Genomic DNA, 69,700 nt, shown 5'->3' with positions numbered 1-69,700 from the left:
CTGGTTCCCAAGGTGGTAAAGGTAGTCCTGCTGGCCTGTTTTTTTCTCAGGGGCAGTAGATTTGATTCCCATAATGGTAGACCTGTCTTCTTTCCCTTCCCTTTTCTTAACCAGCCAAGTCCCCCTTTGGTGCCCCCATGGCTTGCTGAGGATGTCAGTTTGCATGTCAGGCCTCGGCCTTAAAGGGTTGGTCTCCTAAGAATTCGTTAACCTCTAATGTGTATTTTCTTTTTAATTAAAACAATTTGTATGCAACCCTGGTGGCCTAGTGGCTAAGTGCTACGGCTGCTAACCAAAGGGTCGGCAGTTCACATCCGCCAGGTGCTCCTTGGAAACTCTATGGGGCAGTTCTACTCTGTCCTATAGGGTTTCTCTGAGTCGGAATCGACTTGACAGCCCTGGGTTTTTGGGTTTTGTATACATGGCAAAAATGTCAGATCTTACAGAAAGGTAGAAAATGGAAAAAGTCTGTTTCTTTCCCACAAACTCGATTCTCTCTGCAACCCCTGCGATATAAGACAAGTGTCAGGATTGTCTGTCCTGCAGTCCCCAGTTCCCATGCCCCCTGTCGCCCCCACCCTCCCTGACAGAACAGAATTTGGTGTAAAGTGATTGGTAAGTCAGGAAAAGGCTGGTGCAAGGCATCTTGTGAGTCTAGAATTTTTTTTAATTCATTTCCAGTACTGCCTTAGCTAAGCAGATGCGTAATTATCTGTTGAATAATTTAATTCTTAAAAGTCCTATAGCCAATCAGAAATGAACTTATAAAAGTATAGTATAATCCTACAAACCTGTGATTTTATGTATAAACTAGTCTCTCATTGAAACATGCAGCAAACAAATGTGTCCTCAAAGCCAACCCCAGTGGAGTGGAGTAGTGGATCAGCGAGTATTGGTGTTCGACCCACCAGTTTCGTAGGCTTTGGTGCTGCAGAAACCACACGGTGCGCTCAGAGGTCAGGAGCTGTGGAAGTGAACCTTGGTGATAAGGCCTTCCTGCCATCGGCTTAGCTCAGTGAACGTAGCCACGGAGACTGCCTTAAAATGTGAACTTCAGTGTTTTGGTGACTTCTAAAACCAAAAGTGTTCTGTTCTAGGTAGAGTAATGCCTAGTTTGATGTCTTATACATTATTTGTGAAAATGGATCTTTTTATTTTTTAGAAGAGTGATACTAATATTTAAAATGATACATGCTTGTTAAGAAAAAAAATTCAAGCAGTGCAGGAAAGTATGAAGGAGAATGCAGATTTAATAATCTCACCACCATTGTGTTAACTAAACTTTGTAGCAAAAACTGAAAAGATTCTCAAACGGTGGGCTTCTTAGAAGCCATCAAAAGACTTGATATAAGATACTTACGGATGTCAGAGCTTGCTTTTCCCGCCTAGTCTCCCCAGAGATAATATCGTAAGGTGTTTGGAAATGACGCTGTCACTTGAGATTAATGTTCGCTGATTTTTTTCCCAGTGTGGGACCGAGCTTGCTTTATGCCAAACTTCAGTAGTAAAAGCTTATTTGATCTCATATTAAAACGGAGTAACTGTACTTCCATACTCAAGTGGAAAGGTACCGTTCACAGTTTAAAATAGTTTGAGGGAAATGTTGGGTTAAATGTTTGAATCTTCATTTTGTTTAATGAACTGTAGAAGGTCTAGTTATTAACAGACTTCCTGAACAATCTCATACTTGACTGTAGGCATCCAAACATGTTTTCATCCAAAGCAGTGCTCCTGTTGGTCCACATCTTTTTAGAATTCTTTTCATTACTTGTTTTGTTAAAATTGATACTGGTTCAGCGCAGTCTCTGAATTGGGTTCCTCATCACTTGATCTGTTTCCACACACCTTGCCACCCCCGTGTTGGAGAAACAGGGAAGGGTAGACAGGCTCTGAGGGGCTTCTCAAAGATGAGTTCCTAAAAACTTTTCTATATTGGCACCATCTTTGCAGTAAGTAAAAGTAGTCGTCTTTGAGAACTAATTTTAAAGGAGGGAACGCGTTTGTTAAGTTACTGTCTTTATTTCTTTAAGTTGGTTTACTGAAAGCTCACTGTAATAGGCTGTGCTGTTAGAAGTTAATCAGCTTGACATCCTTCCTCTCCCATGGAAGATTCTCACTTAAATACAAAACTAAAGCCTAAACTCCTGAAAATCCGTGAGGAAGTATTCTTCCTTCACCCCCTGATGAGAAGTGCAACTTACTCTCAACATTTCTAAATGAAACGCAGTTTACTTCTTTCACAGTTTGAGCAGATGTGTGAGTGAGCGCAGAGAGGAGGCGCAGAGGGGTCTGAGGCACTCCTGCCCTCCATAGGCCCCCTCTGAAGCGGGTGCGCTTACGTGGATAACTGCTTCGTTTCCCGCACAGGTGCTTTGATTTTAGAATGGTCCACGCCTGAAAAGCAGCAGAAACAGGAAAATGGGAAGTGTCACCTAGAGGTGACTTCATATTTTTATTTCGTCTTCATAGCTAACTTTTCGTGTGATTTTGTGTTGTAAATTGTAAATGCTTCTAAATTTCAGGTTTCTCTTTTTCAATAACTGTAGATTTATGTTAGAAAACAGCATAGAGCCTGCTTGGAGGGTTTGTTTGTTCTCTTTGACGCTGTGTTAGAACGTACTCTCCTGTCGTAGTTGTCCACTCTTGGCTGCGAGCTAAGAATTTCAACAGCAGTTCATTGTATTTTTCTCTCCTAAGATTCTGATTGTTTTTTTACTTAAAGAGCCTGTTAGTGTTGTAATTGCCCAGCAGGTTCACATTTGGACCCATTTTCAGTGCGTTTTCTTTATGTTGGAAAAACTTCAGATTTTGGACAAGCTAACGAATTTAAAAGAAATTAAACTCAAACAGTTCTCAGAATACTGTGTAAGCATCTTTGAGACAGTAGTTTAAAAATCATTCGGTGTCGTCTTCCTTCTTCAGGCTTCAGGGATGACTTCTTAGGAGGCAGGGGAGGGAGTCGCCCCGGTGACCGGCGGACAGGCCCTCCGATGGGGAGTCGTTTTCGAGACGGCCCTCCCCTTCGTGGATCCAATATGGATTTCAGAGAACCCACAGAAGGTATGGCAATAGCTTGGAAGTTGATAACGTTGACTTCACCCCACAGAACTCAGTCGCCTTCATGTACATCCAGCGTTTACAGTAGACGGCCCTCTTGGTCCTAAGTGGAACGTCGGCTGCTTTTCGTCCATTGCCAGCTGTTGGGACAGTCGTTCCTCGAGGCTGTTAATGTTAGAACTTGGGCTGGGTTGTTGAGATCAGCATCGTGTTGCTCATTCTGCCTGAGTGGGGCTTGGGATCCATTTTTTACAAACCTTGTTTTTTCTCCCCCAGAGGAAAGAGCACAGAGACCACGACTTCAGCTTAAACCTCGAACAGTCGCAACACCCCTCAATCAAGTAGCCAACCCCAACTCTGCTATCTTCGGGGGAGCCAGGCCCAGAGAGGAAGTCGTTCACAAAGAGCAAGAATGAGCCTGCGGTTGGGAGGGAATGGGGTGTGGGGGAGAGTCAGACAGGACCGCGGCCTGGCCAGCCCTCTGAACTGGCCACCCTGCAGTTACCGTTCCTGCGCCTGACATTTGTCCTCCTTTCTTACAGCGGAAACTCAGAGCTTGTGAATGCATGTCAGCTGTTAACAAGTGGTTTTTAGTACATCCTTGGCTTTGCTCTGTCTATCTAGTGCCTGCTTTGTGCTTTTTTTTTTTCCCCCTACCACCTCTTGCCCATTTTTCCTTCTGTCCCTTTTTCTTCTGACTTCCTCACAGCACATGGTTTTCTGTAGAGGAGTGAAGGCAGCCAGCATTTGGGAGGAGCTCTTTGGGTTGAGGTGCTGCTTCATCTTTCTCCTTGGTTTCTCTTTTTTACTTTAGATGCACTGGCCAGATTCCAGTCATCCCCTTTGGTTTTCCTCAGTGCTTCTCTTCTGACCTGCATGTCGAGTTCTGTATTGCTGTGACTTCCAAGGAAAAAATCAGAAAAGAAGTCACTGAAAAAGTGAATAGCATCTTGGTTTTATTCAGATCAGCATAGAGAATCTGAGGCACCTTGTTTTAAAAACAAGAAAAAATAATTTGTCGATGCCTCACCGATTCCTGCCTGTCCCCACTTCTCTGTGGTCTTGTCTCCACGGCCCCTGCCCACGTGGATTATTCAAGCAAAATAGGCTCAGATTTCAAAAGGTGAAGCCTGAAAAAGAGTGTTGTGAGATGTTGGTGGGCATTCACATGGAGGATGGGTTGAATGTGCTCATGGGCTCACAGTTTCTTTATGGTAGCCCTTCAGACTGCGGTCCAGGCTAGTGATTTCTTTCACCGGGCGGATGTGTTTGAGGGCTCCTCCCTCTGGCCACATGTAAACAGACTGCCTTCTTGTCCCATTTCCTCTGGGTTGAGGCACTGTGGGGGTCAGGTGTTGGTGGTAGAGCTGTGCTGGGCTGACCATAAAGTCCTTACATTGCTTTTCCCAAATCCATGTAGTCTGTGTGTTGGCGTCTGTCTCTTGTGTTTATCTTTTACCCCGTGTAACATAACGAGAAGTGTACGTCCCACCACCCCTTAAATTTGTAGTAAAAATGGAATAGAATCTGGCACTTTATTTCACTTGATGAATTGAAAATTTCACTATGCAGAGTTATCGAGAACCTTAAAATAGCTTCCAGGTGGCTGCAAATGACAGCCTTGCTCCTCGTCTTCGGGGCCGAATTTATTATCCTCATGTATGGTGTTTTCAGCACTTGTCTGTGGATTGGGGGTTAGGCAGTTGTTTTTGAGCTTGAATACCTCTGTGAACTACATAAACATTCTTTAACCCCCAAATCCCAGCCTGTCCCATTGGGAGCAGTTCAGGGTCCGCCAGCAGCTAGAGTCCTAGGGAAAGAGACCCTGGCCAGCATGGGAGGGGCGGGGGAGTGCCAAGGGGTAGCCTGGCCTGTGCAGTGCAGTGTGCTTAGGGAGTAGTCCACGCCAACCCTCCAGCCCGGGCTTCTACTGTGTCTTTGTTCCAAGGTCTCAGCAGTTTACAGAACTCGCCTTCCTTGCCTCTACCTGTCCTGTCTGCTTCCGAGATAAGAACCATTTGTAACACCAACACTTAATGTAGAAAGACATGCATTATGTGGTTGTAATCAAACCCGATGCTTTCAGACGACCTCCTTACATCTTCAATGTGGAAAAGATTAAGAACAAAACAAATCATCTAAACTGCTGGGCGACCCAGCTGACTTTTAAATGTAAGAACAGGATTCCAAACACTTAACACATTCAGCTATATGACAGAAAGTAAATCTATGGATATGGTATTTTGTGAATGATCTTTTAAATAAAAGAAAACCTTACGTAATAGTTAATGCCTGTCTTTGATTTTTTAGTTCTTTTTTAGCTGCTCATGAAATTAAAGTCAATTTCAAATTTGGATAGCAGCATACAAATTGAGAAGTGTGTGCTGTAGTTTAAATGAAAAAAGCATCTTGCTTTTGAAAGTTACAAATTTAGTGAGAGATTATTTTAGGCGCTAGTGATTAGAAATATGGTGCTAAACGCCCCCCCCACCCCCCACCCCCCACCGCCCCCCATTTCCTAAAAATGTGATTTTCCTATCCAGAACAGTCTGGAGCCGTTTTGGGTTAGGTAAATGGATGTAATTTTTTACATAATGTGTACCTACTTTTAGCAACTGCTTGTTTTGAAGGGATTTTAGGTGGTCTCCATGCCAGGGAGCTGGGCTGCTTCACCACAGGCCCGTTGTTTGCTTCTGTGAAGCGCCGCTGCTGGGTGCTTGCAGTCTGGCTTGTTTCTCTAACCACTTTTGTAGGCAAAGAAAGACCAAACAGATGGGAAAGATGCAGAGTCTGAGGTGTGTTTGGGAGAGAGCTGGCTGTCGGGGAGGGCTGTGAGCTCACTGGCCCTGTGCAGAACCTGCTTCCCTGAGGTAGGGGTGCCGTTGAGCGGGGAGGGGTGCTGCTGAGGTCAGGACGTGGAGTAGCAGTTTACTTCGACTGCTCCCTGGCTGAATGTTGTGGAAAGGACTTTTGAAGCTTCTGGTGTTCCTTTTGGGAGGAGAAATTCCTAAGACTAAAAAGCTCTTCTACTCTAAGTTGAGCTGAGACTTTGTCTTCTGTAGAAGTGTCCTGGGGATGGCTAGCCAGAGGCGTGAAGTCTAGCTCAGTGAGACTTTTTTCCAAGGGTCTGTTGGATTCCATCTTGGGAGGGCCTGTGAAATGGTCGAATGTTTAAAAGGGTCCACTAGGTCTACCAGTAATCAGAGGTTTCCGTAGGACTGAAATGAAGCTCTCGTGTGTGGCTCTCCCCGTCGCCCCCTAGTGTTGCAATTTTAGAATGGCTGCTTCTCATAAGCACCTGTTCCTTGGTGTGGACCATGGTTTACGCAAACAGTACTCAACCTCTGCGTTTGCTGGTAACCACTCCTTTCCCCCATGAGCTATTTTTGTAAGTGCCTCTATGCCTTTTTTTTTTTTAATTCTCTTTCTTTAAAAGATTGGCATAGTGGTACTTATTCCATGAGGGAAGGAGCAATTGGCAAACAAACATAGAAGGTGCACATTTTCTGTGTAAAAATACGGTAGATATTTACAGAACACTGTTTTAGTACCTACCTCCCATCTAAGTAACTGAGTAAAGGGGCGTACGTCTTTCCCCAAATAAGCACCGGAATGAATAGGGTCGTTTTCATTACAGTTTGTGCCAACTGTGTCATTGTTCCAGAGGTGGGTCGCAGCAGATGGTCAATACCAGGGTTCTCTCTGGCATTCTTCAGCTTAACATCAGAGAAACCAAACCAGTGTAGCGAAGGTCCCTTTGTTGTTGTTGAGAACATACACAGCAAAGCATACACCAGTCTGGCAGTTTCTGCGTGTACAGTTCAGTGACACTGATGACATTCTTCTAGTTGTGCAACCATTCTCATCCTCTTCCGGATCGTCCCCCCGCATTAACATAAACTCACTGCCCCTTAAGGTTCCCGTCTGATCTTCTGAGTTGCTGTTGTCAGCTTGATCCCATATAGTTCGGTCTTAAAAGTGCATGATGTTCAAAAGAGGCGTTATGAGTTAAGCCTAACTGCTGTTTGGCTTTAAGACTTCCAGGATATCTTTGGTTTAAGGTTTAAAGATCATCTTAGGGCAGTAGTTTTGGAAATTCATCCAGCCTCCATGGCTCCAGAAGGTCTAGTCTCTGAAAACTTGAAATTCTGTTCTGCACTTTTCCCCTTTTGATCAGGATCCTTCCAAGTGAGGTCTTTTTAATAAGGGCTCAAGTGTCTAAAGAACGTGCTCACCCCTGGGGCCCGCTTTGTCCTGGACCAGGTTGTTTCTCCAGGATCAGCCTGGCACTGGGTTACTCACTGTTGACAGCACAGTCCTGTGGTAAAGGCATAGTGGGGCTCCAGGTCTGAGGAGGGAAAAGTGTCCACAGCTGATTTCAGGAAGCCTGGGTCTCCACAGGACTCAAAATATCTTCTTTCTTAACGTAAGTCTTGGTGAGCAGAAGACAAAAAGAGGGAAGGGGTCAAGGCGTGTACACATGGGTGAAGGAGAAGGCTGTTGGAATTGTTACCTAGTGGCCCTGTTCTGCTTCGTGTTTCCTAGGGAATAGCCTGGTGTCTCGGTGAGGGGGATTAATTCTAGAGCAACAACTGAAGCCACTGTGGCTTGAAGAGACCCACTAGAAACAGCATTTTTTTTTTTTTTTTTTGCCTTGTGATGAGACGGTGCCCTGCAGCCTCTAGAGATTCTTAGACCTGTTTATTCTTTTAACTCTTTTTTACCAAGTAGCTTTTTAATCTGTTCTTTCCACAAGTTGTGCTTTGAGTAGCCCCCCCGACCCCGCCGCCGCAGGGCTTTGCACAGACGACTCTGCGCTTGGCCTAGGCTCTTCCTGCTTTCCTGAAGTAGTAGCGGGTGGCCCTGGTCCCACCACATCTGTCTCTGTTTGGTGAGGCGCTTTGCTCTTCCATTTGTGTTTTGGCCAGTCTTGAATGTTGAAGTTCTTCCTTACATGTGAGGTTGAAAGGCTGATAAACACCTCAGCATCTTAGAGTCGTCCCTTGGCAGTTCTATGTCATGAAAATGAATTAAAACCATGAAGAGTTAACTATACTTAACTATAACCACTGGTAATCTCTTCCCCCATCTGTAACCACACCGTAACTCTAAGAAAATGTGCAAGTAAAAGCATCGCCTCACAGCAGCCACTTTCTGGTGTTCACACTGGCCTTAGAGAATTCATTTCCTGTACTTGTTCTTGTGTTCACTGTGGGGGATAAAGTGGATGTTAAAGAGGTCGTTACTGGACTAGGAGCTCCTACTTCTAACAGGATTGGGAGGGAAGGAGATGGAGAACCTTTCCAGGTGTCCTGAAGGTTCTGTAGCCAGCACCAAGATTCCGTGGATCTGGTAGCAGTCCTGCATTGTGTTCTGTTAAAGGTAAGACTGTGCTCACTAGCCAGCGTCTTTATCACGACGTAGAAACAGTGAAAGACAAGTTACAGGCTGAAGAGATTTCAAAAATATGAAAAAATCTTACAAATTGGTAAGAGGAAACACAATAGGAAAATAAGCAAAATATTAAGTTATTTCACAGAAGAGGAAATACGGCCCCAAAATGATGTTTAACCTCTTCAGTGATCAGGGAATTATAAATCAAAGCTTCAAGGAAATGAAAGACTTTTACACCCATTCAAGCGGCAAGAAGCTGGGAAAACCAGAGAGTTTGTGGGTCTCTTACACATCTGTGCACCCACTTAGGAAGGTAACTTGCAAGTTGAACCTTCCAGCGCTCCACAACCCAGTGGTCCCTTGGAACCAGCGTGATGTGTGCCATCAGCTACAGAGAAGTCTGTCGTCAGATCGTGGACTGTAGTACAGTGGTGTACAGGAGTGAACTACAGCCACAGCAGTGTCAGTGAGTCGTGGCGGTGTGTGGAAAAGAAGTCCAACTGCTTCACACAGCGTGATATTAGTAAACACTTAGGAATACACGTAGACGACAACAGCAGTTACTTAATGTGGGAGGGGCCGGAAGGGTAGGGGAATATTCCAGGTTAGCTTGGGTAATGGGTTCACCCCAACAGTCAGTGTCACAAATGGCAGAGGGGAGGTTCCTTTACACCTTAGGAGATTGGGGGGTCGGGGGTGTCCTACTGCATATGTGGGCTCCAGGGTATGTGTAATACACACTTCATCAATTCAAAAGGAATTTATGGCCCCAGAAGATTCTCTGCCCTGGGGATTATTTATAGGTCTTTGAGCTGTTACTATTTAGGTACTTGAAAAGCACACATGACAGCTAGCTGTGAACTGAAAAAACCAGAATACCTGATGATGCTAGAATATGTACTGAGGGACACGAGCTGTCTCTTGGGAGTCTAGCTTCTTAAAGCTTGTTTCCTGATTCTCAACTGAATGGTGGGTGAGGTGTATAAATAAAAGTGAACTTGGAGGAATTGGGGAATTACCTAGAAAGGTAACAGATTCTCATTCCACTCAGGTCCAGGAAGAATCTTTCGGTTGATAACCCCTTGTTTTGTAGATGGCAAACAGGTTCAGAGAGGGTTCCAGGTGATTTCTAGGTCCCACCCTGGGTGGGCCTCCCACAGAGAGACCTCCAGACTTTGCTAGAGGCAGGAGATGGCTTCTGCCCAGCACCTGCCACCTCCAAGGCCCCCCCGCCCGGGGAGCACAGAGTAGGGAGCTGGGCACCGACGCAGGCTGTTCCCAGCTGTGTGACGAGAGCTACTGAGAGGTGCTGCCCACTGATCTTGGGTTCTTGGGGTGGTGGAAGGACTGCAGGCTCTAGAATCCGGATTCAGAGTCCCTTAACTGCTTGAGTCTAAAAAACTAGCATTTAGCTGCAAGAGTTATGTGGGAACTGAATGTAGTGAGGAACCCAGTGCACCTCGCATTGCCTGGACGAGGGGGCTCTGTGGGCAGTTACACAGAGCGGTCAGCTGTCCAGGCGTAGGTTTAAAGCCAGGACCTGGCTCTTTAGTCCCAGCCCACCACATTTGGGGATTGGACGCGCCCTACAGCGCTGAAGGCCCATGGGCTCTCCCAGCACCAGCTCCGGATCTTTTTCCCCCACAAGGTGGCAGCAGTGGGCAGGCCCAGCTCCCTGGTTTCCATTTCGATTATGGCTTGGTCTCCTGTCTGCTTACAACCTAGCCTAGCCCTCCCTCCCTGGGGTTGCAGGAAGTCTCAGCATCCTGGGGAAGGACTGAAAGAGACACCTAAAGCAAAGCCAGGAGCAGCTCCCAGGGCCGGGGTACCAGTTTCTGGAAAGGCTGTACTTATTGGGGAGGCCCTGGTGGTCTTCCCTGGTGTTCCTAGCTGAGGGAGGCCATGGTAGTTCACTGGCCTTGGGCAGGTTACTTAATGACCAGGAACATAAAGGCCTCAATAGCTGTTCTCTGGGTGGACGTTTATAGAGCTCTCCCAGTGTGCAAGGGACTGTTCCAAGCACTTCAGGTGATGGTCCCCTTCAGTGCTACTCAGCTTGGACCCTGAGAGGCAGGTAAGAGCCACGTTGTACAACCCAGGGAAGGGGAGGGTGTAAGAGCAGCCCACAGCCAGAAGGTGGGCAGTTGTCAAGCTACCTGTGCTCTGAGTCCGCTCCTCCACATGCTACTTGACCGTCTGTCTCATAGGATTTTATCTTAAATAAATGCTCAGGCTCGTCATGCATAAACCTGTGTACTGCAAGAGAGTCATGGCAGGACATGCAGGTAAGACCTCAAGGCTTGAAAATCTACCCATAGACTTGATTGACTCGGTTCACCTAGGGGATTGATCAGCTTTGCCATCCTGCTAGGCTTATATGAGGGCCAATCTCACAGGGGCTGAGGGGGGACCTCACTACCATCAAGAAGAATCTGGAGCAGGGTGTGTCCTTTGGACCCAGAGTCCCTGTGCTGAGAACCTTCTAGACCCAGAAGAGAGAGCTCTAACACTGATGACAGTTTGAGATGGCAAGAAATAGCAGTGGCAAGCATAGCATAGCCCAGTGGCAGGAAAACAGCAGCAGCAGAACCAGCAGCAAGAACCAGGAGACGGGTGTAAGACAGCATGGTGAGCCTTCCAGCCTACGGAGAGAGAGAGGGCAGCTGCGGCGAGCTTTCCAGCCTACAGAGAGAGAGGGCAGCTGTGGTGAGCCTTCCAGCCTACGGAGAGAGAGAGAGGGCAGCTGTGGTGAGTTTTCCAGCCTACGGAGAGAGAGAGGGCAGCTGTGGTGAGTTTTCCAGCCTACAGGGAGAGAGGGCAGCTGTGGTGGGCTTTCCAGCCTACAGAGAGAGAGGGCAGCTGTGGTGAGCCTCCCAGCCTACGGAGAGAGAGAGGGCAGCTGTGGTGAGTTTTCCAGCCTACAGGGAGAGAGGGCAGCTGTGGTGGGCTTTCCAGCCTACAGAGAGAGGGCAGCTGTGGTGAGCCTTCCAGCCTACGGAGAGAGAGAGGGCAGCTGTGGTGAGTTTTCCAGCCTACAGGGAGAGAGGGCAGCTGTGGTGGGCTTTCCAGCCTACAGAGAGAGGGCAGCTGTGGTGAGCCTTCCAGCCTACGGAGAGAGAGAGGGCAGCTGTGGTGAGTTTTCCAGCCTACAGGGAGAGAGGGCAGCTGCGGTGAGCTTTCCAGCCTACAGAGAGAGAGGGCAGCTGTGGTGAGCCTTCCAGCCTACGGAGAGAGAGAGGGCAGCTGTGGTGAGTTTTCCAGCCTACAGGGAGAGAGGGCAGCTGTGGTGGGCTTTCCAGCCTACAGGGAGAGAGAGGGCAGCTGTGGTGGGCTTGCCAGCCTACAGAGAGAGAGGGCAGCTGTGGTGAGCTTTCCAGCCTACAGAGAGAGGGCAGCTGTGGTGAGCCTTCCAGCCTACGGAGAGAGAGAGGGCAGCTGTGGTGAGTTTTCCAGCCTACAGGGAGAGAGGGCAGCTGTGGTGGGCTTTCCAGCCTACAGAGAGGGCAGCTGTGGTGAGCCTTCCAGCCTACGGAGAGAGAGAGGGCAGCTGTGGTGAGTTTTCCAGCCTACAGGGAGAGAGGGCAGCTGTGGTGGGCTTTCCAGCCTACAGAGAGAGGGCAGCTGTGGTGAGCCTTCCAGCCTACGGAGAGAGAGAGGGCAGCTGTGGTGAGTTTTCCAGCCTACAGGGAGAGAGGGCAGCTGTGGTGGGCTTTCCAGCCTACAGGGAGAGAGAGGGCAGCTGTGGTGGGCTTGCCAGCCTACAGAGAGAGAGGGCAGCTGTGGTGAGCCTTCCAGCCTACAGAGAGAGAGAGGGCAGCTGTGGTGAGCTTTCCAGCCTACAGAGAGAGAGGGGGCAGCTTTGGTGGGCTTGCCAGCCTACAGAGAGAGGGCAGCTTTGGTGGGCTTGCCAGCCTATAGAGAGAGAGGGCACTGTGGTGAGCCTTCCAGCCTACAGAGAGAGAGGGCAGCTGTGGGGGGCTTGCCAGACCATGGAGAGAGAGAGGGTAGCTGTGGTGGGCTTCCCAGCCCATGGAGAGAGAGGCCAGCTGTGGTGGGCTTGCCAGCGTACAGAAAGAGAGGGCAGCTGTGGTGAGCTTTCCAGCCTACAGGGAGAGAGGGCAGCTGTGGTGGGCTTGCCAGCCTACAGAGAGAGGGCAGCTGTGGTGGGCTTGCCAGCCTACAGAGAGAGGGCAGCTGTGGTGGGCTTGTCAGCCCATGGGGAGAGAGGGATGAGCACGTTCAGGCAGGAGGCTTGCTGGCAGAGATAAAAACCTGCAATGCTTGCCTGAGCAGGACAGAGGCCAAGAGGCATGTCCGGCCTGTGGGCACGGCCAAGAGAAGGGCCAGGGGCTAGCGCAGGTGAGAAGGAGCAGAGATCTGTGCTGGTTGGAAGCTGTCCTGATTGACAAAGTTTATCCTGTCTCCTGAGCTGCATCCTGTTATTTCCAAGTTGATCCTGATCCCGAGTTGTAGCCTGTTCCTTCCTTATTAAACCACACAGCTGTGAGTGTGGTCTGTGAGCTCTGTGTGGCTATGACAACGAATTATCAAAGCCCGTGGAGAAGTAGAGAGTGCTGTGGGGGGACAGCTGGTGTCAGCAACGGTGAAACTGCTGGAGAGTCTGACTTCCACCTCATAGGAACTAGCTCTGTGCTGACCTTGATGCTTGTCCTTCATGCACCTAGGTAAGTTCAGATCCTGTTACACTACGGGAGGTTTCTGTCATATCACGTATGCCACAAGCCAATAGTGGTTAAGTGCTATGGCTGCTAACCAAAGGGTCGGCAGTTCGAATCCGCCAGGCGCTCCTTGGAAACTCTATGGGGTAGTTTTACTCTGTCCTATAGGGTCGCTATGAGTCGGAATCGACTCGACGGCATTGGGTGGGTTAGCTATATGTTATATCATTGCTACATCACAGTTTTCTAATTCTAATGTAGAAACCCCCTGTCTGGTTAGGAGTTACAATTTCTTTATCATACCAGGTGAGAACAATGCCAACATACAGAGGTTCTTTACCACGTTCTTCTATTGATTTCTAAAGTTAGAAATTTTCTAAGTAACTTTCCGATGACTTACAGTTTGTAACATCTTGTAAATTGTTAATGACTTATAAGTTTTCTGGTTAGAGTCCATCACAGAAGTATATATGTTTCTAGTTTTAGCTCCATGTCATGAGGGAGTTGTACATAGGCATTCTGAGAGCACAGCAGCACTGAAAGCCTGTGTGATTTGGAAATACCATACAGACAGACATAATTCAGCCCTTGATCTCAAATCCCTTTTCAGATTTCAAATTTTAGCACACAGTCTCTTCAAAGCAAATTTTAACACAAATATTCCCCATACAATTAGTATGATAAAAACAAAAACTTCCATCTATATCACTTAAAATCTATTCCTCAAAATTCCAAAGGCTCAACTTATTTAACTGTCCAAACAAACTTCCTTGACAAATCCTTGTTCAGAGAAACACCATTTTTCTCACGCTTACGGGGTTACAGATATTGGTAGCATGTTGTAACGCATGCACAGGTGCCGTAAAAGCTTTACTTACGGGGTCATACTCGTGTCGGGTTGATTTTACATTAATCAGAGAAATATCTGGTTTAGTTAAGTGATAAACTTCACTAGTAATTCTTACTATTCCTTTGTCCTGTGTGGACTAAGAGTAGTGTTTTGCCTCCAGTATAGTATTCAACCCCACATGTCTGTCACTTTGTCGTCCTGTGGGGGCTTCCATGTTGCTGTGATGCTGGAAGCTATGCCATCAGTATTTCAAATACCAGCCTGGTCATCCATGGCAGGCAGGTTTCAGCCAAGCTTCCAGACTAAGACAGACTTGGAAAAAGGGCCCGGCAGTGTACTTCCGAAAAAACTAGCCAGTGACAACCTTATGAATAGCAGCAGAACATTGTCTGATATAGTGTTGGAAGATGAGCCCCCCAGGTTGGAAGGCACTGGAAAGATGACTGGGGAAGAGCTGCCTCCTCAAAGTAGAGTCAAATTTAATGACATGGATAAAGTCAGGCTTTCAGGACCTTCATTTGCTGAGGTGGCATGACTCAAAATGAGAAGAAACAGCTGCAAACATACACTAATAATAATCAGAAAATGGAATGTACGAAGTATGAATCTAGGGAAATTGGAAATTGTCAGAAACGAAATGGACCACATAAAGATCTATATCCTAGGCATTAGTGAGCTGAAATGGACTGGTATTGGCCATTTTGAATCAGATAATTATATGGTCTACTATGCCAGGAATGAGAAATTGAAGAGAAATGGCATTGCATTCATCGTCAAAAAGAACATTTCAAGATCTATCCTAAAGGGCAATGCTGTCAGTGATAGGATGATATCCGTACGCCTGCAAGGAAGACTGGTTAATACGACTATATTCAAATTTACACACCAACCACTAAGGCCAAAAATGAAGAAATTGAAGATTTTTCCAACTTCTGTGATCTGAAATTGATCAGACGTGCAACCAAGATGCGTTGATAATTACTGGCGATTGGAACGTGAAAGTTGGAAACGAAGAAGAAGGATTGGTAGTTGGAAAATACGACCTTGGTGACTGGAAATGCCTCTGGAGATGGCACGATAGAATTTTGCTAGACCAATGGCTTCTTCATTGCAGGTATCTTTTTTCAACAGCATAAACAGCAACTATACACGTGGACCTCACCAGACGGAAAACACAGGAACCAAATCGACTACATCTGTAGAAAAGGACGATGGAGAAGCTTAATATCATCATCAGTCAGAACAAGGCCAGAGGCCCACTGTGGGACAGACCATCAAGTGCTCATATGCAAGTTCAAGTTGAAGCTGAAGAAAATTACAGCAAGTCCCCGAGAGCCAAAATACGACCTTGTCTATATCTCACCTGAATTTAGAGACCATCTCAAGAATAGATTTGATGCACTGAGCATTAATGACTGAAGACCAGGCGAGTTGTGGAATGACATCAAGGACATCAGATGTGAAGAAAGCAAGAGGCCATTAAAAAGACAGGAAAGAAAGAAAAGATCAAAATAGGTGTCAGAAGAGAGTCTGTAACTTGCTCTTGAACGTAGCCTGTTACTCCTTAAAGTAAAAGTAAGTTAAAGTAACGTTCACTAAAGCAAATGGAAGAAACGATGAAGTAAAAAACCTGAACAGAAGATTTCAAAGGGTGGCTCAGGGAGACAAAGTAAAGTGTTCCAATGAAACATGTGAGGACCTGGAGTTGGAAAACCAAAAGGGAAGAACACACTTGGCATTTCTTAAGCTTAAAGAACTGAAGAAAAAAATCAAGCCTCAAGTTGCAATATTGCAGGATTCTATAGGCAAGATATGGAATAATGCAGGAAGTATCAAAAGAAGATGAAAGGAATACAAAGTCCCCGTACCAAAAGATTTGGCCGACGTTCAGCCGTGTCAGGAGGTAGCATATGATCAAGACCCCATGGTGCTAAAAGAAGAAGTCCAAGCTGCACTGAAGGCATCGGTGAAAAACAAGGCTCCAAGAACTGACGGAATACCTGTTGCCATGTTTCAGCAAACAGATGCAGCGCTGGAGATGCTCACTCGTCTTTGTCAAGAAATTTGGAAGTCTCCTGGTCAACCGACTGGAAGAGATCCATATTTGTGCCCATTCCAAAGAAAGGTGATCCAACAGAATGTGGAAATTATCAAACAGTATCATTAATATCACATGCAAGTAAAATTTTGGTGAAGATCATTCAAAAGCAGTTGCAGCTGACAGAGAACCGCCAGAAATTCAGGCCGGATTCAGAAGAGGGCATGGAACCAAGGATCTCATTGCTGATATCAGATGGATCCTGGCTGAAAGCAGAGAATACCAGAAAGATGTTTACCTGTGTTTTATTGACTATGCAAAGGCGTTCAACTGTGTGGATTGTAACAAATCCTGGGGAATTCCAGAACACTTAGTTGTGCTCATGAGGAAACTGTACATAGATCAAGAGGCAGTCATTCAAGCAGAACAATGAGATTCTGTGTGGTTTAAAGTCAGGAAAGGTGTGCATCAGGGTTGTATCCTTTCACTATACTTATTCAATCTGTATGGTAAGCAAATAATACCAAGAAGCTAGACTATATGAAGAAGAACTCCGCATCAGGTTTGGAGGAAGACTCATTAACAACCTGTGATATGCAGATGACACAACCTTGCCTGCAGAAAGTGAAGAGGACTTGAAGCACTTACTGATGAAGATCAAAGACCACAGCCTTCAGTATGGATTGCACCTCAACATAAAACAAAAATCCTCACAACTGGACCAATAAGCAACATCATGATGAATGGAGAAAAGACTGAAGAGGTCAAGGATTTCATTTTACTTGTATCAACAGTCAACACCCATGGAAGCAGCAGTCAAGAAATCAGACGATGTATTGCCTTGAGCAAATCTGCTGCAAAAGACCTCTTTAAAGTGTTGAAAAGCAAGGATGTCACTTCAAGGACTGAGGGTGCCTGACTCAAGCCATGGTGTTTTGGATCACCTCATATGCATGCGAAAGCTGGACAATGAATAAGGACGACCAAAGAAGAGTTGATGCTTTTGGATTATGTTATTGGCGAAGGATATTGAATGGACTGCCAGAAGAACGAACAGATCTGTGTTGGAAGAAGTACAGCCAGAATGCTTCTTAGAAACAAGGATGGTGAGACTGTCTCACATATTTTGGAAGTGTTATCAGGAGGGACCAGTCCCTGGAGAAGGACATCATGCTTGGTAAAGTGGAGGGTCAGTGAAAAAGAGGAAAAGCCTCAACAAGATGGACTGACACAGTGGCTACAACAGTGGGCTCAAGCATAACAACGATTGTGAGAATAACTCAGGACGGGGAGGTGTTTTGTTCTATTGTGCATAGGGTCACTATGAGTCAGAACTAACAACAGCACCTAACAACAATAGTATTCAAAATATTATGTTAGTGCAACCTTGAAGGGGAAATTTGCATTGTTGCCATCTGTTCAATAAGTTGGATTTATCAAAATTTTGGAGCATGCTACAAAGGTCCAGTTTGTCAAATTATGGACAACTGGTTGTTAAAAAATTAAGACTGTGGTTGTCTTAGTCATCTAGTGCTGCTCTAATAGAAATACCACAAGTGGGTGGCTTTAACAAAGAAATTAATTTTCTCACAGTCTAGTAGGATAGAAGTCCAAATTCAGGGTGTCAGCTCCAGGGGAAGGCTTTCTTTCTCTGTCAACTCTGGAGGAAGGTCCTTCTTATTAATCTCCTCCTGGAATAGGAGCCTCTTCATGCAGGAACTTCAGCTCTGCTCCCAGCACTGCTTTCTTGGTGGTATGAGGCCCCCACTCTCTGCTTGCTTCCATTTCCTTTTGTCTCTCGTAAGATAAAAAGTGGTGCAGGCCACATCCTAGAAAAACTGCCTTTACGTTGGATCAGGGATGTGACCTGAGCAAGGGTGTTACATCCCACCCTAGTAATCTTTAACATAATCTTATCTTGCCTCAATAACCACAGGCAGAGATTTGGATTTACAACACATAACAAAAACAACAACAACAAAAAAAACCCATTGCCTTCGAGTCAATTCTGACTCATAGCGACCCTATAGGACAGAGTAGAACTGCCCCATAGGGTTTCCAAAGAGTGCCTGGTGGATTCGAACTGCTGACCTTTTGGTTAGCAGCTGTAGCACTTAACCACTACATCACCAGGGTTTCCTTATAACGCATAGGAAAATTATATCAACCACAAAATGGAGGACAACCACACAATACTAGGAATTGTGGCCTAACAACGTTGACACGTATTTTGGGAGGATACAGTTCAGCCCATGGAATTTGGACATCTAGAACTTTGGTGTTGTCAGGGGTTTTCCAGTTGTCAGCCTTCCATTCTAATAACTAATGGTTGGAACGTGTATGCCTTCTGTGTACAGGGGCATTTGTTTAGCTCTAAGCATCCATTCTCACTTTTGCAATTAGTGTGTCATCATGGTATGAGAGTCTGATTTCACAGTATCGGCTTTCAAAGCTGATGCCCCAGTGTGTCACGTCCATTGTCAAGTCTTACGTTAATTTTAGGCTTGATGGGATGGTCTGTTACAGCAGAGCTCCGGTTACTACCTTCAGTGTTACAAATGGTAGATGTTTAAAGTGTTCCACATTTCCTTTAATGCAGTCTGTAAGAGGTTACCTCGGGTCTCAATTTATAACTTAATCATTCGGCTTTTAGTTTGTTCCTGTTTAACAGCCTTTCTTAGGATGTCCATGGCATGGCCTGTTAGAGACTGTGCTCACTGACGCCGCCACTGACTGAGGAGCCTCCATGTGTCAGAGCTTCCAGAGCAGAAGAGTTAAAGTTCTGTCACAGCTCCTAAAACGCACCGCTTTTACAGTCAGGTCATTAATTTCTAATGGTGTTAACGAGGTCCTTGTCAGGCCTTCTATGAGACTACCTAAAAACTGTAGGATTTTCTTAGTTTAAGGAACTCCTAATAGGCATAGCATCAAGACAGAATGCTCAGAGCTAGTAGGTGCTCATCTGTTTGCCAAGAAGGAATAACAGAGAAAGAAAAAGTACTGTCGTACATGTTTTCAGTTTATTGTTGTAGGGTTGACCTAAAGGGCGAATTCTTATTTTGTCTGGGTGTATGCAGCCCTGACAGCAAATAGCTGTCTAAACAGGTTACAGGCTGCCTCGCTGAGGGGTTCCACCGGCAGTGGGATTCCATGAGCCCATTGGCCACGTCTGTGTGTGGCTCTTTCAGCCGTGTAAATGATTCCTGCAGGGAAGCCAGGTGTACATTGTGGAAGGTCTGAACAGAGACCTTACGTGGGACCAAACGCTGCTTGGGCTTCAGAGGTATGCAAAGGACCAACAGAATCTATTAGAATAATTTGAAGGCTTGTCAGGCTTTATCTTGTCAGTATGTTCCTTAGGGCGTCTCCGTGCTGCAAGGTCCTACGAGGTATTCAGCGTAACTACGTGTTGGAAAGTGTGTTGTGGCGTAGGTAGATTTCATTTGAGTGCCCAGTTTTTGGTTATCGTTACGGTTTGATGGTTTTAGGTGTGCTTTTTTTTGCTGTTTAATTGTCCATGTGGCCCAATACTTAGTGTCATTTTGGTGGGTGCACTGAACTTAGCTACCGCAGTGTTGTACTGTGTTTCTACGATATAAATTTTAATTGTAGGGTTTGTAATGTGTTGCCAAATGTCTTTTCCCCAAACTTCTTGGTTGCCAATTTTCCAGTCATTTTGTTGCCAAGTGTCAGGACCGTATGTCCAAGTCTGGTTCTCTGGGGCTGTTGCCCTCTGAGTCTCTCTGTCTCTGTGTGTGTTTCTGACAGTCTCTGATCTCTGTCTCTGCCTTTCTCTGTGTCTCTTGGTCGATCTCAGCTGGGCTCTGTCTCTCTGCCTGTCTCTGTGTATGTCCATGCATGTGTCTGTCTGTGTGTGTGTCTCTCCCTGCCTGTATATCTGTGTGTGTCTCTCTCTGGTTCTCTTCCTCTGTGGGTGTCTCTGTGTTTATGTGTTTTTTAGTGTGTGTGCCTCTCCATGTCTTTCTCTCTTTCTCTGCTGTGTTTGTGTGTTTTTCTCTCTCCCTCTCTCTGTCTCTGTCTCTCTCTCTCCCTCCGCCTCTCTCTCTCTTTTGCTGTCCCACTCTCTGCCTCTCTCTCTGTCCCTCTCTTTCTGTCTCTGTCTCTCTGTCCCTCTCTCTCTCTGCCTGTCTCCCCCTCCTCTCTCTGCCTGTCTCCCCCTCCTCTCTCTGTCCCTCTCTCTCTCTTTCTCTGCGCCCTCTCTGTCTCTTTCTGTCCCTCTCTCTGTGTCTCTCTCTCTCTCTGTTCCTCTCTCTGTTAATAGCAGAGCCTGTCCGGCAGAGCAGCGGATGTGTGAGGGATGATTCAGTGGCTGACAGGAAGCCCGTCACCCCCCCTGCTGCCCGTCAGTGTCTCTGGCATTGGCGTCAGCTCAGGCAGGTGTCTGGGCTCAGGATGGGGTGGCTGCAGTGAGAAGCCCTGACTCTCAGGTAAGCTTTTCCCAGGAGTGTCTGGAGCTGTTCCCCGCTCATCCCACGGGGGAGGGGGTGGCCCTGCTGGCCTAGCAGGAGTACTTGGTGGTCCTGTTGGGTGGGGTGGAATGATGCCAGGATGCCCCTGGCTATGAGGCCCTCACCCCAGACCCTGTGGCGCTCAGAGGGGCAACCTTTTCTGAGGCTCCAGCCCCCTTCCTGCCCTCACACAGCCCAGGGAAGCCCCCAGGTTGGTTCCCATCACTGCCAGACCTCTGAGGGGCAGCTAAAAAACCAGAACGGTGGCTCCAAGCAGGCCCAGGCCCAGGCCCATGAGCCTCAGTTTTTTCATCTGTAAAATGGATACTAACATCTCTGCCCCAGGGCTGCGGGAGGATCGGTGAGAGTCTCCAGGCAGTCATGCCTGGTCCTGGCCCTGCCACCCCACTGCCCCGACACACACACACCTAGCCCCTATCCCGCCTGCCAGCTCTCTGTTGGGGCACCATGGGGATGCCCGCTGTAAGGCTGGGAGGCTCCCTGTGTCTGGCTCTGTCGGAGGATGGGTCAGGCTCCCAGCCACCCGGCTTTCACCATTGCCCCCACCGCCCCCAGGGACAAGGGCTGCCCAGACCTCTCTACCACCCACCCTCCTGCCTTCTCCTTGCCACCTGGGGGTTCTGAGCCCCACTAATAGGGCCTCTCAGCTAGCCTCATTTGAAGCCCAGAGTTATTTGGAAAAAAACGGAACAGGCCCAGAGCAGAGCCTGGTAGCTAAAGCTTTCTGAGGAGATCAGGCCAGTTGCCACCTCTCACTCCAACCCCTGCTGGCTCTGCAAGTCCCTTGTCCTCACTGGGCCTCAGTTTCCCCATCTACAGCGTAGAGAGGACTGGGATATTGAACAGGATGGTCCCCAGGAGCCCTTCCGGGTGGGAGGCTCGGATGCTGGCAGCGAGCCCCAGCCAAGCCCCTGACCGTTCCCGCCGCTGCTAGCTGCAGGCCTTGTTCATATGAAAACTGCCCACTTCCCTTTGTGCTATTTTGGCCGCAGAGCCCCAGAGCTGCGGTGGCCCCCTCCCTGCCCCGCCCCGCCCTGGCCCCTTGGGGCCCACCTGGGGCTGGGCCCTGCCTCTCCTGGGGAGCCCACCGCCTCTCCCCCCTGTTCTACCCGCCCACCTGCTCTGAGAACCCCTTGTAAGAGAGGGACTCAGTCCGGGGGCGGGCATATGAGTGTTCCCTAAATTAGCCTCTCTTTTGAAAAATATTTTAGGGTTTTTAAAAATTTTAATATGAAAAATGGGCAAGGAGCGTGGGGTCTGGATCAGCCCTGGGTCAGTCCTGGCTCTGCAGCACAGCTGTGGCCCTCCTCTCTCAGAGTCTTGGGAAAGGGGGCTGGCTGGGGGTCACAAAGGCCGGGGATTGAGGGGTCCCATGTGTTCTGGCCTGCTTTCGTTAGCTCCCAGCCCATCCTAGGCCCAGCTGCTTGGCCCCTGTGGGTTGGTCGAGGGGACAGGTCGGGCCTGTGTGAGTCTGTGGTACGGTCCAGTCAGCAGGTTCCGGGCTGGGCTGCTCCACGTTTGCTGCGGGCACCCAGGGCCTGGTTCCCACAGGCCACCAGCTTCCCACCCCCCTTCTGTGGGGGCTGAGGAAGCACATGAGGCAGCCGCAGTAGTACCGCAGTGGCCAGCTCTGACCTGGCCTGGCTGCCCTTCACATGGCTCCTCTCCTTGCTGGGCCTCAGGACAGACTATCCTGATGAGTGTCCATCTTTTCCCAACTGCTGAAGGCCAGCCATGCTGGGATTCAACAGCTGAGACCAGGTCCACCCTCAGGCTCCCTCCCCTCACCCAGCGCCAGAGGCGGAAGGGCCTTAGGGTGTACCCAAGTGCCCTGGCCTCAGACGAGATTGTGGGGTGACAAGGACCTTCCTTCCTCCTTATGGGGAGGCCACCCATCACATGGCCAGGAAATCTTGCTCTTCCCACTGACTCATTTGGCTTTGGGGGGTGAGAGAGGCGGGTGCGCCTGAGGGCCCCGACCGTAGCTCAGCGCTCTGTCCTGACGGCCCTGACTGTGGCTCAGTGCTCTGTCCTGAGGGCCCCGACTGTGGCTCAGTGCTGTGTCCTGAGGTCCCCCAACCATGGCTCAGCGCTGTGTCCTGACGGCCCCAACCGTGGCTCAGCGCTATGTCCTGAGGGCCCTGACAGTGGCTCAGCGCTCTGTCCTGACGGCCCGACCGTGGCTCAGCACTCTGTCCTGAGGGCCCCGACCGTGGCTTAGTGCTCTGTCCTGAGGGCCCCGACTGTGGCTCAGCTTTGTGTCCTGACGGCCCCGACCATGGCTCAGCGCTGTGTCCTGAGGGCCCTGACAGTGGCTCAGCGCTCTGTCCTGATGGCCCGACCGTGGCTCAGCACTCTGTCATGAGGGCCCCGACTGTGGCTCAGTGCTCTGTCCTGAGGGCCCCGACTGTGGCTCAGCTTTATGTCCTGACGGCCCCGACCGTGGCTCAGCGCTCTGTCCTGAGGGCCCCGACCGTGGCTCAGCGCTCTGTCCTGAGGGCCCCGACCGTGGCTCAGCGCTCTGTCCTGACAGCCCGACCGTGGCTCAGCACTCTGTCCTGAGGGCCCCAACTGTGGCTCAGTGCTCTGTCCTGAGGGCCCCGACCGTGGCTCAGCGCTCTGTCCTGACGGCCCGACCGTGGCTCAGCGCTCTGTCCTGAGGGCCCCGACTGTGGCTCAGTGCTCTGTCCTGAGGGCCCCGACCGTGGCTCAGCTTTATGTCCTGATGGCCCCGACCGTGGCTCAGCGCTCTGTCCTGAGGGCCCCGACCGTGGCTCAGCGCTCTGTCCTGAGGGCCCCGACCGTGGCTCAGCGCTGTGTCCTGAGGGCCCCGACCGTGCCTCAGCGCTCTGTCCTGAGGGCCCTGACTGGCTCAGTGCTCTGTCCTGAGGTCCCCCAACCATGGCTCAGCGCTGTGTCCTGACGGCCCCAACTGTGGCTCAGCGCTCTGTCCTGACGGCCCTGTGGCTCAGTGCTCTGTCCTGAGGTCCCCCAACCATGGCTCAGCGCTGTGTCCTGACGGCCCCGACCGTGGCTCAGCGCTGTGTCCTGAGGGCCCCGACCGTGGCTCAGCGCTCTGTCCTGACGGCCCCGACCGTGGCTCAGCGCTCTGTCCTGACGGCCCCGACCGTGGCTCAGCGCTCTGTCCTGACGGCCCCGACCGTGGCTCCACACTCTGAGGTGGTGCAGTGTCATTACCACAGCCTTGGGGCCAGCCTTTCTCCCCTGCAGAGGTTCTGGAAGCTCAGAGTGTCTGAGACCTGCCAAAGGCCACAGAGCTGACGAGCAAGGCAGCCAGGGCCCAGCTGAGGCCTCGGGGGCCTGAATGGTGTTTAACAGGAACCCGAAGCAGGAGGCGGGCAGTATGAAGCCCCCCTTCTCACCCTGAGTATGCCCTGTGCCCTCTCCAAGCCCTGCTTCCCCCAGCTGTAAGAGGGGGAGATAAACCTCCTCACAGGTGGTGGAGGCAGGAAGACAGGTGAGCGAAGACAGGTGCTCAGTAGTGAAGGTTCCACGAGTGCCCCTCCAGGCCTCGCTGCCCTCAGCTGCCTCCCAGTCATTGCAAGAAGGCTGAGTCTCTGTAGCTGAGAGTTCCTCATGGAGTCCACTGGACAGTGGCTGTGCTCCCTTCCCAGGCCACCCTGCGCTGGGTACACATGGCTCCCCTGAGGCCTTGCATTACAGTCACTGACCAGGCTGTGGCCCCACACAGCCCGGTGTCCAGGGCCTCTTCACCCCAGGCCTTCTCCCCACCATCTCACCCAAGCCACCATGGCAGCCTCTGTTCTGACGCTCTTGCTCCTCAGACCTGGGCCCACCCTCAGGCTTACCCTCTCAGGCCCCTGGGAAGCCTCTTGACCTCCCAGCCCCATGACAGGAGGACACTCAGGGGTTTAGGAAACCACCTTCCCAGGTCCCCCAGGAGGCCATGAATAGGAGCAGAAAAGAACCCTAAGCCCGAGGGAGAGTGGGGGGCTCCTGTGCAGAAGGGCCAGGACACAGACCTCGGGGAGCAAGGTTGGGTTTACAGGAGGTGGTGGGAGGTGGTGGACCGAGCCAGAACTGGGGTCAGCAGGCCTGGGTTTAAATCCTGTCTTTCCAGTCGGCAGCTGTGGGGTCTCCAGCCTCCATTTGTCTGTTTGTGAAATGGGTGAACCTCTCCCTCTAAGGGCATTCACATGGTTCACATGGATTAAGTGAGAGACAGTGGACTGTGTGTGTGCATGTACTGCTGTCCGGTGGACCCAGAACCTTCCAGCAATGACCAAGCATTGGTGATGGGGCGGGGTGCCGTTTGGGATCAGATGGGGACAGGGCAGGTTCAGGCCTGGCCCCAGGAGCAGGGAGGGAACAGGACTCAGCTGTTGGGCTGTCAGGGATAGTGCGGGTGAGAAACCTGAGCATGGGGAAGCCAGGCAGGGGCTGCCAGTAGGCCCGCGGTCCCTCGCTCACGGCCCCCACCTGCACCCTGCAGGAAGGCTGCTGGGAGCAGACATGAGCACAGAGCTGGAGCTGCTGTGGACGGCGGTGCTGCTGCTGCTGCTGCTGGGGGTGGCAGCCAGCCTGTGTGTGCGGTGCTCCCGTCCAGGTAAGGGTGGGGAGGTAGGGTCACAGAGAGGCGGAAAAGACCCTGTCAGGCAGAGACCTGGCCGGGGCTGGAAGGGGCAGTCTGTGAGCCTCATGAGGCAGGGGAGAGACCCCTTCAGGGTGGCTGGGGGGGCTCTAAACAGCCCTCTGCAGAGAGTGGGTGTTGGGGCTGGGGTTTTGCTTTGGGCTTGGCCTGGACTGTGGAGGGGAGGCAGGGCTGTCCACAACATCCACCTTCTCCAGGCACCTCTCCTAATAAATGGCGAGCAGGCAACTTTCCAATGTCAGCAGCCCACAGCCATGGGCTGCTCAGCTGGGGCCCTGTAAGGGGTGCAGAGGGTACCGGGGACCAGGTGAGGGGCCTCAGCCTCCGTCCCCCACCCACCACCAGGACCTTGCTACCCTGGGCGTGTCCTTGCAGGTATGAAGAAGCCCGAGAAAATCTACGAGCAGAGAAGCCTGTGAGTTGCCTCCGCGCCCCTGCCAGTCCTGGGTGTATTTGTGTGCTCTGGCGTGGGTGCCGAGGGCATCTCCAAGCACTCCTTCCCTCAACTCTTTACTGCTGCCTCCTCCACGCCAGGCCCCAGTGGGTCCCGAGCAGTCAGAAGAGAGAGGGAAGGGGCCCCGGCCTGGGGTCAGGGAGGACCTCTGAGAGAAGGCGCCCAGTCTGGTAGACAGCCGCTTCTCCATCTTGCCCTGGAGGCTCTCCAGAAATCCAGGCCGCCTGTGGCCTCGGCCTCCCTCTGATCCCAGCCTGGTTGCTGCTCCCAGGAGAGCTGCTGACCGAGTGCTAGGGCACACGGAAGAATCCCCGCTCACGGGCTCCCTACAGAGACCCTCAGTGCAGAGCAAGATGTGACAAGTATCCCAGACTCCCCCGGATGTGGGTGTGTCCCTTGGGGGACCAGGAGGAGATGGGAAGGATATTGAAGGAGAAAAGGGTGAAGAAAGCATCTCAGGGAGAGGCTGGACACCTGCCTTCAGGGGCGAGGTGGCTGGGAGTAGGTGTGTCTTGTGAGACTCAAGGCTGAGGCCCAGCAGGACCTGGACTGCCAGGGAGAGCCCCAGGCCATTGTTGAGAGGGCAAGGGGAGACTCAGGGGTCTGGGGAGCAGGGGCTGACGTGGAGCAGGAGCAGAGAGGTAGGGAGCGGAAGTGGCAAGAGGGGATCACTGACCCCAGGTGGAGCGGAGTCCCGGCACTCCCAGGCAGTGGACCCTGTGAGCCCAGAGCAGTGAGCTGTACTGACACTTCAGGCTGGAGGCTGAAGCCCAAGGACAACCCAGGACAAGGGCAGCAACCATGTGTCCTTTTAGTGAGCAAGAGAGGGACTGATGGCGGGCAGGGAGACCATGCCCCCACGCTCGCTCACGTGTGCTCACACACACACACACATGCTCACCCCTGTGCACATGCTCAGCTGTGTGCACACTTACCCACACAGGCGTTCACACGCACATGCTCATGCGTGCACTTTTCACGTGCACTCGTGTGCACGCTCAGGCAGGCAGGCACCCAGTACAAACACACACATCCTCTTTTATTTCCTTCTGTAACTGAAAAACCACAATGAGATTTGAAAATAGAATCTTCTCATCCCTACCCACACCTGGGGCCAGGGCTGAACCTTTCCCCGGCTTTTTTGGCCACTTGTCCCTCTGGCCCAGTTGCTCACGACCTCCGTGAGGGGCAAGCTGAGCCCCCCTGGTGCTCCCACGCCCTTCAGCTCTCCCACCTCTCTCGGTCCCTGTGACTCCAGGCTCTCGCTGACATTACAGCAATCGACTGTCAGGGCCAGAGTCTAGACCTCCTTGTGCGGGAGGAGGCGGGAGGGGGCCTGGGGCTGCTCCCCTCCCTGAAACGCCTTTCTTGCCTCTCCAAGTCCCACCTCTGTTGGTTCAGTCCCACTAGACTGCATGAAGCAGCCACTGTGTACACCAGGCCCAGCTCCTACATCACCTCTTCCAGGAAGCCATGCCTGATTCCCTTCTGTGGATTTAGGGCATCCCTCCTAAATCAGGTCACCCCTACCTCTGGTTCCTCAGGATCTCCTGGAGGGCCAGGCCACATCTGCCCGTTCTGGTCCTAGGGAGGCCCAGAGACCTTTATTGATGAGCTAGTCTACTCAATCCTGAGTGTATGACTTCTGTTCTTAAGGACACTTCCTGGTCCAAGATGGCAGCTAGAGCTCCAGCCCTCATCTCTGTATTCCAGGCAGTAAAAAGAAGGAAGGGAGGAAGGGAAAAAAAGGTTATTTGGGAATAAATGGTGTGTTTGAATATCCCAAGAAGGGTGTGTTCCCTTGGGAATGTTAGATACTCCCTGGGGATGGGGGAAGGTCTCTTTGTCCTTCCAGGTTGAAATCATTTTCCCAAGTCACAGATGGGTCCGTGAGCAAGGGGCCAGGCTCAGAGACCTCTTCAGCCGCCCTCACACCCTGGACCTCAGGGCTGCCTCCTAACCCTGTCCACAGACCCCTCCCAACTGTCTCCAGGGGGCCTGAGACCTCAGGCAGGGTGGGCCACATTGGGGGTGGGTCTGGCTAGCCATGTGAAGGCTGGGCACCCAGTAAGCAGGAAAGGCAGCGGTCCAGAGAACTGGGGTATCAGGAGGGGCCCTCCTTTCCGCCTCGACCTGGTCCATCCCTCCCCTCTCTGTTCCTTGTCTCTGTTTGTCCATCTCTCCTGTCCCCTGTCTCCTGTGCTGGGGGAGGCCAGGCCCTGGCTCATCATAGCCCCTGTGTTTCCAGACAAGAGAATCAACAGAGCTTTGCAGTAACTCGGACCTATTCCTGTGAGTCCCTGAAGGGCCCAGGCTGGCTCGGGGCTGGGGGCGGCCACGTCTAGGTCCCTTCTGTCCCCATCTCCCCACAGCTGTGGGCCAGATCTGGTGGGGTAAGGGGGTGGCAGGGCTACACCAGCTGGGTGGGCTGGGGGCTGGCTAAAACCCCCCTTGCCCTTTGCAGTGGCCAGGCAGGCATGGCCAGGCTCCGCGCTGGACTCAGCCCCTGATTCAGCACAAACCAGGTAGGAACAAGCTCCCTGTCCTGGGCCCTGAAAAGGTCACAGCCCCACAGAGGGGACAAGAAGGAGGGTCCTGGGGGCCCCCACCTGGCTGAGCCCAGGCCAAGACCTCAATTCCTCTCCGAGTCTTAGTGATAGGTTTTGAGAGCCCCACCAGGAAGGCTGTGAGGTGATGCCTGGGCCTTCGGAAGCCTTGGGGCCTACCCCCCGGCACCTCTTTCACCCTGTCTCTACCCCTGTCCCTGCAGGAAGGACAAGCTGCTGCAATTCTCCCCCGGCGTCGAGGGTGAGTGACCCCCCACACGGGTGGGGCAGGGGCAGGCCTAGCTGAGGTGCTGCTGAGACAGGTAAATACCTGGTGGGACAGGTACTGTCAGGGGAAGCCTGGGGAGCCGGGGATCACAGGCCTGACAGGGAGGCCTTCTCAGGGGAGACACTGGGCTGGGCCAGGAGGGCCATGGAGCTGGCCTGGCAGACAGAGACAAAGCGGTGAAGGCTGGGGCACCTCGCCTCCTCAGGGGCCAGAGCCCTTGGCCAGCTGGGCAGGGGTAGGCCAAGGAGAGGAGAAAAATTAGCCTGGTCTTCCTTCCAGGGTCTGCATCCCCCAGGTACCAGAACTTCAGCAAAGGTAGACAAGCTCCGGGAGTGGGCAGGGTGGTGGGCAGGGTGGTGGGCCGGGCTGGGACCACAGCCCAGTTCAAACCTAACCCTCCCCTCCCGCTGCAGGAAGCAGGCAAGAATCAGATGCTGCCTACATGTGAGTAGTCTTCTCTCTGCCTGTCCCATCTGCCACTGCCCTGGCTTCGTCTAGAATATGCTCTGGGCCCACTGTTTCCCCTCAGGCAGCCGTAGCTTTGTGGGACTGGGAAGAGGGGGCCGTCTAGGAGGAGACTCACCCTGTGTCATCTGTTCAAACAAGTTAGGTGAAGCCTGGAACCCCCAGGAGGAACAGCCTCGGGGCTGTCTTCTAATTTCACAGATGGGCAAACCTAGGCCCAGGGCAGGCAGGGACCCGTGCTCATAACAAAGTCAAGGTGGCTACAGCCAGGCTGCAGCCCCCTCCAGCCCTAGGGTGGCTCAGGGGGCTGAAGGATGTGGATGGAGGGAGTGGGGGCGGGGTGAGGAGATGCCGGCAGAGCCCCATGGGGCCCGGGAGCTGATGGCCAGAGCAGCCAGAGACTCAGTGCACCCTCCCATGCTGTCCCCACCTGGGTCATGGGCCTGCTATACAACATATGCTGTGTCTGTTTTCCTGGCCAGAGACCCCATCACTGTGGACTATTACAACTGGGAGCCATTCCAGAAGCCCCTGGAAGGTGAGGAAGAGGGTGAGGTGGGGAGGTGGGAGGAAGGGCTTGGGCACTGAGCCTGGGTGGACGGGGGGGGGGTGGTGCGCGGCGGCCCGGCCCAGGTTCGGGTGGGGTGGTAGCAGCTGGATGAGCCACAGTGGGAGGCTGGTGCAGAGGAGGGAGGGGTGGGGGTGGAGGAGGCTGCCGTGGGGAGGGAGCAGGAGGAGGAGCTGTCATCCGGGCCCCACCCCAGGCCCTTGGAGTACATCTGGGGCCTGGGAGGAAGGCTCAGGCCACGGGTAGCTCTGCTGGTGGATGCCAAGCCCAGCATGCTCTGAGGAAGCTGGGACTAAAAGCCTTTAACACCTTAGCTTTACAGAAGGAGAAACTGAGGCCCAAAGGTGGGGAATGCCTGTTGAGGGGTGCACTGGCCTGGGGCTTGAATCCAGCTCCCAACCCAGGCTCCTTCCTGGGCCACGTAGGGGAAGGGGTCCGTGTGGAGAGGGAGGGGCCTCTTTCCCTCTGCCCGAGAAGGGCGAGGAGGGGCCCTCAGCTCTTGGCGTCCCTTTGACACTGACACAGCTCCCCGTTGTGACATGCTCCTAAGCCAGACTCCTGGGCAAAGAACTCCTGAGCCTCATGGAGGGAGTCTGGCCTGCATCCGAGCACAGCTTGTCTGTGGTGCCCTCCCCTGTGTGCCCAGTGCCCAGGAGGACAGAGCAGGAGCCAGGTCAGCACCCACCAGGAAGCTTCCCTGGGAGGATGTCTGAGGCCCTGGGGGCCCACAGGACAGGTCACCTGAGAGAGAGGGAGGAGGGAGCCGGCTCAGTGGGGGGTCTCTCTGGCAGAGGAGGACGACTCCTGTTCCTACCAGAACGTGCTCATCTGCAGGCCAGGAAGTGCCACTGAGCCAGGTGAGGTGCGAGGAGGCTGGCCGAGGGGGAGGGGTGGGCAGGGGAGCGGGCCTCCGTAGGCAGCCCCCTCTAGGCCAGACCGAGAGGGTTGAAGTCCCCCTGCCCAAAGGCATCGCTGCCTTGAAGCTGGAAGGCTCAGCGTCTTCGCCGGTGCCTTTGGATAAAGCATCGCCCCAAGGATCCTGGGGGGTGGTACCCTCAGCACCTGGTGACAGGGATGCACTGAGGGGACCCCTTCCCTCATTGGCTGCCCCGCACAAGGGCAGGATACCTTTAGGGGGGCCCTGAGGAATCGTTGCAGCCACCCCCATGGCCCCTGTGTTTGCCCTAATACAGACGACAGCTCTGAGGATTACCAGAACTCAGCGTCCATCCAGCAGTGGCAGGAGTCCAGGAGGGCTGTGGGTACGTGGTTGGGGGAGCTCGCCAGTGGTCAGCTTTAACAGGCTTGGCAGGGGGGGCTTGGGAGGAGGGGGCGAGAGAGTCTGGAGGTTTGAGGGAGCTGGTCTTGGAGGCCCTCCTCGGCCAGCCTAGCCAATCCCACAGTGATGCCCAGGAGCTGAGTGGGGTGCCCATCAGGTGGGTCCCCGCACCTGGAGGCAGGACAGATGGCAAGTTCTGTGCAGTGCAGTCTGGTTTGTGGAGTCTGTGCCCAGGGCACATGGCGGGGGGTGTGTCCTGTGAATCCTCTGACCACCCACTTGCCACCGTCTGCAGAGCTTGCCTGGAGAGAAGCACCTCCTTCCCCGTCAGGAAGCAGTGAGCCGGATTATGTGAATGGGGTCATGGCCGCCGGGGACACCTAGCAGACGCACAGGAAGGTACAGCCTCCTGGGGCAGCCTCACCAGGTTCCAGCAGTTTGGCTGAAGGCAGGGTCTCCTAGGGGAGCACACCAGCGTGCTGGTTAGGACCCTGCTTCTCGGCTCTGAATCCCAGGCAGAAGGGAGGTACCCCCAGCATGCCTGCTTGGCCCCTGGCCTGCCCCTGCTGCTGCAGGACTCAGGGGGGCCTGCAGCAGCGCTTGGCCAGGCGTCTGGGCGTTGTGGGGTGAAGGGGCGCCAGCTCTACTCTCCACTCACTGTGTGCCCACAGAATGCAAAACGGCACTCTGGGTGCCTACCTCTTAGGTGAGTCTGCAGGTAAGGTATCAGGCAGGAATCAGAGGCGCCTGGAGGAGGTGGGGACTGAGGTCCGGGCGACAAGTGGCTGAAACGTATAAAGGAGCTCCCCGCAGGCAAGCTTGGCCCTCAGTGTCCTGCACACATCTCTGGAGAGGCTGAGGGGAGGAGGGGACAGGAGCCCAGCAGCCAGACACTGGCACCAGGCCATGACCTCTGCTTGGGAGGCAGGATGACCAGGCAGACTTCTGAAAGGCTGCCCACAGGCTGACGCAGGAGGCAGGCACAGACCTCAGCGGGCAGGCTGGAGGACCCACAGTCATGGTGCACCTGGGGCCCCCACGGAGTCAGCCACAGGAGTGTGAGCCCAGGGCCCAGAGCAAGGAGGCCACAGCCCCACCATTCATTCCTTCATTCACTTACTCACTCAACAAACACGGGCATGCACTGCTACGGGCAAGCTTAGGTGCTGGGGACATGGAAATCGACAAAACTCACAGAATCCCTGACCTCTCAGAGCTCAGCTTCTTAGGGGAGAGATCATAAATACTAGTGTTAATAGAGTAAGTAAATCCAGTGTTCAGAAACCCAAAAAACCCATTGCCATCAAGTCGATTCCAACTCATAGCGACCCTATAGGACTGAGTAGAACTGCCCCATAGAGTTTCCAAGGAGCGCCTGGCCGATTCGGACTTGCTGACCTCTTGGTTAGCAGCTGTGGTACTTAACCACTACGCCACCCGTGAAGATAAGTAAGGCAGGAAGGAGAGACGCAGTGTCGTCACCGAAACGCCCTTCCTTCTGCCTGAGCCCCTTGCTCACCCCTCTGGGGAAAGGTGTTCCAGGCAGGGGAACAGCACAGGCCCTGAGGCAGGAGGCGGGCATGGAGACCTGGTGTTTTCTGAGGGAGAAGGGGCGGCATCGGGAGGTTTGAAATGAAGAGTGACTCCGTGCTTTTAAGGCTCACGGGCTGAGAAATGAACACGGGACAGCAGGAAGGAAGTGAAGGCTCCGATTCGGGAAAACTGTGACAGGACCCTGGTGCGGGGCGGACGCGATGCAGCTGGGAGAAGTGCACCGGGTGCACATGGAAGGCAGAGCCCACAGCACTTCCCACTGTGCTGGCTGTGAGCTGGGACAGAGGAGTTGAGGGTGACCGCACCTTTCACCTGAGCACCGAAGGACACTGTCGGCCCCTGGGATGTGGACAGAGAGAGGTGCAGCATGGTTGGTGGGGAGGCCAGGTGACACTTGGACACAGAGTCACCGTACCAAAAAGAACGGGTCGACATTCAGCCATTTCAGGAGGCAGCATATGATCAGGAACCGATGGTACTTTAGGAAGGAGTCCAGGCTGCACTGAAGACGTTGGTGAAAAAAAACAGGACTCCAGGAATTGACCGAATACCAGCTGAGATATTTCAACAAATGGATGCAGTGCTGGAAGCGCTCACTTGTCTATGCCGAGAAATCTGGGGGAGAACTACCTGGCCGACTAACTGGAAGAGATCCATATTTATGCCTATTCCCAAGAACGGTCATCCAACTGAATGCAAAAATTATTGATTAATATCACATGCAAGCAAAATTTTGCTGAAGATCATTCAAAAGCGGCTGCAGCAGTATATCAACAGGGAACTGCCAGAAATTCAGGCCGGATTTAGAAGAGGACATGGAACCAGGGATCTCATTGGTGATGTCAGATGGATCCTGGCTGAAAGCAGAGAATACCAGAGAGATGTTTACCTGTGTTTTATTGACTATGCTAAGGCATTCAACTGTGTGGATGATAACAAATTATGGATAACATTGCAAACAATGGGAATTCCAGAACACTGTACATAGATCAAGAGACAGTTCGGACAAAACAAGGGGATACTGCATGGTTTAAAGTCAGGAAAGGTGTGGATCAAGGTTGTACCCTTTCACCATACCTAGTCAATCTGTATGCTGAGCAAATAATACAAGAAGCTGGACTATATGAAGAAGAATGGGGCATCAGGACTGGAGGAAGACTCATTAACAACCTGCAATATGCAGATGACACAACCTTGCTTGCTGAAAGTGAAGAGGACTTGAAGCACTCACTAATGAAGATCAAAGACCACAGCCTTCAGTATGGATTACATCTCAACATAAAGAAAACAAAAATCCTCACAACTGGACCAATGGGCAACATCACAATAAACAGAGAAAAGACTGAAGTTGTCCAGGATTTCATTTTACTTGGATCCACAATCAACAGCCATGGAAGCAGCAGTCAACAAATGAAAAGACACGTTGCATTGGGCAAATCTGCTGCAATGGACCTCTTTAAAGTGTTGAAGGGCAAAGGTGTCACCTTGAAGACTAAGATGCACCTGACCCAAGCCATGGTATTTTCAATCACATCATATGCATGTGAAAGCTGGACAATGAATAAGGAAGACTAAAGAATTGACACCTTTGAATTATGGTGTTGGCGAAGAATATTGAATATACCATGGACTGCCAAAAGAATGAACAGATCTGTCTTGGAAGAAGTACAACCAGAGTGCTCCTTAGAAGCAAGGATGGCGAGACTGCATCCTACATACTTTGGACATGTTGTCAGGAGGGGTCAGTCCCTGGAGAAGGACATCATGCTTGGTAAAATACAAGGTCAGTGGAAAACAGCAAGACCCTCAACGAGATGGACTGACACAGTGGCTGTAACAACGGGCTCAAGTATAACAACGATTGTAAGGATGGCGCAGGACCGGGCAGTGTTTTGTTCTGTTGTATGTAAGGTCACTATGAGTTGGAACGGACTCGACGGCACCCAACAACAACAACAAAGTATGAAATAGATGGCTGCCAGACACCCGGGTGGAAACAGGAAGCAGGCAGCTAGATATCCGAGCCTGGAGTTGGGGGTTCAGGCTGGAGACATGACGGTATGGAAAGGCAGAGAAACCAGAGAGAGAAAAGGCTCAAGCACTGAGCTCCGGGCCCTCCCACGTGCAGAGCCGTCAGCCAGGTGTGAAGTCAGCAGGGGAAGTGTCCTGGGGTCAAGGACAGAGCTTCAGAGAAGGTGAGAGTAAGTGCAGCCAAGAGGTGGCCGCGATGAGGGCTGGTGACCCAAGCTGGCTGGGTGAGTAGCGGCGGGAAAGGCCTGTTTGCATTCCAAAGAAGACAGGAGAGGAGTCAAAGATGGGAAGTAGAGATCATTCTGAAGTTTCACTTTAGTGGGGACTGTGAAGGTCCTTGAGATGAACTCAATTGCAGCATACCACGTGCTGACAGAAGTGACATAGTAGAGTCAGGCTATGGCAACCAAAAACAAACCAACAAACTAGCAGCCCCACTCACGGCGATGCTGTGCGTACAGAGTAGAACTCCGCTCCACAGGGCTTTCAGTGGCTAATTTTTCAGAAGCCAGGCCTTCTGAGGTGCTGCTGGGTGGATTCAAACTGCCAGCCTTTTGATTAGTAGTTGAGTGCTTAACCAGGGACTCCCAGGCTATGGCAGGATTGAACCATTTACCTCTTGAATCTCATCCAGGCAGAGAAGGGCCTGACCCCACATTCGAGCATCCCTAGTGGGCCCTAGGAGAACACTGGAGTGGCCCAGCCGCTGTGTTCTAATTTGAAGGGCTATCAGTAAGTACGACAGAAGACTCTTGAGCTGAGTCCATCAAGCAGAAGACAGCACTTGGGAAAACTTGTAGGTACTGTCTATATATGATGTGAAAGGACGGATCTTGAAGATGTACGCCCTGGCCTAGGGCACGTTCAAGAAAGACCACCAGCCCTTCTGCAGAAGTGCCTGCACTAGGTACAGGCAGAACCCCCAGAGCCTCTGCCAAGATCAGGGGTACAGTTCAGACTTCAGACTGAAAGCAGAAGCGGCTGGAGTAAGAAACTCAGGTCAAGGCTGTGTGATGGCGGGTTCTCTCCTCAGCCGCCGCAGGGGGGCAGCTGAATGCTGGGGGCCGCTGGGTAGCACCTGCTCTGCCTCCCTCCCCACCCCCAGCCCGGTGCTCCAGTGCTGAGGGAATAAAATCCCAGCAGTGGCAAACCTTTTCCTTTTAACAAACTCTCTTTTGCTGCGTCGCAGGAGCCACGGCCAAGAGCAAAGGACAATGCAGAGCTCACAGGACTGCCTGCTGCCTCTCGAGGATCACCTTCCCACAACTGCTCAGGTTTAGACACCCAGCCGCATCGCTCTGGAAGGGGCGCCGTCTGGCCGTGGGCAGCACCCCTGACCTGGGCGTCCCCGGGCAGGGCTGGAGCGGCGCGGAGGGAAATGCGGTTTCCGCTGTGATCTGATGCCAGGAGGGCAAGCAGCGTCGGCCATCCCTACCTAAGACATCCTACAACGCTGGTATTCCTGTCCTTTTTTGCTTTGGATTTGGATCCCAAGTTGATCGTTGATACCGGTTGCTGGCACTTCCTAGTGGCCGATAAGCTTGTACAGTAACTTATGCAGGTGGGGTCGTATTTCATACCCTACACTTAAGGTCAGAGATTTTTGTCTACTTTATCTCTTACAAAGCATTACACGGACTTATTTCGGCAGATTAATTTGGGGGAGCCCTTTTTCTCCTTTGCCCTTTGTGGGGCCCTCTTGTCTTTACGCCTCAGAACACTCAGGAAATGCAACTATAAGCATCTTTTGTTGCGCCGTGTCCCTTCAGTGGAAACATTTCTGTGGTCAAAATGCACATCACAGTCCTGGGAGGCGGCGGTCGGACAGTGGCCAAGGCCCCTGGACCAGGAGGGAATCCCCTACAGTTGCCCCAAAATCCCCTCCGCCCCGGGCTGGCTGACTGGGCAGTAATGTGACTGTCCCAGGGGACGGGCAGGGCCCATGGGACCATCCTGAGTCAGAAAAGCCAGTCAGGAAAAGAAAGTGCCTCAGCCTAAGCCTGTCAATAAACCCCTTCAGTTTAAGGGCAGTCGTTCTCCTGTGTCTGCTTTCCTGTCTCGTGTGAAAAACCAGACTGAGAGGCGGAGAGGGGCCTGTAAAACATTGTGGTGCTTCACAGCGGGGAGGAGAGAGAATTTTCAGCACCCACAGCCCCAGGCTGACTCCTGTGAGGTGCAGGCAGACGTGCCTCCTCTCGTCACCATGTTCTGACACCAGCCGCCCCGCCGACGGCACTCTCTACTCCTCTGGGTGCAATACTTCACTGTAATAGCCACACAGGACTCACGATTATGGGGTTAATATTAGGCTACGATTTAGGATCAGGAACAACTCAGGATACAGTTCTTCAGTCAGGACAGCTTCGCAGCCACACCCACAGCAGGCCTCCCCCTGGCCCTTGGCCTCTCAGCCCTCGGCTCCTTGGGCCCCTTACGCTGACCCGGACTCTGCCCTGCTCAGGCAAGTGTTACAAAGCTCTTTTGCTCCACTGATAAATGCCCTGTCAGCAAACCTCCTGCCCAAAGGTGCTCAGCTCTCACTCTGTGGGCTGGGAAGCCCACGACGCCGTCTCCTGTTGGTCTCCCGGTTCTGCTGTTGCTGGTTCTCAGCCACACTTGCCAACTCTTCTTGTTGTCCTGCGCTGTCTCTGGTGTTATACCTCTGTCTCCTGGGTCTAGGAGGTTCTCAGCACAGGGGCCCCAGGTCCAAAGAATGTGCTCAGCTCCCATCTCTTCTTCTCGGTGGTAATCAGGTCCCCCCTGTCCACCTCTGGGATGGCTCATTTTAAGCCTGGTGGATGGCAAAACTGACCAACCCCCTTGTTAGGGTTCCATACAGCCTGCATTGTCCACGCCCACAAGGGTGCCAGGTACCTTATTTGCATCATTCACAAGCTATCCAACCTCCTTGGTGGGCCACACGCACTTATTTGCATAGTCCTGCCCAATCATTTGGTGGGAGTTTTAAGACCATGGCTATACGGGCCATATAGAATCGATCCATCACACCGCAGGCCTTTTAAGGTAATCCAGGTCAAGCCTCCTGTTTAACAAAAGGGACCTGAAGCCCAGAGGTAGGGCTGGGACAGCAACCTGGTCCCCAAGCCTAGCACCCTTCCAGGATGCCCCACCAAATCTTTCCATGAGAGGTTAATGCCACAAGTTCAAAAATGCAAAAAGAAAAAAACCCATCCAGAACACAACTGTTGGCCACTGGTCACTTCACACACTTAAGTCCTAACCCCACAAGCTCAGAGGTAAGAGACCCTAAAGCAAGGCTAAGTGTTGGGTTGTGGTGATTACCGCCACCAGCTCTGGAGATAAAACCCCAGGAGTACTGGCTCTGTGGTTGCAGGCTGTTGGATCCAAGACCCCTCTCTGGGCCTTGTATTCTTAGAGAGAACATCATTCCTTCACCTCACTGGGACTGTGAGGCTCAAGATTAAAAAAATCGAAGACTTAGAATTATGTGAAAGTATTCTGTAAAACATTACCTTGCAATTTTTGAGGAACTTAATTTTTTTCCTCTTAATTAAGACCCTAACTCAAAATGCGAGGAATCTTGGAGCACTTCCCGGGTCCACTTTGTGTCCCTGCTCAACAATGCAGTCTGGGAGGTGACCGAGCCTACCCAGGAGGAATGGCACTAAGCAGGAATGCTAGCAGGTCCCTGTTGCTCCAAACAAAGCTGGGGCTGGGAGTGGAAGGGACAAGAGGGAAGCAGGTGGCCGGCCCGGCTGCCCCGGCACTACCCGCAGAGGAGGGCGTGCGGCCATACCTCCGGAAGCCCACAGGGCGGGGGACACCAGCATGACACACGAGTGTGCTGCCAATCAAAGCTTTAGACATGAGGCCACCAGTCATGGAAGGCATGTCACCTCCCTCCCCTTAAAAGCATCATTTTAAAATGACCTGGGAGCTGGACTGGGTGGTGGGAATACACAGGAAAACAAGGGGGTCACATGCTGATGAAGCTGCTGCAGGTGAATGATGAAGACTGACGGGCTCGCCATATCTGCTTCTACGTAGAAGGTGGTGGGTCTTCCCTTCCGTGGGGGAGACTGGGCTTCCCGGCCAGCATTATCGCATGCACAGCTGCCACCCATCTGTCTGTGGAAGTTTGGGTGCTGCTCTGAAGCTGAACAGGTTTCAGGGGAGTTTCTAGACTCAGATGGACTGGGCAGAAAGGCCTGGCAATCTACTTCTGAAAATCAGCTAATGAAAAGCCCTATGGATCACACAATCTGATCACAACCAGTCATGGGGATGGTGCAGGACTGGGCAGTGTTTCGTTCCATTGTGCACGAGGCCACCATGAGTCAGGGCTGACCGGACAACAGCTAACAACAACTTCTCTATACACCTGAAATTTTTCATAATTAAAAAAAGAAAAAAAAAAAACCTCCCCGAGAAAAGCAACTCTACGAACTAATATAAAATTCACTGGCGGGGGCGGTTCTAAAGCCAGTGGCACACATGGTACACAGCAGGGAAGGTGCCCTGGCTGGGGTTCCCCTGCGCTCACTCTGCGTCCCCTTGGGAAGGGCTCGTCGCCCCTGCAGTTCCCAGAACCCTGGGCTGGCCCCAGGAACCGGTCCCTTCAGGTCTCCAGAGGAACTGAGATTCGCTTGTCCACTCCGTTACCTAAATCACCTTTTCTACTTGTCGGAAGCTGGAGGCACCCACACAGACAGGAAGTGGTTTCCCTCGAGACTCTGTGCTGTCACCCGATTGATGTGAGGGGAGTCCGTGCCCACTGTAGACGCCTCTCCACAGACCTTCTCCAAGCACTAACATAAAGCTCAGCAGCAGGGCAGGAGAGACAGAAACTGTCCAAACAGAACGGTTTTATTAGACACTGCCAGCACACAGACTCCATGCCGGGCTCCCAAGTCTCTCTGGGGACGTCCTGCCTGTCACACACCTGTGAGTCTACGCAGCGGAGATGTGACACGTGCCAGGGCAATGGCAGTCTGCAGGAGGCGCGCTCCAGCACCAGCCTGAGGTGTCGTCTCCAAGTCAGAAGGCTGTGACTCCCGTCTCTGATGGACGAGGACTCACACGGCCCAGTTTCAAGGACCCCTCAGAGCTAACTGGCCACTGGGGCCATGGTCTTCTGACACAGCCTGGCCAGGAGCCCTGCCATCTGCAGGAGGGAGTTCACACCTTCTACGATTTTCATGTGAGTGTACCCAATTTCCTGAAAAACAAACCAAATGTAAATCTGGTTAACAGGTGAGGGAGGAGTTTATTCCTTAAATCTGATTCAGTGGTTTATTCAAAATCAATGCAATGAACTCAAACTCCAGTTGGAAAATGAATTCCAAGATGTAATGAATTATGTTTAACCAAAGTTCAATTTATTTCCTAAAAGGATGCTGGTATTTCATGATGACTGAGTAGAAACTTTTCAACCTTGGACTTTGGAGGGTCAGGGAGCTGGCTCTGGAAGGTTCTGGAAAAGGACCCACGGTCTCAGTCTCAAAAAGGTCAGGCGCTGAAAAAAGGGTAAGAGCCCCTCAAACCAAAACCATGACCTTCACAGACAGAACCACACATGGCAGGAGGCTCTTAAGGTGGGGCAAATAAGTCAGGCCACCTCACTCTGAGGTGCCCAGTGCCCAGGAGTCACCCATCCAGACTACCCCGGGGCCCCGCGAATTCCTTCGTGAAGAAAGAGAAAAGACGAGCTAGCCTGTAGTGAAGAGAGGGCTCTGCTTCCACTGGGGATGATGAGGGCTGGAAAGGACATCACCCCCATCCTAACAACAGAAAAGCTGAAGGTCTACTAAGTCATAACTTTGCTTCTCTGAGTGAGAAGTCCAAGAGAAAGCCGAGGTCTGAAGTCCCAGGGAAGACAGGCACCTCCAAGGAGAGCTGGATGTCCGCACTGGCTCACCTGAGGCCGAGCACGGGAGGAGGAAACACAGGGCCCCGTGTGGGGCAACAAGTTTAAGCAAACTCTTACAGACTAAGTGTGGGCTAGTGAGGCTCCTCAGAGAGCCAGACGGGGGAGACGGCGCCCACCTGAAGCCCTTCCTGTGCTGGGGGAGGACAGGAGATGGAAGGGAGCCTCCCTCAGGTGCTGGTCTGGAGGAGGGCGGGTGGCTGCTGCTCCAGGGGAAACAGAGCCTTTCCCGGACGCATCTGAGGGTTACTCTTGTTGTTAGCCGCTGCTGAGTCGTCTCCCAACTCATGGTGACCCCAGGCACGAGAGACTGAAACGCTACCTCGCCCTGTGCCATCTCCACGACAACTCGAGGACTGGGCTGTGTCACCCGTAGGGCTTTTACTGGCTGTTTTTGGAAGGCGATCACCAGGCCTTTCTTCCTAGTCCACCTTAGCCTGGAAACTTCTGAAACCTGTTCAGAATAGCAAGGTGCAAGCCTCGGCTGACAGATGGCGGGTGGCTGTAAATGAGCTGCATCAGCTCAGAAGTGAACCCAGTGTCCTGCATGGAAGGGGAGAACTCTACCACTGAGACACTGCTGCCCCCAAAGCTGAGCACAGAGCAAAAATACCAAGGAAAAAGCAGAAGGTAACAATAAAGCTGAAGGCGGTGGTACAATGGAGGTAGTCCTAACAACCAGAAACTCAAACGCAGGTCAACTCCTGACAAGACTGACTCAAACCCCACACAACGCCCAGCAGAAGAAAAGGTGTGCCCACTTTCAGGCGTAAACACGATTTAGGTCAGTTTTTTAATGTCCTACACAATGTCTGGCATTCAATAGAAATTACAAAACCCACAAAAAAGCAAGAAAAACAACCCACTATCCAGAGACAAAGCAATCAGCAGAACCTGATGAGACAGAACTCGGACATCAGAGTTATCAGACTGGGAATTTAAAGCAACTACGATTTCGTCTCACATACTTTGGACATGTTACCAGGAGGGATCAGTCCCTGGAGAAGAACATCATGCTTGTTTTAGTAGAGGGTTAGTAAAAAGGAGGAAGAACCTCAACAAGATGGACTGACACAGTGGCTGCAACAATGGGCTCACGCGTAGCCAACAACTGGGAGGATGGCGCAGGACAGGGCAGTGTTTCGTTCTATGTGCACAGGGTCTCTCTAGGAGTCGGAAGTGACTCAACGGCACCTGACAACAACATGATTAATATCTTAAGGTTCTAGTGGACAACGTGCACAAAAAGATGGAGAAATTACAAGACAGTAAAATGAAAACACCAGAAAAATAAAACTCAGTAATAACAATAAAAAGATAAACAACCCAATTAAAAAATGGATAAAGGATTTGAAAAGATATTTCTCCAAAGAAGATATACAAATGGCCAATACGCACATGAGAACGTGTTCAACATCATCAGTCGTTAGGGAGATGCAAATCGAAGAATCACAATGAGACACCACTTCACACCAGGAGGACCGCTGGCGGGAATGCAAACATAGCACAGCCACTGTGGAACAGCCTGGTGATTCCTCAGAAAGCTAAACACAGAATTACCATATGACCTAGCAATTCCACTCCTAGGTGTATTCCCAAGGGAACTGAAAACATCACATCCACACAAAAACTTATAAATGAATGCTCACAGCTGCGTTATTCACAATAGCAGAAAAATAGAAACAACACAAATGTCCACCAATAGATAAACAAAAGGTGGTACACCCGTACAATGGGATACTATTCAACAATGAAAAGGAATGAAGTTCCAGACTTCTTGGAGCCACAGGGGCTGGATGAACCCCTGAAACTATTGCCCTGAGATAATCTTTAAAGCTTAAAACAAAAATATCCCCTGAAGCCATCTTAAAACCAAATAACACTTTAGCTTAACTGGTAAAAAATGTCTGCCTTGAGCATCATGCTCTTTTAAGAACTATCTGTATGGGATCAAATGGACAAGAGCAACTCAAAAGATTAGACCAGAACCTCAGGGGCAGTGCGTTTATGTTAGTAGGGGAGGAACAACTCAGAAAAGGAGAGTGAGGAAATGGTTGTACAACTTGAAGAATGTAATCAATTTCACTAAATTATACATGTAGAAATGGTTGAATTGGTGTATGTTTTGCTATGTATATTCTCAAACAACAATAAAATAAATAAAACTTTAAAAAAGGAACGACTGACAACACAGAAATAAATCCATCTACCTATGGACAGCTGGTCTTCAACAAAGAGCTGAAATCCACTAAGGAGGGAAGAGACAGTCTCTGTAACAAATGGTTCTGGCACAACTGGATGTCCATTTGCAGAAAAATCAAACAGGATCCATACCTCACACCATACACAAAAACTAACTCAAGATAGATCAAAGACCTAAATGTAAAACCTAAAACTATAAAGACTATGGAAGAAAAAATAGGGGCAAACCTAGGGGCCCCAATTTATGGCATAAATAGACTATCAAATATAACAAAAAATACACACACAGCACAAGACAAAGCACTAGACTGGGACCTCCTGAAAATCAAACATTCATGTACATCAAAAGGCCTCTTCTCCAAAAGAGAACCTACCGACTGGGAAAACATTTTTGGCAACATATCTGACAAGGGACTAATCTCTAAAATGTAAAGAAAACTTCACCGCCTCGACAACAAAAAGAAAAACAATCCAGTTAAGAAGTGGGCAAAGGACACGGACAGACACTTCACCAAAGAGGACACTCAGGTAGCCAACAATCACACGAAGAGATGCTTGCAATCATTAGCCGTTAGAGAGATGCAAATCAAGACAACGATGAGGTATCACCTCACCCTGGTAATGATGGAAATGACCCAAGAAAGAAAAAATGCTGGTGAGGGTGCAGGGAGGTAAGTCTCATACACTGCCGGTGGGAGAGTGAAATGGTCCAACCACTGTGGAAAACTGCATGGCACTTCCTTAGAAAGTCAGAAATAGAGACACCTTACAATCCAGCAATCCCACTAAAAGCCCACTGCCATCAAGTCGATTTTGACTCATAACGACCTTACAGGACAGAGCAGAACTGCCCCCATAGGGTTTCCAGGGAGCAGCTGACAGATTCAAACTGCCAACCTTTTGTTTAGCAGCTGAGCGCTTAACCACTGCACCACCAGGGCTCCAGCAATCCCACTACTAGGTATATATCCTAGAGAAATAAGAGCCGTGACCTGGATACGTACACACCCATGTTCATTGCAGCAATGTTCACAACAGCAAAAAGATGGAAATGCCTAGGTGCCCACCAACAGACGAATGGATAAACAAACCATGGTATATACACACAATGGAATACTACGCAACCGTGAAACATCTCACAATATGGATGAACCTGGAGGGCATTATGCTGAGTGAAATAAATCAATCACAAAACGACAAACGTTGTACGAGACCACTATTATAAAAAGTCAAGAAAAGGCTTACACACAGAAATAGACGTTCTCTGACGGTTACCAGGGATGAGAGGAGAGGGAGGGAAATCACCGACTAGACAGTCGACAGGCATTCACCTGGGTGAAGGGAAAGGCCATACACGATGAGGAGGATGTCAGCACAACATGACAAGACAAAGGAAGATGCCGGGAGGTTCACAAGAGTAAAAGGGAACACTTAGCATTCTCATTCCTGGGAATTTACCCAAGGAAAATGAAAACTTATGTTCACATTCACCCTAGTTCCTGTATGCAAATGTTTGTAGTAGCTTTACCGATAATCACCAAGACCTGGAAACCCAAGTGTCCTTCAACTGGTGAACAGAAAAACTGTAGCACATCCATACAGTGGAATACTACTCAGCAATAAAGAAGAACCAACCACTGATACATGTAACGTGAACAAATCTGAAATGCATTACACTAAGTTAAAGACACCAGACTCAAAAGGCTACATTCCGCATGATTCCGTTTTATGCATTCTCAAAAATTCTGTGTCCAAAATTATAGGGACAGAAAATAGATCAGTGGTTTCCAGGGGCTAAGGAAAAGAGTTGATCACAAAGGGTCCCAATAAATTTTCTTGGGAAAACAGAACTTTTTTATCTTGATTGCGGTAGTGCTTATATAACTAGAACACGTTTGTCAGCATAACGTACCTATAAGCAATTAAACTATACCTCAATTAGCCTGACCTAAATAAAAATAAAAATATTTTTAAAAAGCCCTATGGAACACTCAGGCCACTGACTGGCAGAGCTGGCTTAAACAAACTCCGGGCCCTCGGACAGCCGGCCAACCCCCACTTCCACTGCAGTCAGGAACACTGAGCATCTTCCAGGTGCCAGGTCTGTGGGCAAAACAAAAGAGAACACACCATGGCCCACAGTCTTGAGGAAATAGGCATGTTTATACTCTTACTGACCTTAATAAACTCCAGTTTCAAGTATTCTGCCATTTGGAAGGTTTTACACACTCGAAAAATGTTACCAATGATGTCTTCTGATGAATAGCCGAGATGCCACAGGTGAGCAAGAATCTAGACAAAAGAAGATACAGTGAGGCTATAAACTATAAGGACTCTAGGGTGAAATGAAGTCAAACCCATACCAATCTTGAGCCTATCACACTGTGATAGGGTGCCTATTGGGAGCAGACAGGTCAACTTAAGACAACCCCTGCAATTTTGAGAATCGCCTGAATACCACAGAGCTGTTGGTGGGCAAACGACACCTGTTTGTCACACCTTCTAGAACATGAGGGGTAATGTAACTTATTTTCCCAGCAGGCAGAGGTAACATTGCAAATGTTTAAAACTATACTGTAAGATACTACCATACCCATGTGATGAATGTCCTTATCCAAGGCTCTTAAAATGCTTATTAATCACCTCACCAAGAAAGGTATCTGCCATGCTTTCCCTAGCTGCTGGCGGCATAACACAGGCCCAAGGAGGGCTAGCCCCAAACAAATCCTGACCAGGACAGATATTAACGGTAGACTCAGCTTTATACCTTCTCAAATCTTAGTCCCCAGCTCTACAAACCACTCCCCACCCCCACCCAGACTGCAGAGTCTGGAATCAGTCTTTCTTGCCTTTGCTTTGGCATCTTGGGGTGAATTTAGGGGGTTGGGAAGCTCTGTGTCCATCAATGTTTAGCCTTCCTTCAGGCCCACTCAGTGACCCAGACCTGTGCCTGGGTCTCTGCCTCAGTCCCCCTGCCCTGTGCTCCAGTTTCACATTAGGCCTAGCCCTGCCCTAAACCTAGTCAACTTCTAGTTGCTTTAGTTTGTGGGGGAGGTGGGGAGAGGCAGAGAAAGAACCTGCTGTGATCAGACCAATGGCCTTAAATCACACCATTGCCACTCATGTGACCTGAAGATCACTTAAACCCAAATCATGCCTATGGTATCTGATCACAGAGCCAGGCTCCATTATCAGGCTAGAGTCCCCCTGGTCCCTCCTCTCCTGGTAGCCTGCTCTCAAGCCCCCACCAGAGAAGAAGACAGCTTCACTGGCAGGAAGGAGCTGAACTGGTCTTTCCTCATATCTTAGGTTGGTCAATTCCTCTTACAGAAGACGTCATTATAATAGAAAGACCAGACTGTGAATTCCAGTCTGTGAATTCCTTAGGGCAAGGAATTTAACCTGAGTAAGTTTTCTCATTTGTAAAGTTAGCTCAAGTCCTAACACTATTTTAAGAATTAAATGGGGCAACGCACGTCAGGTCCCAAGCACAGTTCCCTCTAGCAGCCCGAGAGACAAGGTTCCTTCCGATGAGGGAGGAGGCAAACCTTGTAGGCTTCGTCGATGTCGGCATTCACACACCGCTGGATCATCTCCTTCACCAGCAAGGGGTGGGGCTCGTCGCAGACCTGCCCACACCAAGAACAACGGCTTGTCAGGGGTGGGGGGCCAGGGACAGGGGCCCTAACAGGCCAGCTGCTGGGCAATACACCTCACCAACTTCTCAACTCCTCGTCACAGAATCCTCCAGCAAACAGAAGCAGGTCTGGGAATGCCCCTCTCACCACCAAGTACGTGTCAACCTACTGCCGTGAGGAAAACGCTTTTGACACCATAGTTAGAAATTGCTCAAACACAAGATGAATTAAGCGTAAAACTGACAATGGCCAATAGAGTCTGCTTGGGAAAGGCTTTAAGACCATTAGTCTTACATCACTTGGGGGAGCACCTGCCCAGAGCCGCGTCGTCGCGTCTTGGTATCTTAAGAACCGAAAGGTCATTTGGACCAATTTCCTACCCAGAGTAGAAATACGCTTTCCCCAGAAAGGGCCCTTAGACTCAGCGTGAATGCCTGAAGAGAGGGGACCCTGCACCCCACAGGCAGCCCGTTGAGTGGTGCTTCAGCTCCGGAGTCTGCAGGCTGCCTGCTTGCAACTCCCTCCATCAGCCTTAGGTTCTGTCTCCAGTGCAACATATGACATTTTAAATCTTCTAAATGAAAGAAAGCTTTCTGATACCTCAGGACGGTACCTATGTACACCTGTACTTGGTCTTCTCATCCCCGTTCAATTACTGTCCCTGAGACGCCAGTTTCCAGAGCCCTCAATGCTCACTTCGGGAAAAAACATAACTCTCTCCACAGGCTACGAAGCAAGTTTCCCTCTTGATGATAGTCGCTGCTGAGGTCCACACGATGCTTAATGTGGCTTTCTTTCCCCACAGACTTGCTAAGAAGCAGTCGTGGACTGATAGCAAGGGCCCTCTCTTCAATTCTGCCCCCAGACAAGGGAGAAAGCCGTCTCCAAAGCAGCATTTAGATGCTGAGTGTTAGGATGTAGTAGCGGGTTTTCAAGAAAATCTCCAACGAACAAGAACAAAAATAAGTTATTAAAAAAACATTTGGAGAGGGATCATGGCGACAGCTGTCACCATGGTGCCGAGCTAATGTCACGGAATCACCCGGACGGCTGAAAAGGCAAATGCTTCGTAATGTGTATTTTGCCACAATAAAGATAAAAATAAATTTATGGTTAAAAAAAGAATTTCCAAAAGAAAAATCTTTCACCAACGTGGGAGAGAAAGAGGCTTTTTCTACAGTTTGGCTTTGAGAGCTCGGTCAGCAGGACTGGGCTATGAAGCTGCCGAGGGACAGTGCTGAGCTCCAGCCCGCGTGGTCTCGCGTAAGCCGCCTGCCTGACCTGAGCCCATCTCCTTGTCCACCAAGCACTGATCAAAATCTGTCGCTGTCACCGTACACGCAAAGCATGTTTGAAAGGCAAATACTTTGTTACAAACATTAACTGCTATAATTACCAATTTTTTAAATCACATATATTAAAAAAAGAATATCTGTGTGGTGGGTCTGTTGTGAGATTAAACCAGACACGCTGAGAGCACCCAGCCCTGGGCCTGAGGTATCACCCGAATGTCCGCTATCTCCTAAGTCTCTAGTGCGTGAAAGTAAAACTGACGGCAGAGAAAGAACAACTGGGAGCAGGCCCGGCTCCCTGAGCGCCCCTCGCCCCAGGAAGCCTTCCTTCCATCAAGCCCCGCTTCCATGCCACCAGCCCCGGCAGATGAACAACCAGCGTTCATACCTTGAACACATTCTCACTGTTGATAAAGCCAAATCCCGAGAAAGTGGACTGCAAGTTGTTCAACGCCTATTGAGAAACAAGAATGTGTCAGTATTGCCTTTTAAATCTCTGCCTGTCCCATTCCTCTTCCTGGAGTCCAGGCTGAGCTCTCCCTTAAGGCCTGCTCTCCTTCCCGCCCCCGGCAGAGCTGAGTCCATGTCCTCCACTCCAGCTGGCCACACCCTGCAAAGCTGAGCACACGTCCCCCACTCCAGCTGGCCATTCCTGGCAGAGCTGAGCACACGTCCCCCACTCTGGCTGGTCATGCCCCACAGAGATGAGCACACGTCCCCCACTCCAGCTGGCCTTGTCCCTGGGCAGCAGGCATTTCCCAGGAGGCCCACATCTGCACGGTGGTGGCCGCACGTACCTGCCTCATGTCCCCCTGGGCAGTGAAGATGATGGCTTCCAGGCCGTCGTCAGTGCACTGCACTTTCTCCTTCTCAATAACATCCATTAGCCTCGCCAGGATCTGTGCATCTGTCAGCTTTGTGTAGCGGAGCACTGCACACCGGGACTGAATGGGCTCTGAACAGACAGGCAGCCGATGGCACGGCCCTCTTAGTTCCTTAGTCACCAGGATGCAGCTACCCAGTCCACAGGGCCCAGCAATGCCGCCACCTCTTTTTCCACCAGCAGGTGCTCCAGAGGGTCATGGTAAACAGGGCTACATTTCAATACAGCAACCACTATGCCACACTGCCAAGGACGGCCTTGGCGAGCCACAGCTTCCAGAAGGGGAGAAGATGCCCCAAGACAGAGACACCCATGTGCCACGAGTCCTCAGGTGAGTCAGCACCAGCCCAGGTGGACTCCATCTGACTGCCTGTCAGAGCTGCCTGCCCAGGAAGTGTCAGGCCCTCTGGGCAGATACGATTCAGTCTGGGCCAATAACGGGCCCTGCATGGCTTCTTCACAGCTCTGCAGGAGAGTCCACATGCTGCCAGGGCTGAGAACCCCTGCAGATCCCTTCACCTTTGGCTTAGGGTGGTATATCAGCTGCTCCGTGAGCTCCAAGCCTCAACTTGACCTCTCTGACCCACACTCTGCACGCCTGCCACACCGACCTTTCTAAGGCTCTAACCCGTCACCTCTTCCTGCCAAGGCAAACCCTTCAGTAGCCTTTAATGCTAACGATTACAGCCCAGCTCTTTTCCTTGTAACTAAAATCTCCCCGCAACTTCTTCATCCTCCGCTCTCCTAAAGCCAGCTCTGGTACCATCATCTCCCCGCCTAGCAGTGTTCTTCCCACCTACAGCGCCCTCCTGCCCAGTTCTTCCATTTAAATCACAACCATCTTCCCACGTACGGCGTCCTCCTGTCCAAGTTCTTCCTGTCTAAATCACAACCATCTTTGAAAGCTCCTCTCAAAGCCAGCACCTCATGGTGCTGTCCCAGACCACCGGGACTAAAGCAACCTCTCTCCTTTGACCTCACAGAGGAACATATAATCCTGTTTAATTATTTGTAGAAAACAGACCAGTGACCGCCCTAGGTGTCAGGGATGCAGCAATGACTCTTATGACAAAGGTCTAGCCCCTCAGCGCGTAGGCTTACCAGGACAGAAAAAGGCAAACAGGAAAGTTACACACAACAGACCGGGGCTACGGGAAGAGGTGTATATATACAGGGACAGCGCTGGAGCCCAGACCTGAGAACGAGCAGCTCAGCCTGCGGAAGATGAGGCTCCCAGTGGAGGGGAGCTGTGGTGAAGGATGAGGTTTTCCTGGCTGGAGAGGCATCGCAGACAGAGGGAAAAGTATACTCAGAGACAAGTGGTGCCAGGGAAGTGAGTTCAGGAAACAGCGAGTCGCCACGAGGCTGCAGCGTGGAAGAGCTGAGCCCTCGGGCAGACTGGACCCCGCATGTGAGCTCAGGAGGGGCACATGTTGTGGTTGGCAATGGGAGACCACAAAGGACTAAGCAGGGGAGGGGTAAGTCGGACTTGTTCTTAGAAGACTCCCAGGCAGCCATTTAGGGACCACAGGTAACAAGAAGCCAACCAGCCAAGGCAGAAAAAGTGAGAGCACAGACCTGATATGGGAAAGAAAGGTTCAAGAGACACTGCTGAGGTAGGACACCGAGATTTGAATTTGGTGAGGGGCTGCCTACGGTGGTGAGGAAAGAGAAAGGAGGACTCAGGGTGACTCAGGTTTGGGGGTTCACCCCTGGTGGCGTAGTGGTTATGAGCTATGGCGGCTAACCAAAAGGCTGCTAATCTACCAGGTGCTCCTTGGAAACTCTATGCAGCAGTTCTACTCTGTCTATAGCGTTACAACAAGTAGGCGTTGATCAGACGCCAACGGCTTTGGTTTACTCCTGGTATCCAGGTATGCACTCGGCGCGGTGGGGCGAGGGCTGGGGCTGAGCCTCCCAGAAACTTGCATTCTCCACTGCGCCTTGTGCTAGGAGATGCTCTGCACATAAAATGGCCGAGTGTCGGTCACATGAATGAAAAGAGCCCCTTTCCTAAGAGCTGGTCCATTCCAACTCATCTGAAACCACAAAGCTTCACAACTGAACCTTATTTGCATATTTAGGGTTATCACACAAGAGAAAGATCTCTTAGAAACCGAGGTTCCCATCTAAAAGCAGTTGATATTCAGACACCACCATGAGTTTCCTTTACTAGATTTTTCTCTTTGAAGAAGTACCAAAAGCTTAACTTGCAGGATTTAAATATGTTTCAGAGTTTCAGGAAGGCCATGGCCTTCCTCAAAAAAGACATGCCTCACGCTCTCAGCTGGTGTCAGTCTAGGAGCCCAGTGGTGCGACTGTCTCAGAAATCAAACCTGCAGCCATCTGACCATGAACCATTTCGTATAAAAAATATATATATATATATATAAGGTGTAGAAATACATTTCTTTAAGGATGTCACTCACATGTTTGTACAGTCCCTTAAAAGAAATCATCAGGATGCTCTATGTAGCAGAAAAACTAATTTCATGAAAAGGGGAGGTGTGATGGTTAATTTTATGCGTCAACTTGGCTAGGCTATGGTTCCCAGTGGTTTTGCCAAACACTAAACTAGTTGATGTTCCACAATATAATGTAATGCACCATAATGTAAATACCTTCCATAATATAATCTAGGAGGATATAACCAATCAGTTAAAAGGGGAATTCTTTAGGGTATGGTCTGCCTTCAGACTACAGACATTTTGGCAAATCTCTCTCTCTCAACTCCACACTCTTCCCATCACTCACCTACGGATTTTGGGACGCAAACCCGCAGGTCTCCAGCGTCCTGCCTGACCCTCGAGTTTCAGACTTTTTACTCCCCACAGTCACGTGAGCCAATTCCTTAAAGTCAGTCATTTTTTCTCTCTCTGTATACATACTATACATTTCACTACTTCTGTTTTTTTAGAGAACCCTAAGACAGAAGGTCAAAGCTTTCTCAGCCAACAACTGCAATTTAAAATCACTGACCAAATTCATTAACGCTCAGCCCTGTGGCGGCTGCACTGGGGGCATGTCTGTAATAGTGTCCTGCCCTTAAAGACTTGTCTTACCACTGGTTAAGGAGACAAGCTATATGCACGTCCATAAATCAAAAAACTTTAATCATAAGGGCTGGGGCTCAGCAGGGCAGAAGTGAGGCAAAGACAACACGACAAGGGTGCCGTGAGAAGTGGTGGGAGAGAAGCTGGCCGGTGTGGTGCTCTCGGTCTAGACCAGAAAGGGAAGGATGTGACACCAGTGGGGGGCTGACAGACTCAGAGCAGTGAGGAAGTAGAAAGGCTGCTGGGAGGGACGGTGGGCGGGAGCTAGAAGGACAGAACACTGAGGTCAGAGAGGACGACGTTTAAGAAATCAAAGAGGAAGCGATTCCTGGCAACAACAAAGCCCAGTGTGCTAAGTGCCTGGAACAAACAAGAAGTGCAAGAGCATATCTGGGGAGGAGCAGTGACTGAGTAAGACACTGTGTACAGGACATCAGAAACGTCACGTGTGCCTGACACAGCACAAGTCAGACAGGCCTAGGGTCACAATCTCAGCTCTTCTACTTGCTCAGTGGCTTTGGGCAAATTACTCAACCCTCTGAGCTCCAGATTCCTCATCTCTAGTGTGGAGTTAATAATGCCTCCTCATAGAACTGTATGAAGATTAAACAAAAAAGATGCTTCTGTAGTGCTTGACCGTACTCTTCCCCTGCTAAAAAAAAGGGCCAATGTGAACACCATGTGAACCCCAAGTCACCCAGGGCTCACCACACCTATGATTTTATCCGAAGCATTACATGCAAGAGCAAAGCGCGTTGTTTTGGAGTAGATTTCCATGGTTCTCCGCAAGGCTTGCTGGGCACCATCAGTCATGCTGAAAGAAAACAAAAGAGGACTTTTGCAACTGGGACCTGAGGCCCCCCGGGCACAAATCCCTCCCTCCCTGTGAACAAGAACGCAGGACACAAGACATGTCTGAAGTCCTGGACAGTCACAGTTGTCTCAGAAGTAATCATGTCACCCCATGAATGCCAAAACCCACAAGCAGCACCCTGCTAGACTGCCCGAGCAGATTTACTGCCCAGACACACAAAATCACCATCTGCAGTGGCTGCACCCAAACATGCAGGGCTCAGGGCTCCCTTCAGCTCTGCCATGACAGGAAATCCAAGAGAATAGTTTTATGACGTCAGCTGCCAACTTTTCTAATAAAGCGCTGAGAACCTTGACCCCCTCACCGAGCATGCTCAGCTCTCTCCAGGACCCCATTAGGGTCTTCCACAGGTGGCCCTGTGCTCGGCTAAGCCGTGTGACCCTAAGTCTCAGTGTCATCACCTGTAAGATGGACACGATACTACTACTGAACTCAGAGGGTTGTCATGGCAATTATATGTGATACAAACAAGAGTCAAATGGTAGAGACAAGCCCAGTGTTCATCAGCGGGAGACTGAGTGAACACAACGGTAAACCCCAGTGGAATACTCTTCAGCCTTAAAGAGAATCCAAGTTCTGAATGAATCTTGAAAGCATCACGCTAAGTGAAATAAGCCCTTCATAACAGGACAAATGTTCCATGATCCCATTTAGGACATATCTAGAATAGACCAATGCACAGACAGTTTACCATGGTTTCCAGGTGCTTGGGGAGGGAGGAACGGGGAGTTACAGTTGGATGCGCACAGAGTGTCTATTTGGGGGATGAAAAAGTTTTGGAAACAAACAGAGGTGATGGTCGCACAACAGTGTGATTAATACCACTGAGCTGTACGCTTCAAAATCGTTCAAATGGCAACGTCTGAGTTGTATGTGTGTTACCATAATTTAAAAAAAGATCAAAATAACAAGAACAAAAGAGTTGTGACATGCCAAGTGTTTAGGAGAGTACCCGGCATAAATGCTCAGGGTGACTGTTCAATAAAGGTTAGCTGCTGTTAGTACTATAAATCATATCACACTAAGGAGGTTAAGGTGCACCCACACACGGAATGTAACACGGCTACTAAAGACCATGCCCGCAAGATTACTACAATACAGAGCACTGTTTTTACATTAAAAGGAGGAACCAGGACATCAAAATACATGTCTCACAGTCTTAACTAGGTAAAAATCTGCATCAGTAAGAGAAGAAATAAAGCAAGGTATTACCAGCTATTTTCCAAACTTTCTTCAGAACATGAACTACCTTTACAGTTTTTAAAATGTCACTGAATTTTTGTATTTCAGTTGTTCATGTAATGGATGCTGGGACAAGCACGTAACTACCGTCTTACACAAACGTCCAGGAGTGATGTAATGCAGACAACGTCTAAGGCACAGGCCCCACCCACCACAGAAGGGCAATGGTGACAGCTTTTCCTGCCAACAAAGCTCTGTAAGAGATTTAGAAATCAAGGTCGAAATATATTTGGCTGGAAAGAAGGAGTGTGCTGTCTCATTAGGGGGAGAGCAACTAGGAGTATATAGCAAGGTGGAGATAAATTTTCCTGTGAGAGACTGACTTCATCTGTAAACTTTCACTCAAAGCACAATAAAATTTTTTTTGATTAAAATACATATACATTATATACATACATACATACATATACACATACACACACACATATATACATAAACACACACACACATATTTGGCAAAGTGCTCTACCTGTCTGCTTCATCCAGGATGATGATCTTATGCCGACCTCTGGGAAGGGTGACCTTCTGCTGGGCAAACATTTTGATTTTATTCCTCACAACGTCAATGCCCCTGAAACGAGAAGCCAGAATTTCATTGTCACCTTCCAAAACAAATTCAGTGTCTTTCAGTTTTGTTTCGTTTTTATCGTGTTTTAAGTGAAAGTTTACAATTCAAGTCAGCTTTTCATACAAAAACTTACACACACATTGTTATGTGACCCTACTTGCTCTCCCTACAATGAGACAGCACACTCCTTCTCCCACCCTGTACTTTCTGTGTCCATTCAATCAGCTCCCATGCCCCTCTGCCTTCTCATCTCGCCTACAGATACGAGATGCCCACATAGTCCCATGTCTCTACTTGAGCTAAGAAGCTCACTTCTCACCAGTATCATTTCATATCTTATAGTCTGGTCTAACATTTCTGTGAAGAGTCGGGTTCGAAGTTAGTTTGGGGCTAACAGCGTCCTGGGCCATGACCTCTGGGGTCCCTCCAGTCTCAGTCAGACCATTAAGTCTGGTCTTTTTACTAGAATTTGAGGTCTGCATCCCACTTTTGTCCTGCTCCTTCAAGGATTCTCTCTCTGTTCTGTTCCCTGTCAGGGCAGTCATTGGTTGTAGCCCAGCACCATCTAGTTCTTCCCATCTGAGGCTGATGGAGTCTCTGGTTTATGTGGCCCTTTCTTTCTCTTGGGTTCATATTTTCCTTGTGTCTTTAGTGTTCTTCATTCTCCTTTGCTCCAGGTGGGTTGAGACCAACTGATGCATCTTAGATGGCCGCTTGCTAGCTTTTAAGACCCCAGACGCCACTCACCAAAGTGGGATGCAGAACGTTTTTGTAATACACTTTGTTATGCCAATTGACCCAGATATCCTCTGATACCATGGTCCCCAGACCCCCAACCATGCTACTCTGTCCCTGGAACTGTTCGGTTGTATTCAGGAAACCTCTTAACTTTCGGATTAGTACAGTTGTGCTGACTTCCCCTGTATTGTGTTGTCCTTCCCTTCACCTAATTATTGTCTACCATCTAGTTAGTGAACATCCCTCTCCCTCTCTCCCTACCCTTGTAACCATCAAAGAATGTTTTTTGTGTTTAAACCTTTTCTTGAGTTCTTATAATAGTGGTCTCGTACAATATTTGTCCTTTTGTAACTGACTAATTTCACTCAGCGTAGTGCCTTCCAGAGTCCTCCATGTCACTGAGATGTTTCATGGATTCATTGTTGTTCTTTATCATTGCATAGTATTCCATCATGTGAATATACCATAATTTGTTTATCCATTCATCTGTTGACGGGCACCTCGGTTGCTTCCATCTTTTTGCTATTGTAAACAGTGCTGCAATGAACATGGGTATGCATATATGTGTATAAAGGTTCTTATTTCTCTAGGATATATTCCAAGGAGTGGGATTCCTGGATTGTATGGTAGCTCTATTTCTAGCTTTCTAATAAATTGCCAAATCTATTTCCGAAGTAGTTGTACCATTTTACATTCCCGCCAGCAGTGTATTAACTGTTCCAATCTCTCCACAGCCTCTCCAACATTTGTTTTGTGTTTTTTGGATTAATGCCAGCCCTGTTGGGGTGAGACGGTATCTCACTGTAGTTTTGATTTGCATTTCTCTAATGGCTGATGATCATGAGCATTTCCTCATTTATCTGTTAGCTACCTGAACGTCTTCTTTAGTGAAGTGCCTGTTCATATCCTTTGCCCATTTTTTAATTGAGTTTTATTTGTCTTTTTGTGGTTGAGGTTTTGCAGTATCTTGTAGATTTTATAGATGCTGAACAGATTTGTCATAGCCCAAAATTTTTTCCCAGTCTGTAGGTTGTCTTTTTATTCTTTTGGTGAAGTCTTTGGATGAGCATAAGTGTTTGACTTCTAGGAGCTCCCAGTTATCTAGTTTCTCTTCTGGTGTTTGTACATTGTTAGTAATGTTTTGTATACTGTTTATGCCATGTATTAAGGCTCCTAGCATTGTCCCTATTTTCTCTTCCATGATCTTTATCGTTTTAGATTTTACATTTAGGTTTTTGATCCATTTTCAGTTAGTTTTTGTACATCCTGTAAGGTATGGGTCTTGTCTCATTTTTTTTTTTTTTTGCAGATGGATATCCAGTTATGCCAGTACCATTTGTTATAGAGGCTGTCTTTTCTCCATTTAACTGACTTTGGGCCTTTGTCAAATATCAACTACTCATAGGTGGATGAATTTACATCTGGATTCTCAATTCTGTTCTATTGGTCTGTGCATCTGTTGTTATATCAGTACCAGTACCAGACTACTGTGGCGGTATAACAGGTTCTAAAATCAGGTAGTGTGAGGCCTCCCACTTTGTTCTTTTTCAGTAATGCTTTCGTTATCCGGGGCCTCTTCCCTTTCCATAGGAAGTTGGTGATTTGTTTCTCCATCTCATTAAAAAATGCCATTGGAATTTCAATCAGGATTGCATTGTATCTGTAGATCACTTTGGGTACAAAAGACATTTTCACAACGTTGATTCTTCCTATCCATAAGCAAGGTATGTTTTTCAACTCATGTAGGTCTCTTTCGGTTTCCTGAAGTAGTGTCTTGTAGTTTTCTTTGTATAGGTCTTTTATGTCTCTGGTTAGATTTATTCCTAAGTATTTTATCTTCTTGGGGGCTACTGTAAATGGTATAGATTTGGTGATTTCCTCTTCAACATTCTTTGTTCGTGTAAAGGAATCCAACTGATTTTTGTATGTCTACCTCGTATCCTGATACTTTGCTGAAATCTTCTATTCGTTCCAGTAGTTTTCTTGTGCATTTTGGGGGGTTTTCTGTGTATAAGATCATATCATCTGCAAAAAGAGATACTTTTACTTCTTCCTTACCAACTTGGATGCCCCTTATTTCTTTTTCTAGCCTAATTGCTCTGGCTAGGACCTCCAGCACAATGCTGAATTAGAGTGGTGATAAACGGCATCCAGGTCTGGTTCTCGTTCTCAAGGGGAATGCTTTCAGACTCTCCATTTAGGATGATATTGGCTGTTGGTGTTGTATAAATGCCCTTTATTATGTTGAGGAATTTCCCTTCTATTCCTATTTTGCTAAGAGTTTTTATCATGAATGGGTGTTGGACTTCATCTAATGCCTTTTCTGCATCAACTGATAAGATCATGTGGTTCCTGTCTTCTGTTTTATTTATGTGGTGGATTACATTGATTGCTTTTCTAATGTTGAACCATCCCTGCATACCTGGTATAAATCTCACTTGGACATGGTGAATTATTTTTTTGATATGTTGTTGAATTCTATTGGCTAGAGTTTTGTTGAGGATTTTTACGTCTAAGGTCATGAAGGATATTGGTGTGTAATTTTCTTTTTTCTGTGGTGTCTTCACCTGGTTTTGCTATCAGGGTTATGCTAGCCTCACAGAATGAGTCTGGGGTATTCCATCCTTTTCTATGCTCTGAAATACCTTTAGTAGTAGTGATGTTAACTCTTCTCTGAAAGTTTTGTAGAATTCTCCAGTGAAACCATCAGGACCAGGACTTTTTTTTTATTGGAACTTTTTAAATTACAATCTGTTCTTCTGTTATTGCTTTTATTTAGTGGTTCTATCTCTGGTTGTGTTAGTTTAGGTAGGTAGTGTGTTTCTAGAAATTTGTCCGTTTCCGCTAGGTTTTCAAGTTTGTTAGAGTACAATTTTTCATAGTATTCTGTAATGATTGTTTTAATTTCAGTTGGGTCTGTTGTGAGATCACCCATATCATTTCGTATTTGGGTTATTTGCTTCCTCTCCTGTTTTTCTTTTGTCAATTTGGCCAGTGGTTTATCAATTTTATTGATCTTTTCAAAGAACCAGCTTTTGGTCTTGTTAACTCTTTTGATTGTTTTCCTATTCTCTATTTCATTTAATTCTGATCTAATTTTTATTATCTGCTTTCTTCTAGTGCCAAAGGGTTTCTTTTGCTGTTTTCTTTCCATTTGTTTGAGTTCTTGGATTAATTCTTTGACTTTGGCCCTTTCTTCTTTTTGGATGTGTGCATTTATTGCTATAAATTGACCTCTGAGCATTGCTTTTACTGTGTCCCAAAGGTTCTGGTAGGATGTGTTTTCATTCTCATTTGATTCTATGAATTTCTTTATGCCGTCCTTAATTTCTCTTATAACCCAATAGTTTTTGAGCAAGGGGTTGTTCAGTTTCCAAGTTTTTTTTTTTCCCCCCTTGCTTTTTCTGTTACTGTTTTCTACTTTTATGGTTTTAGGGTCAGAAAAGATGCTTTGTAATAATTCAATGTTTTGGATTCTGCTAAGGCTTGCTTTAGACCTAATATGTGGTCTATTCTAGAAAATGTTCCATGTGCACTAGAAATGAAAGTATAGTTCATTGCTGTTGGGTGGAGTGTTCCATATATGTCTATGAGGTCAAGTTGTTTTATTGTGGCATTTAGATCTTCCCTGTCTTTACTGAGCTTCTTTCTGGACATTAGGTCCTTCACGGAAAGTGGTGAGTTGAAATCTCCTACTGTTATTGTAGAGCTGTCTATTTCACTTTTCAATGCTGCTAGAGTTTGTTTTATGTAATTTGGAGCCCTGTCATTGGGTGCATAAATATTTTTGATGGTTATGTCCTCCTGGTGTATTGACCCTTTAATCGTTATACAGCCTCCTTCCTTATCATTTGTGGTGGATTTAACTTTAAAGTCTATTTTGTCAGAAATTAATATTGCCACTCCTGCTCTTTTTTGGTTGTTGTTTGCTTATTTTTTTCCATCCTTTGAGTTTTAGTTTCTTTGTGTTTCTAAGTCTAAGGTGTGTCTCTTGTAAGCAGCATATAGACGGATTGTGTTTTTTTATCCATTCTGCCACTTTGTTTCTTTATTGATGCATTTAGTCCATTTACATTCAGAGTAATTATTGATAGGTATGAGTTTAGTGCTGTCATTTTGATGTTTTTGTGTGTGTGTTGACAGTTTCTTTGTGCCCCTTAATTTTCTGTGCTGAGTCATTTTTGTTTATATATTTTCTCTTTCTCTTTTTCATTGTTGTTGATTTTGTATTTGCTGGGTCTTTATGTTTTTCTTGTTTTTTATTTTGATGCCTAGGATTGTTAGTTTCCTTCGTGGTTACCTTATTATTTACCCCTATCTTTCTAAATTTAAACCAATTTTTATTTCTTTATATCTCCCTGACTTCCTCTCCATACGACAGATCTATGACTACATTTTTTTGTCCCTCTTTTTTGTTTTAATGTTGTCATCTTTTACATAATGACATCTGTTTCCCTGTTTTGAGTGTTTTAGCTTTGATTTATTTTTGTGATTTCCCTGTCTCCAGGGTTGATATCTGGTTGCTCTGTCCTGTGTTCTAGTTTTGGGTAACAAAACTGATGTTATTGACTTTCTAACTGGAGGACTCCCTTAAGTATTTCTTGTAATTTTGGTTTGGTTTTTGCAAATTCCCTAAACTTCTGTTTGTCTGGAAATGTCCTAAGTTCGCCATCATATTTGAGAGACAGTTTTGCTGGATATATAATTCTTGGTTGGCACTTTTTTTCCTTCAAGGCTTTCTATATGTTATCCCATTGCCTTCTTGCCTGCATGACTTCTGCTGAATAGTCAGAGCTTAGTCTTTGTAGGTGACTTTTCATTTATCCCTAGCCACTCTTAAAATTCCCTTTATCCTTGGTTTTGTCAAGTTTGATTATATGTCTTGGTGACTTTCTTTTGGGATCTACCTTGTGTGAGGTTGGATAAGCATCTTGGATAGATATCTTCTCATCTTTCATATCAGGGAAGTTTTCTGCCAATAAATCTTCAACAACTGTCTCTGTATTTTCTGTTATCCCTTGCCCTGTTCTGGTACTCTAATCACTCTTAGATTACTTCTCTTGATAGAGTCCCACATAATTCTTAGGGCTTCTTCATTTTTTTTAATTCTTTTATCTGATTTGTCCTCAAATATGTTGGTGCCAAGTGGTTTATCTTTAGTCTCGCTAATTCTGACTTCCATTGCCTCAATCCTGCTCTTATGACTTTCTATTGAATTGTCTTATTCTGAAATTTTATTGTTAATCTTCTGAATTTGTTTGCTGTCTCTCTATGGATTCTGTTAAACCTGTCATTATGCTCTTGTCTAATCTGCTTAAGTTCTTCTAACGCTTTGTCTGTGCATTCCTTGGCTTGTTCTGTGTCTTGCCCAATCTCCTTCCTGATCTTTTCAAGAGTTCTGTATGTTAACCTTTTGTATTCTACTTCCAGTAATTCCATGAAATTCTTTTCACCCGAAAGATTTCTTGATTCCTTGTTTTGGAAGCTTGCGAAGTCATCGTGGCCTGCTTCTTTGTGAGATTTGATATTGACTCTTGTCTCCGAGCCATCAATAGTTATTGTACTTATTTATTTTATATTTGCTTACTGCATCCTAGCTTCTCGTTTTGTTTTGATATGCCCAAATAGGCTGCCTGAATGAGCTAGTTTGATTATTGATGCCTTTGAAGCTCTAACATCCTGTCACCAGGTGGTCAGGGCTGTTACTAGGTATGTGACCTCAGGAGTTCATTCAGTTTTCTTGTATGGATTCAGCTCAGGTGTCCAGACAGTCAGTCACCAAGTGCATGTTGCAAGCTCTCACCTTCAGGCCTAGACAAGCAGGGGTGACTGGTGTAGGCACAGGTACCTGGGTGCAGTAGGGGGTCATGCACTGAGCAAGGCAGGGGGCTGACAGCTGCCCGAGTGTCTATGAGGGAAGTGTGTCCCTGTTCTCTAGAGCATGTAGGTAGGTGGGTTTTGCAGCCAGACTATGGGCATCCAATGCTGTTGGCTGTAAGGACTGAGAGGCACCACTTATTCTTGGGCCCTGTTGCACATGGCTAGGTGCTGTGGGTGGAGCCATCAGTCCTCAGGCCCCTGATGTGGGTAGATGAAGACCCTGCTTAATAGGCAGAGTGGTATCAAATGACAAGAACCTGCCTCTCCACCATGTAGCTGAAACAGCTGAAGTTAGACTTCAGGTATATACCCTGTTGTATTGTGCTAATGAGGACCTACACTGTTGAAATGGGCCCACACAAGCCTATGCAGCAGTGAAAGGCATTCAAAGTCCATGGACCCCTTATGCCTGAGCCTAGGCAAAGGAGCTGTTTCTGCCCTGAGTTCCTGGCTTAGGGGAGCAGGCAGATTTTTTTCCTTTTTGTTAATGTGTTGCCTCTCCAAGGCTGGGAGAATGGCTCAGGGCGAGTGCAGGGTCCTCTTCTGACCCAGGGGATGCAGCCAGCTGGGACACAATGCAGAGTGAGAAGGGAACAGGTACGTGGATGAGACGATTTTCCTGAAGGGGTATTTTTGTATCGCAGTAGGTAAATGCAGGTACTTATTGTTTGCCAATTGTGGGCCATTTCTCACTTGTTCTGGAGGGTTGAGCAGGCTCTCCGCCATTCGGCCTCCCTCAGTGTAGAAAATGCATCCCAAACGCCTCTGCTTGGCTCTCCACGCTTGGTGCAGTGTCAGAATCAGCCTGCAGGGTGCTGGTTCCTGCAGGGTCAGGTCTGGCAACAACTCAATGTTTCTGAACCATTTTTGCCCCTTCCAGCCGCTCAGTCTAATTTCTTAACTTTGTCTTTGATGTTCAGGGCTCCTAGCTTGTCATATATAATCAATTCACTTGTTTTTTCGGATCTTTGTTTTAAGAGGGACCACAAGAAGTGTCTGACTGCTCCACCATATCAGCCCTACCCGGTGTCCTTCAGTTTTCTCTCAGTATACCATCAGGGACTATTGGACCCAACTTCAGCTTTTGAGTTTCTTTTTTGAGCAATTCTAGTTATTTCTAAAGATTGATACTTAACGACTTCTATTCTTTCTTATAGGTCTTCCAAAGAACAAAGAAAAATTGACTATTTTTTTAATAGAATGAAACTCATTTTACCTTGCAATTACCATGTGAATCCAATGGACCCTTTCATACATTTTGGTGTTTTAGTGATCTTATTCTTTAATTATTTCATCATTATTCATTGCTTACCCTTAGCTATGTAAGAAAGATCAAAATAAGAAGAAAATGAAAGGATGATGGAATTGCCTAGAAAAATGACACAACAGTGGTAGAAATGGTCACTGCTGCATCATCCTTCAGTTTTCTAACTGCGTTGCTGGTGGTTCTGCATTATTTTCAAGAAGATATAAGACAGTCTAGATCTATCATCTTCGTTGTCATTTTTAAGCTTTCATTAAACACAGGTAAGAATTTGGAATTGCTAAATATGGCTGAGAATTCAGAATTTTTCATTTTCCTTCCATAATGGCAAAGAGAAGAAAACTGACAGAAGACTCATAATTATTAGACAAATCACAAAATGACTGCAGAGAGACAAACAGCAGCACTCTAGACTCTAATAAAACCAAAAACATCCACTCCTGTCAAGCTGACTCCAACTCATGGCAACCCCACGTGCTACAGAGTAGAAGTGCTCCTTAAGGTTTTCTTGGCTGTAATCTTTATGGAAGCAGACTGCCAGGCCTTTCTTCCACAGTGTCACTAGATGGGTTTAAACAGTCAACCTATGTGGCGTCTGGGGTCTTAAAATGTGGCACCTGGGGTCTTAAATGCTAATAAGCAGCCATCTAAGATGCATCAATTGATCTCAACCCACCTGGATCAAAGCACAATAAAGAACACCAAGGTCACATGATAACTATGAGCCCAAGAGACAGAAAGGGCCACATGAACCAGAGACTTACATCATCCTGAGACCAGAAGAACTAGACGGTACCCGGCCACAACCGATGACTGCCCCAACAGGGAGCACAACAGAGAACCCCTGAGGGAGCAGGAGAACATTGGGACGCAGACCCCAAATTCTCATAAAAAGACCAGACTTAATGGTCTGACTGAGACTAGAAGAATCCTGGCGGTCATGGTCCCCAAACCTTCTGTTGGCCCAGGACAGGAACCATTCCTGAAGACAACTCATCAGACATGGAAGGGACTGGACAATGGGTTGGAGAGAGATGCTGATGAGGAATGAGCTACTTGTATCAGGTGGACACTTGAGACTGTGTTGGCATCTCTTGTCTGGAAGGGAGATTGGAGGGTAGAGAGGGTTAGAAACTGGCAAAATTGTCACCAAAGGAGAGACTGGAAGGAGGGAGCAGGCTGACTCATTAGGGGGAGAGTAAGTGGGCGTATGGAGTAAGGTGTATATAAGCTTATATGTGACAGACTGACTTGATTTGTAAACGTTCACTTAAAGCTCAATAAAAATTATTAAAAAAAAAAACAGTCAACCTTTTGGTTACCAGCCAAGTGCAAATCGTTTGTGCCACCCAGAGATCTGTCTAGACTCTACTGATGGTGAAACTGATCACAGAAGCAAAATCTCAAGACTATGAGCCTTCAGATGCCAACAACTTAAACTTTCTCAAACTCAAGAACTGAGGAGTGAACAATATATTTCTAAGGACAAAAAGTAAATATATTTTCAACCAGTTAGTCACTTAACAGGAAGGACGTCATTCCCCAATGTATCTTGTGAGGAGAATTTGGACCGTCCTGCTTCGCTAGAGGAAGGCTGGTGTGTATACAAAGTGATTAGAAGGAAATAAATGACACAGAAATGGGAAAAAAAATCACTGTATTTATCATTCTAATTGGTGTTTATAAATCTAAAATTGAAAATATTTTGCAATTATGGGCCACCCTCTTTTCAACAAAATTATGAGCCACCAAAGTTTTCAAAAGTAGTGAGTTTTGATGATGCGGGTGAGAGAAGAATGAGAAGTAATGATTAACTAGAACCCATTCGTACTTGACTTCTGGAATCAGTATTCACAAGTAGATGTATCACAGGCTCATGCGTGAGAGTTGAGGAGCAGTTAGCTGCATTCAAAGGACACTGGCCATTTCAGGTAGATAAAGATCTCCGTAACCCAGAAGATATGAAAAAGCTGAGAACAACGTCCTCGAGGAATAATCAAAAGCACACTTCACAGACATTATATTCAACAGGTTCTTATTTTGTAATTCTCACTATTCAATATCTGAAAAGTAAACCAGCAAGTCAAGGGCTTGTGATGCCGCACTGACAAGCAAGCAATTCTCAACCTTTCACAGGGAAGGATTAAAGGAAAACACATCATTGGTAAGGCAAGCTCCCAGCATAACACACACTGAAAAAAGGGCCACATGTATAACAATTCAAAACGCCAAACACTCGCCACCCTTTGGTCTTGATTCCCAGATGTACCTGTCATTGGAAGCATTGAGTTCCAGGACGGCATCTTTAAGTGCCGGGCCCAGCAAGGCTCGTGCCAAACACAGGATGCTTGTAGTTTTCCCAGTTCCTGGGGGCCCCTAGGAATGAAATCCTCAGTAAGTGCTCCAAGCCACCAGGATGAATTCAGCATATCCCCAGCTTTGCTGTTCATTACTGTTTCCACTCACCTCCCCTGAACCCATCCCACCCTATTTCAAGTGGACGTCAAATCATTAGGGCAACCACTCCACAGGTCTCCTGACTAGCTTTCATGGAATATCTCCCCCTGCTGACGGAAGTGACAAGGGCTGTAGTGATAAAGGGCCTCTCTGAGGAGGAAGCACCACACCACCAAAACACTTAAGCAGGCAGCGAAAATGAGGCTCGGAGACAAACAAAACCACCAGACCAGGACTGAGTACTTACAGCAATTATAATGTTGGGCACATTCCCTTCTCTTGCAAAGACCTGAGGAAAAATGTTAATTAAAACTGGTTACTCTGTAAGCCTTACAAGCGGTCCCCCCCGCCCCGGCCATACAGTCCCGTGTAGGAAGCATCACTACAAATCTCTCCAAATGGATGCCCCAGAGAACTCTCCCCTCAGTATATTCAAACCTGAACTCATCATCATCCCCTACAAACCTGGGGCCCCACCCATGCTCCCCCTTCCGTGAGCTCTCAGTGCATCAGCCCCGTGCTCACATCTGGAACCTGGAGGGCGGCACCATCCTTGTCTGGGCCTCCTCCATGAGCCCACTCAGCAGCTCAGTGACTGTGAGCTTTCAAAAGACTGTGCTTTCTGTTCTTTCTCTCCAGGGTACACTGCCTTCTTTCTTAGTCCCACTGCCACTTTCTTAGTCCACCGTCTCTTGCCTGGATTGCTTTCGACAGGCCCTTAACTGGTCTCCTTGCCTCTAAACTTGCCCCGCTCTAATCCATTTCCCACACTGTAACCAAGACCTTCTTTCTGAAATGCAAATGTTTTTAAAAATTTACCTAACTGAAACCCTTGGATGAACCCCTTACTGCCGTCAACACAAAGCCCAGACTCTTAAATAGAGCTCACAGGCCCTACAGGGTCTGGGTTCTGCCCACCACACAAGGCTCATTTCTCACTGCAGTCCAAAACACAGTCCCTGGGTGGTGCAAATGGTTAACGTGCTTGGCTGCTAACTGAAAGGCTAGAGATTCAAGTCCACCCAGAGGCATCTCAGGATAAAGTCCTGGCGATCTACTTCCAAAAAATCAGCCACTGAAAACCCCATGGAGTACAGTTCTGCTCTAATACACAGGGGTCACCATAAGCTGGGGTTGCCTTGACTGCAACTGGTTTTTGGATAGCCCTGTTACTCAAAGTGTGGGTCCAGGGACTAGAAAAATCGGCATTGCCTGGGAGCTTGTTAGATGAGCAGAATCCCCAGCCCCACTCCAGAGCTACGGGGTCAGAATCTGCATTTTTACAAGATCCTCGGGTGATTCATATGCCCACAAATGTTTGAAAAGCACTGATGTGTATCCCAATCAGACAGCATTTGTTCCCCAGAACAAGCCACACTCCCTCTTACCTCCAGGCCTTTGTCCCTGCCATTCCTTCTGCCTCCCTCCCTCCCGGCCCACTCCAGTCTAGCTAACTCCCACTCATCTTTTAGCTTTGGAGTCACCTCTTCCACTGGGGGAATACTTTGAGCAGGTTACTCACAGGCTGCTCACCTGCAAGCAGGTCACTCCTCCCACATGTCCCATAGCACCTGTACTTCACCTGGCAGAGTACTGACAACATTACCTGTTGACTTTAATGTAGGCCCCATTAGACTGTAAGTCCCACATGGCCAGCAACCTTGTACATTCTGTTCATCAGATATTGACAGTTCCTAACACTGTGTCTGGACCAGACAAGATAATCAAATACTTGTTAAATGATAAATCAAAAGAAACTTGGTAGCTATTACAGAGACCTTCTCTGTCATGTGTCAAACAGTTGGGCTTCTAGATGATTCCTGAAGATCTCTAGGGCTGGAAATGCAAAGCCTTCTGGTGCAACCCCACTTGCTTGCTCCACTGCTAGACATTTCTGCTTGCTACAAAATCTGTCCTCATGTCAACCTGAATTCTGCTGACCTGTTAGCCGCACTGTGTTAATTTTGTCCTCTGGGCAGAGATCAGCATACTAAGGCGGGGTGGGGGCAGGGCCTGTTTTTATAATCTCTCAGGTTAAGAATGGTTTTGACATCTTTCAAGGTTTATATACATATATAGATATATATATGAATTCCACAGAGCCATTCTGTGGCTCCTAAAGCCTAAGATATTTATTATCTGGCCCTTTACAGAAACAGTTTGCCAGCCCGCTCTATAGGAGCACAGCACGAGTCTGCCGTCCTGCTCTAGAGGAACACAGCACAAGTCTGACAACCTCTCTCCAAAGCATCAGCCCTTAACCATTTGAAGCCATCCACCATGGCCTCCAGGCTTCTCCAGACTCACTGTCTCCCAACCCTTCAATCCTTCTGGATTCGTGGTTTGCGTTCCCTTCACTATCTTGGCTATCCTCCAAATGTACTCCAGCTTGTCAAAGCCACAATAACAATACAAGATCATCCTGTAAAAACTCACTCACCTGCAGCCTGCTCACAGTGTCTTCATTTCCGACAATTTCATTCAGCTTTACTGGTCTATACTTTTCAACCCTGTTTTTAAAAAAAGGAAAAAAAAGCATAAAAATGTTGACATGGCTATTTTCACAGTACCCGAGAGAGCGCTAAAAGGCAATCCTCAGAGCTTCATCAGATTATATACATTCAATACAAATATGCCAAAAGGTTGCAGGCTTTAGATTCAATGAGGTGCCCAAGGGCCATGTGAAAAGTTGAGTGCACGAGAACTGTACAACAAAGACTTCAAAGCCACCAGAGCAGAGAAACACCTGTCGTTGCTGGAGAAGGGCCAGAAAAACTGAGCCGTGCGGCACCACAGCCTGCCCGCCGGCCACAACAGAGGCCCGGCGCGTCCACCCACACTGGCGTCCTTGGGGTGACAGACACGCTGCAGCACTGCCCCTTGCTCACTGCCCGCCCGACTGGGCAGGCAGGCACCGAGCCCTCAGCAGGGCTGGCTGCACAGAAACACAGGCTGTTCTGTGACCCTAGGAGGCTGGTAGAGGGGGCAGGCTGGCGGCCTTTTCAGACAGTGGTTCTCCTTTTTATTTTTTGTGATTTAGGTGAAAGCTTATAGAGCAAATTAATTTCTCGTTAAACAGTTAATACACAAATTGTTTCGTGACACTGGTTGCCAACCCTGCAATGCGTCGACACTCTCTCTCCCCTTCTCCACCCAGTTTCCGTTTCCATTCGTCCAGTTTTCCTGGCCCTTCCTGCCTCCTCCTCTTTGCTTTTGTTCTCGTGTCCCCACCAGTCTCGTATTCGTGACTGAACTATGAAGCCCGTCCCTCACGTGCGTTATTGTTGGCCCCCCGGGCCCCGCTCCCTCGCCGTCTACCCGCCACAGTAGTCCCCTCGCCGCCCGCCCACCACAGTCCCCTCGCCAGCTCGCCGGGCCGCCTGCTCCCCTCAGGACCCCCTAGACGAGGCTCGCCCTGAGGGCCTCACGGCCACGGCCCGCCGTCCGTCCCACCCCCACGCCGAGCGAGACGCAGCCCTTATATACGACGGGGTGCTCACCACGGCAGCTCGTAGTGGCCGGCGCCGCCGGAGGCCTTGCCGGGCGCAGGGGAAGGGCCCTGGGCGCCGAGCTCGGCCGCGCCACCGCCGCCTTCCGGCGCCTCCATTCTCCCGCCGCCTCTTCCCGCCGCCGAGGCCCCGCCCCTGACGTCACCGCGCACGCCCCGCCCCTGGTCGCCGAGAGACGCCGGGCTCGAGCGGAAGTCGTGCGCGCGCCCCTTTCCGCGCCTGCGCCGAGGGCAGGGTCCGGGGTTGCCAAGAGAAGCCGGGCGTCGGGCCTGGGAGCGAGCGGAGGGCGACCGCGGCCTGCGCAGCCTTCCCAGAAGGCGGGTCGCCCCGGGAGCGGAGCTCCGTGGTCCTCTCTCTGCGTGGTTCGCCTGGGCTCCGCCTCCGCGCCGCCGGCCGGCCGGGTGGGGTAGGCGCTTCGTGTCCCGCGGGCAGGAGCAGGGGCCGGGGCCCCGGCCGCCCGGACGCAGGGCTGGGACGCGCGGGCGCCCGCAGGCACGACGTCGGGGGTCCTGGGCGGCGCGAGGCCAGAACCCCGGTTCCCGGGTTCCCGACCGAGTAACCCCGGCTCGCCTTAGGTGAGCTCCTGCGTTTGATGTTTGACGTCTGTTGTCCCAGCGCTGCGAGGCCAGCGGTGTCCCCGTTTCGCAGAGGAGGAAACTGTCCCTCTGGCAGGCGTGCCCCAATCCGTATTCCAGAAACACACATCCCACCAGTTGTCGTCCAGTGATTCCCACTCACGGTGACCCCATGCGCGTCCGAGTAGGACTGTGCGCTGGAGGGTTTTCAGTGGCTGAATTTTCTGACGTGGGTGGCCAGGCCTTTCTTCTGAGGTGCCTCTGGGTGGACTCAAACCTCCAACCTCTCCGTTAGCAGCCGAGCATGTTAACAGTTTGCAACACCCAGGGACTCCTTCGGAAAAATAGGTACTTCATACTCACCAGTGCTTTCAGCGTTCACCTGGGCTGTTTTTCTACCTGTGGAACTAATCTTTCCCTACCTTAGCCCAAATACCCTAATAATATTGCTGACTACGTGCCCCCGTGCAGTGCCGAGGTGGAATCTCTTGTCGTCCCCATTCTGCAGGTGAGGAAGCAGGCTCCGGAATGAGTAAATAATTTGTCTAATGTCATGTACGTAGTAAGTGGTGGAGCCGGGATTCCGCTCCCCTCATGTTGCCAAGCACCTAGTATAAAATCCTATTATATTGCATTACAATTTTGAGGTAAAGCTGCCTTTAACATCTGAACTGAAGGGAAAGATTGAGGCCCGTTTATCTCTATCTCCAGTGCTTAGCACAGGGCCTGGTGCCCTGTAAATGTTCAGTTGAGTGTCTTTAATGAACAGTGGGAATCTGTTTCCAGAAGAGTTTGAGTCAGCTGTGAGAAACTGAACTGTTTTCACCAAAAACCAAATCCTTTGTTGTCAAGTTGATTCTGACTCATAGTGACCCCATAGGACAGAGTAAAACTGTCCTATAGAGTTTCCAAGGAGCACCTGGTGGATTCGAACTGCCGACCTTTTGGTTAGCAGCCGTAGCTCTTAACTGCTATGCCACCAGAGTTTCCAATAGGAATTATCAAAGCCCATGGCTGTTTTCCACTCAGCATCAGTTACTGTTTGTGTATACCACAGGTAAGAGACCCATCTTCTAGGGGTCCGATTTAGTCAGTCAAATAAATACGGCTCCAGGATCTGTACTGCAGGACATCGTTCTCTATTTTTGTCTTTACCTTTTAGTTTTCTTCCTACCCCCAGGAGAAAAGAAACGCTGTCCGTTGTGGAAATGTATTAGGGAAGATAATATTGTTACGTTCATTTTTCTTATGTAAATCTGGTCTTTCCAACCTGAGTGTTTAGCTCCTTGA

At 49.2% G+C, this 69,700-nt stretch overlaps 3 protein-coding genes across 8 annotated transcripts in view; 2 read left to right on the top strand and 1 right to left on the bottom strand.

The window, feature by feature from the left end:
• EIF4H (eukaryotic translation initiation factor 4H) overlaps window positions 1–5,341 on the top strand; it is a 20,030-nt gene extending 14,689 nt beyond the window's left edge. The window contains exons 5-6 of the mRNA XM_064296106.1: window positions 2,923–3,060; window positions 3,334–5,341. Coding sequence (XP_064152176.1) covers window positions 2,923–3,060; window positions 3,334–3,473 — 278 coding nt within the window. The 3' untranslated portion in view covers window positions 3,474–5,341. The remainder of the gene's footprint in view (window positions 1–2,922; window positions 3,061–3,333) is intronic.
• Window positions 5,342–20,303: 14,962 nt separating this feature from the next.
• LAT2 (linker for activation of T cells family member 2) lies at window positions 20,304–38,766 on the top strand. Of its 5 annotated transcripts, none has more exons than XM_023556028.2 (13): window positions 20,330–20,466; window positions 24,983–25,096; window positions 25,487–25,556; window positions 27,844–27,887; window positions 28,060–28,120; window positions 28,366–28,403; window positions 28,710–28,745; window positions 28,844–28,874; window positions 29,378–29,433; window positions 30,255–30,325; window positions 30,657–30,725; window positions 31,038–31,141; window positions 35,517–38,766. In XM_023556028.2, exons 2-12 carry the CDS (start codon window positions 25,003–25,005, stop codon window positions 31,095–31,097), a joined length of 630 nt encoding a protein of 209 aa, XP_023411796.1. In that variant the 5' UTR covers window positions 20,330–20,466; window positions 24,983–25,002; the 3' UTR covers window positions 31,098–31,141; window positions 35,517–38,766. The 5 variants fall into 5 exon arrangements, with proteins under 5 accessions (XP_023411799.1, XP_023411796.1, XP_023411798.1 ...); XM_023556029.2 differs by having other exon boundaries at window positions 20,335–20,466; window positions 25,517–25,556; window positions 30,255–30,320; XM_023556027.2 differs by having other exon boundaries at window positions 20,335–20,466; window positions 30,255–30,320.
• A 391-nt stretch (window positions 38,767–39,157) lies between these two features.
• RFC2 (replication factor C subunit 2) lies at window positions 39,158–67,933 on the bottom strand. 2 transcript variants are annotated; one of them, XM_003416644.3, is made up of 11 exons: window positions 67,827–67,933; window positions 66,767–66,836; window positions 64,574–64,615; window positions 64,139–64,245; window positions 53,889–53,990; window positions 52,017–52,117; window positions 48,165–48,322; window positions 47,756–47,821; window positions 45,986–46,066; window positions 44,616–44,729; window positions 39,158–39,527 (listed from the first exon to the last, which is right to left on the bottom strand). In XM_003416644.3, the coding sequence occupies exons 1-11, from the start codon at window positions 67,931–67,933 to the stop codon at window positions 39,417–39,419; spliced, it is 1,059 nt and encodes a 352-aa protein (XP_003416692.1). In that variant the 3' UTR covers window positions 39,158–39,416. The 2 variants fall into 2 exon arrangements, with proteins under 2 accessions (XP_003416692.1, XP_023411793.1); XM_023556025.2 differs by lacking the exon at window positions 39,158–39,527 and adding an exon at window positions 40,865–44,540.
• Window positions 67,934–69,700: the final 1,767 nt, after the last annotated feature.

Source organism: Loxodonta africana, chromosome 12, assembly GCF_030014295.1.
Source record: "Loxodonta africana isolate mLoxAfr1 chromosome 12, mLoxAfr1.hap2, whole genome shotgun sequence".
In the NCBI taxonomy this organism is placed as follows: domain Eukaryota; kingdom Metazoa; phylum Chordata; class Mammalia; order Proboscidea; family Elephantidae; genus Loxodonta; species Loxodonta africana.
This window is presented reverse-complemented; position numbering and strand designations above follow the sequence as displayed.

Bases quoted from the DNA above. Each gene is read 5' to 3' on its own strand.
- LAT2 (XM_023556027.2), top strand. From the start codon at position 25,003: ATGAGCACAGAGCTGGAGCTGCTGTGGACGGCGGTGCTGCTGCTGCTG. The intron at 28,404-28,709 runs GTGAGTGACCCC...TCTTCCTTCCAG, and splicing joins ATTCTCCCCCGGCGTCGAGG to GGTCTGCATCCCCCAGGTAC. The intron at 28,746-28,843 runs GTAGACAAGCTC...CTCCCGCTGCAG, and splicing joins GTACCAGAACTTCAGCAAAG to GAAGCAGGCAAGAATCAGAT.
- RFC2 (XM_003416644.3), bottom strand. From the start codon at position 67,933: ATGGAGGCGCCGGAAGGCGGCGGTGGCGCGGCCGAGCTCGGCGCCCAG. The intron at 66,837-67,826 runs GTGAGCACCCCG...TTTTAAAAACAG, and splicing joins GGCCACTACGAGCTGCCGTG to GGTTGAAAAGTATAGACCAG. The intron at 64,246-64,573 runs GTAAGTACTCAG...TTTCATTCCTAG, and splicing joins TGCCCAACATTATAATTGCT to GGGCCCCCAGGAACTGGGAA.